At 29.5% G+C, this 57,500-nt stretch overlaps 5 protein-coding genes and 1 long non-coding RNA gene across 7 annotated transcripts; 2 read left to right on the plus strand and 4 right to left on the minus strand.

Annotated features, from left to right (window-relative positions):
- Positions 1 to 501: 501 nt before the first annotated feature.
- Positions 502 to 1,451, minus strand: LOC114178306 (photosystem II reaction center W protein, chloroplastic-like). Its single transcript, XM_028064139.1, has 2 exons — positions 1,203 to 1,451; positions 502 to 938 (listed from the first exon to the last, which is right to left on the minus strand). The coding sequence occupies exons 1-2, from the start codon at positions 1,297 to 1,299 to the stop codon at positions 625 to 627; spliced, it is 411 nt and encodes a 136-aa protein (XP_027919940.1). The 5' UTR covers positions 1,300 to 1,451; the 3' UTR covers positions 502 to 624.
- Positions 1,452 to 1,973: 522 nt separating this feature from the next.
- On the minus strand, positions 1,974 to 7,840 carry LOC114178293 (probable galacturonosyltransferase 6). Of its 2 annotated transcripts, none has more exons than XM_028064127.1 (9): positions 7,485 to 7,840; positions 7,339 to 7,373; positions 6,918 to 6,959; positions 6,646 to 6,793; positions 6,489 to 6,559; positions 5,646 to 5,971; positions 4,820 to 5,177; positions 3,018 to 3,533; positions 1,974 to 2,662 (listed from the first exon to the last, which is right to left on the minus strand). In XM_028064127.1, the coding sequence occupies exons 1-9, from the start codon at positions 7,591 to 7,593 to the stop codon at positions 2,387 to 2,389; spliced, it is 1,881 nt and encodes a 626-aa protein (XP_027919928.1). In that variant the 5' UTR covers positions 7,594 to 7,840; the 3' UTR covers positions 1,974 to 2,386. The 2 variants fall into 2 exon arrangements, with proteins under 2 accessions (XP_027919928.1, XP_027919919.1); XM_028064118.1 differs by having other exon boundaries at positions 6,489 to 6,565.
- Positions 7,841 to 15,338: 7,498 nt separating this feature from the next.
- On the minus strand, positions 15,339 to 17,163 carry LOC114192418. Its single transcript, XR_003606107.1, has 3 exons — positions 17,049 to 17,163; positions 16,872 to 16,939; positions 15,339 to 15,612 (listed from the first exon to the last, which is right to left on the minus strand). It is a non-coding gene; the product is annotated as an uncharacterized LOC114192418 (long non-coding RNA).
- A 7,301-nt stretch (positions 17,164 to 24,464) lies between these two features.
- LOC114175157 (magnesium transporter MRS2-I-like) lies at positions 24,465 to 28,388 on the plus strand. The gene is made up of 11 exons (XM_028059928.1): positions 24,465 to 24,836; positions 24,920 to 24,949; positions 25,310 to 25,454; positions 25,579 to 25,700; positions 26,215 to 26,289; positions 27,208 to 27,432; positions 27,531 to 27,575; positions 27,678 to 27,722; positions 27,825 to 27,854; positions 27,992 to 28,114; positions 28,204 to 28,388. The coding sequence occupies exons 1-11, from the start codon at positions 24,558 to 24,560 to the stop codon at positions 28,288 to 28,290; spliced, it is 1,206 nt and encodes a 401-aa protein (XP_027915729.1). The 5' UTR covers positions 24,465 to 24,557; the 3' UTR covers positions 28,291 to 28,388.
- Positions 28,389 to 30,270: 1,882 nt separating this feature from the next.
- Positions 30,271 to 36,951, plus strand: LOC114164289 (E3 ubiquitin protein ligase DRIP2-like). The gene is made up of 8 exons (XM_028048900.1): positions 30,271 to 30,490; positions 30,622 to 30,852; positions 31,561 to 31,660; positions 33,032 to 33,362; positions 33,508 to 33,950; positions 34,069 to 34,116; positions 36,064 to 36,136; positions 36,431 to 36,951. Exons 2-8 carry the CDS (start codon positions 30,738 to 30,740, stop codon positions 36,602 to 36,604), a joined length of 1,284 nt encoding a protein of 427 aa, XP_027904701.1. The 5' UTR covers positions 30,271 to 30,490; positions 30,622 to 30,737; the 3' UTR covers positions 36,605 to 36,951.
- A 7,566-nt stretch (positions 36,952 to 44,517) lies between these two features.
- LOC114173590 (PRA1 family protein F2-like) lies at positions 44,518 to 45,974 on the minus strand. The gene has a single exon (XM_028058081.1). The coding sequence runs from the start codon at positions 45,478 to 45,480 to the stop codon at positions 44,872 to 44,874; it is 609 nt and encodes a 202-aa protein (XP_027913882.1). The 5' UTR covers positions 45,481 to 45,974; the 3' UTR covers positions 44,518 to 44,871.
- Between the last annotated feature and the right edge of the window lie 11,526 nt (positions 45,975 to 57,500).

The raw sequence follows: 57,500 nt of genomic DNA on the forward strand, positions 1-57,500 counted from the left end.
CACTTAACCCACCAACCCATGGTAAGTTGAGCCGGATTACAAAATTTCTGAATCACCATAAAATGAGCCGAATTGAGTTAACTCAATTTTAATCCGGTTCGTGGTGAACTAACTCTATGAGTCAGGTTAACTCACTTTAACACCTGTACATGAAAATCTGATATAGTAAATGACACTCAAAACGAGACAATGAATTGCACATTCAATACAATTATAACTATAAGCTGAATACTAAGTTCTAGACCCAATCACATTTTTATATTTTTTATTTTATCTGTACACTTATGACAAAAACACTTATCTTCATTGTCACGACTAATTAGATGTTTACTGGGTAAATGCATATAAATGATCCACGTAATCATGTAAGGAAGATAATGGAAAAAGCACGTATTTCTTTCACATGTACTTGTACTGTATAGTTTTCCACTTCCACTTAATTTTATAGCTAGAATTGAACATCATGTTATAAGGAATGTATGGAATAAGCGAGGCGAAAGGTGTGCATAAGAAGAAATCAATAACTTGGGAAGATTGAAGATGGATACACAAATAGATTTTTAATATTACAGAGGAAGAGATGAGTGTTTGGAATTTATACGATGCATCATAATGAGTTGGTGTTTAGAGGGACATTCCAGACTCTTCATCCTCTTCAAGAGTGGAAGTGTAGACAAAGAAGAGAGCCCATATAAGAGCAAAGACACCCAACAGGATCCAACCAAGAAGGTTGTTGCTGAGCCCAAAGGGAAGTCCAGTCCCTTCGGTGCTCAGTCTCTCATCCACCAAAGCCATGGCTGGGCTTGACATGGTTGCGGCGAATGCAGCCGCCGCTAGCATGGATGCTCCCATTCCCACCTTTGAACTGCTTTCCTGCACGGAAGGTTTTTCCTCCATCGAGCACCTCACTTTCCCTGCCCTACTCATTGCTGGCAATCCTATACAGTTATGTTTGCCATATATCAATGATGTTATGTTAGTTATTGTAAGGGAAAAATGTTGTTGGTTCTTTCATAAGCATAGCATAATCTAAAACCTAATTATCAGTCTAAACGTATAATATGAGCACTCTGAAATTGCTACTTCCTGTGTTTCACAACGTTGAGTACAATGAAATGAGAAATAGAAACAGATCAATTGATTGCAGGTTTATTCTGAGAGAAATCAAATATATTATCATCTTCCTTGAGGGAAAAACTCACCAAGAACGGTGGAGGATGAGACCCCAAGAGGTCGCTTGAGTAGAAGACCTGCGCGAGAGATCGATGTTGTAGGGGTGCCGGCGATGATGGATGCCATTTTTCTTCAGTGATGAATCACAGTACGTCTACGCTTCTGTAACGGTTGCAGTTTATTTCATACACAATAGAAAATATTTCAAAATTGTCAATATTATTATTGGAAGTGCTGTATCGGCCCGCCCATACACCACACACCGTGGATAGGTTGAAAACCCGTCGTTTGATATCCATATCTGCAAAAACCCAATAATTTTTCTCCACGCGTCACATAATCTCTTCAGGGTCCCATATTTTTTACACCCGATTGAAGCTTCTTTGGATGCTTTATAACCGTAATAAACAAAGACGTACTAATCAGAAGATATTTGAATTTATCTTATGACAATTAAAAAAACTCCGAAAATATTTATAACCTATTTTCAGCTTATTTTTTAAAAATATCTAAGACAACTGGTGAAAACAACTTCAAATGACGCAAAAACATTTTACATATATTTTATTTAAATTCTAAAAGCAGCTTACACATAAATACTTAGTTAATAAATCTGTAATAAAACGTATTTGTCCAAAGAATCACGACCAGATAATACTCCCTTTCTTTCTGACAATTAAAAGAAGAAGCGGAGAAGCAGAATATAATTTGGACCCCACACATCACATCCTTCACGGATAATAAAGACATTACTTTCGTGGCACAGTCAGAAGAAGCAAATTACACGCATAATACTTGAATTCCGTTGCTTCATGTAACATAAATAATGAGATATACTAACACTTTACAACTCAAATGGCAGCCACAATTGTGTATAAATTAGTTCCTGAAAGAAAAACTTAACTCCGCGCGTAATTGGATTAAAATGGTGGTAAACACTGGTAGCACGAGAACGAATTATTATGTACACAACCAGCAACAGGACCTCCAAGCAGCTAAAATGCCTACGTGAATCTTATTTCATCTCAATGTCCCTACAAATTAGCTAAGCTTCTAAAAAATATATATGACGTAAATTTTATGCATCTATTAAAGGCTTTACAAGAAGAATCGCCAAGAACAATAAAGAATCGATAGAAGCAGGCAATTAATATGCCAGGAAATTACTCAAATAAAACCTGCCATGTACGAAAGGTGATATTTAAATTTTGGGCTACGCCTGGAGATTGCAACGTTGCAAGATAGGGTGGCCAAACTCCACAAATTTGGTCCAGTAACTTTTATATCTTCCCACTGCAATGTCTAACCACGGTTTCCTAATTCCATCGAAATGTATAACCGCAGCCCGCTCAATCTGGTTTTTATCAACATCTGAGTCATAACCAAGGCCAAGAACCTGCCACCGTCTATCCAAAATCATTGTCTTGTTATAGAAGGTTAGCCACCCTAAAGGCAGACTTCCAGTTTTCAACAATGGCCTCTTGAAACCCTGAAATAACAGCATAGAGAAACACATCAAATTCTCGTTGCATCAGACTTTAATAGAAAGAAACTGTCTTCCATATAACTGCAAAATAAACAAGACATTCGACGCATATCCTCATTAGATTCAACAACTGAAATTAGAAAAGGTAAAATGTTTCTTTGAATAACATCTGGATTCCACGATTAACGCAAATACAATTTCAAGGGTCGTTTGTGTTATCAACGCTAGAAGCCAAGCTCAAGATTTGAAGAAATTTAAATGTAGGAAAATTTTCTGTGTGAGAGGAAAACAACATGCAGTCTCTCTGAACAGAGAAAAAAATAGGTGTACACAAAAAATAACATTTCTTAAATCATACCATTTGCAAATAACTGTGATAGAGAGCAGTTAAATTTTGTCTTCTCCACTGTTGTAAATCAAACAAGTTCATCCCAAATGCCCACGTGCAAGCATTGACATCAAACCTATTTGCAATGAATGGATCTGAGAAGTTTATGAACATGTCCATCCTATGAAATGAAGTTTCCCCTTCCTGACAAGTGCCGACTGCTGCATTTACTTTCCCTTTCGTAATAACATTCCATAGCCTACTGAGATCTTGTTGCACAACCACATCATGATCAAAAAGTACAACCTTATTTAAAGTAGGGAAGATATCTGGAAGGTAGAAACGCAGGTAGTTCAACTCAGAAGTAAATCTTGGATCACTGGAACTTTGTTCTTTCAATGCATTGTACTTGAGCAACCATTCAAAATTCTCTATGCTTTGTATGTGGACTGTGGCTTTGCCAGGAGGGTTTAATAAAAACCACATCCAGATTGCAGGAAAGTTTAGTGAATTGGTCACTACGTGGAAAACAAGTTTCCCCTGTTTCTGCAATTTAAAAGTCATTGTCACACTTTCTTGTTGTCACTACATGCACAGACTTAAGACAGGCAGCATATTCAATAATAAGAATTTTTGCACAAACTCAATAAACCAATATAACATTACAATCAAGGGTTGCCTCATTACGTGAAATCTACTACATGGGTCAATTTATGTCCTTTTCATAGTGTTGTAAATAAATAGAGATGAATACTAACAACACACTAAAATACACTTGTTTTAACACTTTCTACTGTTGACTAAAATTTATTGGAAACTACAAAATCAACAGTGAGGTTCCCTAAATAATGTTAGGACCCACTATTTTTTATTTATTTTATTTCAAATAAAATTCAATCAATAATAAAGTATGTTTAAAAATAGTATACTGTCAGTACTTCTCACAAATATATATATATATATATATATATATATATATATATATAAAACAGCCTTCAACAACTCAACATTAAGTGATAGGGTTTGATGTGGGTACACAAGACTGCATTCTCATGGGAATGAGTTACTTCCTAAGAGATCTCATAATGTCATTCTTCTTACTGCATCTCTCGTATTAGCTACAAGTTAGACACTTCTATAAAGTGCTGAGAAACTAATAAAGTAGAAATAACTCCTGCAAACTAGAAAATCAAAGTTTATTCATTAGTTAATGATGTAGAGGCAAGTATTTTATAGGATGATTGACTTATTAGTGTTATTCTATAATGAAAAATCACAAGTCCTCTTGAGTCTTTTGTTTTTATTTTACTGCTTTGACTTCTTAATTCTTCAGCATGTTCTGCAACGCCTTAAGCAGCAGTGCAACTAAGATAACTCTTTCAGTGTAGTCAGAAATATTTCAAAAATCTTATGCCAATTATAAGTGGGGTGGGTTCAAGGAAAGATAGGAATGAGATCAAATTGGTGCCAGAATCATGCATTCCATACTGCCTATCATATGGCCACCCACCCCAATGGTTTTTACTACATATTAGTTGAAGAAAAATCTTGAGTATAAACAATTATCGTATACTGAATATGTGCTGCAATTGGCTGATAAGGGGGAGAGACAAGGGGTATCAACTATTGAAAAAGTATCCACCAAGGGACTACTAACTTGAAAGTAAATTATAGCCAATCTTGTTAATATTGAATTTGCTAGTATCAGTGTTTTTTCTCAGCATTGCATTGGGGTTGAACATTATCCAAAAGCAAAAGAAAAAAAAAAGCTAACAACCCCCCAGAATAAAAGGCAAAAAATAAAAGCTAATCTATTTATGAAATGCATTTACCTTGGCATTAGAGATAGTAGAGTTAACAACAACTGCACACGCCAGAACATTGTCAGAGAAGACAACATAATGATGAAGTTTTGGATCATTAATCTTATTTTCATTTGGAAGCTTCCGGTCCTCAGGTCTCAAGGCAAAGTAATCAGCAGTTAGCTGCATAGAAAGACAGTGAAGACCTCTCGGGGTAGTCCTCGCAGCAAGATGAACAAGATATGTTGTTTCACGTTTCTGATGACGAATTTCCCCTTCAGCATTGAGATTCATTGCACGGAGCTTAGTTGCCATAGCAGCGCAGTCTGGGAAAGCACGGTCTGCTTTAGACAGTGAAGCCTCCATGTGTCTCATTTTCTGCAAAGCACTGTGAACTTCACTTGTTTTCAGATTAAAAAACATCTCATTTTCTTTAAACAGTTCATATCACATAAAAATGATAAGCGTGAATGTTCTCCGTCACTACTTTTATATTGGTAAACAAGCAGTTGCCAGATTTTCAAAGATTTAGTTTGGTCTTGGTACAAAAAAATATTATGTTTTTGGTCTCTGAAAACACGTTTCTTAATGTAATCCATCCACTTCTAATTTTCTCTGCTAAAACCTCGTATATTTGATCTGCTTCAATCAAACCAGACTGAAAGGACCAAAAGCAAGCAAATTGAAACATACAAGGAATCAATTGATAAAACTAGTTGTGCGAAGTAATAGAAAATAATGTATTTTCAAGGACCAAAGCATTAGTTTTCTCTTGAAACTTGTACATTTTAGCAAGTACAGGAAATAAATAACTGTCAAACTAAATTCAAGTTGTAGGGTCACAAGAAAATTTTACCTCCTTGACAGATCTGAATCCTTAGTAGCCGTTCCAAGTGCACGCTCCATCTCTTTAATTCTCAGCTTCAACTCCTTCATCAAGCGTGAGGTGCTGCCTGGTGAAGCAAAACCCAAGTATGCTCTGGCTCTAATAATTTGATCCTTAATTTCTAAAACCTTATGATTTAACACTCTCCGAGGCTGAGGACGTGAACTCTGATGATTATGATTTTGGGTTGCTCTAGGCATAGATTTCTTATCTGTCACTTCAACATTATCATCTGTCGTTTTTTGAGAATGAGCGTGCATGCTCTGATTATGTGTGACTGTTGTATTAAGTATGTTCTGCAAATAAAGCCAAATTCAAATCCTCATTTAGAATAGTGAAAGAAAATGCGTAATAAGTGCACTATGGGCAAGAAAAAATCCAATTTCTTATCATGAACATCATTTACATTAGGGTCAAAGAAGTTGCAACCTGAAAATAAAACCTCAACCACACAAGTGATATATCAGATAATTTCTTTTTATTTTACATCAATTCGGTTCACTTAACTGTCATGCGCATGCATTTACAGCTATTTTTAAAACAAAAATCAAATCATGCATTCATCCCAAATTTGCGGCTGTGTACATAACATGGGAAGATGACCCTTAAAAAATGAAGATCTTAACAGAAATGTAGATTATGAAAAGAATTTTTGTATCTTCTGAAATTTGAGAGAACTGCAACTTCTCTCAGGAAGACAACGGAAGAATCTTTAAATAACTTTTTTTGGATAAGAAAAACCCAATAATTTAAAAGCAGCAGTCTCGCCGCCTTCAAATTGAAATGTCAGTAATTCAAAAGATTAGCACAAACCTCATCCCCAATGATGGAGAATAATTCTTTCTGCTGAGCTTTCTGGTCTTGCCTTGTGTCCTGGTTAAATTCTGAAACTTGAAAAAGGCAAAATTTTCAGATTGGAGGGCCATTATGCAAACCACAAATTTTCAAAAGTGCACCATCAAACACCAACCATTTCTTTCCAAAATGCTATTTCTACACCCATGGATTTTAGATTTCTCACAATCATTAATCTTTTGTTGAATGGAACTATTTCTTGAACCAAAATCTTTTTCTTTATAAACAACTTCTTTTGGCTCTTCCAATTCTTCAGCGCCTTCCTGCATTGCACAAAAAAGGGCCAAAAATAACAAACGAAAAAACAATTCTCAAATTCATGGGGAAAACCAGAAGAAAGTTAAACTTAAATACGATGGCAAAATTTCTGATAAAATTTTCCACTACCTGTTCAATAGCATTTAGCGGTAAAGGATCTGTCCTAAATGTCTGCAAGAAACAAAAAATAATAATCAATCCCCATTCCACAGTAGAGCATCGGAAGCTGTAGAATTTCAATTGGAGCTGATGACGCATTAAAAAAGTAAAACACTTCCGGTTATAATAATTAACTATTAAGATTCGGTTTAACTATAAGTAATATTACTGAAAACCAAGAAGTTCCAGTTAGCTATCGGCCGGCAAACTTTTCAACTCACCGATAAATAAAAATTCACTGTGAACAAAAACAGAAAGAAAGAAGTATTTCAAAACATTCCATCTAGGAGGTATTCTCTTCGACCAACACACAGTTTACGCTATCGAAGCAATTCAAATTCAAATAAATTAACAAAATAAAGTGACCAAGCTTGAGAAGCAATATGCTTACAACACTGGATATATCTTCTTGAAACTCTCGTCGTGCTGCAACGGAATTCAACAGGAACGAAAAAAAGGTCAACTGAAACGGAAAGAGAGCACGCGGAACGTAGAAATCCAATGAGAGGGGATTAAGGTTTTTTTTTCTTATTTTACCGTAGGGAGTGAGATTGAGACGGTGATAGACCAAGAAGACCGGAGCAACAACGGAGACAGAGAGAAGAGCGAGGATCAGAGTCCTCTGCCACCAACGCGATGACTTCATCGATGATAGCGGTTACCGGTAAACGCCGACGGAACCGTTACTCGCTCTGTGATTCCGATAGAGGCACATTGATTTCACAGATTCATATCTCAAAGAATTGAATTCGATGCGTGAAATAGAAGTAATAACACAAAAACAGAGGCTAGGGTTTCAGTTATTCGCTTTTGCGTTTTCTAGAGAGAGAATAACAGGAAGCAGCTCCATGATCCATGTTCGCCCCTTCCGTCGTGAGTTGCCTCGTTTAATTTCTCTCTTTTTCTTTTAAATATTTCTTATTAATTATTATTATTATTATTATTATTATTATTTTACCTCTTGTACTTAGGGTCGCCTCGGGAATTGTGCCGCCAGATTGAATAATGAGAATAATGAAAGGAGCACTTGAAAATTGAACATGCATAATGCATAGATGGTAATCAAGTAGCAGATGATGATGCGGATGACAGATATGCGATGATGTGATGGCCCGTGTGAGACATAAATTCACATAATTCATATTCATACTCTCGTTCTCATACCATACCTACCATTCATGAAAACGAATTATGCTCTTTAAAATAAAAATACGTGTAAAGTGAGAGTTATTTGTTGCTAATTCAAGGCGTATTACCTTTACCAAATACATTATTAAGTTAAGGTGTATCACCTTTATCAAATATAATACTACTATTTTTGTTTGATTGAATGATAAATGAGTTGTTTTCACATCTATCTTATTCTAATGTTCAATTTGTAAGGTTGTAAAATAGATAGGAATAAGAGGGATGAAACCAAGAAAAATACTGGATAAAAGAATGGAGAAATGAAAAATTGGAAATTTTTATACTATTGGTTTAAATGATTGCTTTCCAAACATATGAATTATATTATTTTTAAAACATGTAATAAATAAATAAATATGTTTTTAGCATATGAATTATAACAAATATTCTATATTGTGATATATTATTGTTTTTAAATATTATTACTTTTAAAATATGAAACATTGAATTCAATACGAAATTAAAGATTATGAAAATATGAATTAGAAAGATAAAAAGAAGAATATTTGATTCAATACGTATGATATTATACTATATATGAAGATAGTAATATATTTGTGTGTATGGAGAATTTTAAAAGAAATAAAAATTCATAAATTTCATCAGTTTAATTTAATTTCTTAACAATTTTAAATTTCATCTAAAAATAGGATTTCAATTTTTATATTAATTTTTTTTCATATTCTTAGTTTAATCCTAGACCGAGAATTATATAAATTTGTATATTTTTTTCACAATTATTTTTTATTTTACTCTTTAAATAAATATTATTTTAATTTAAAATAATTATTTTTTTTTACTTTTTAAATAATTACTTTTTAAAATTTGACTTTTTTATTTGATTGCTTTTTTAAACTTAACATTTTTTAATTATAGAATAAAAAATAAAAAATAACTAAATTTATTTACAATAAAATTATAAATAATAAATAATATTTTTTTATCATATATAAAAATGTGAAGAGCGCCTTGCGCATGTATTGTTGGCACTTTTTTTACAAATTAAGGAAATCGGTCCTCTCTAATTGTTTTAAAATATTTTTTCTGCGTATATTAATTAAATTAAGAGTATAAAAAATCATGCTATCTAACTAAACATATTTAAAAAAAAACTTTTTTTCGTTCTATAATAATTATTGATTAAAAAAATTATTTTAATAGACGATTTTAAAAAATTCTAGATAACATAATATTTTTGTAATTATATGCTATTTTTATTTTCATTATATATTACAATTTGGTTGAAGAGAAAAACTGACAAAAAATAAACAGATAACTTATTTAAAATTATATTACAAAATATTTACTATTTTTTTAAAACTGGTTGGAAAAACTTTTATTATAGGGATTAATAGTTGTGTTTAGGTTAAAATTAATCAAATTTATTGTGTGGCGCTTTAAGTCCATTTGGTACCCGTGATGCACCAATGAAGGCAAAATGTGACTTCCTTACCTACCATGAAAAAGCAAGAATACCACGCTAAAGTGAAACCTTTGTCATGCTGGTTTCAGTTAAGAAATAAAAACAAACCTCACTTCGAATTTGTGGTTTTTCTTAGTAAATATTGGAATTCCAAACATGGTAGTAAATGAATGTTACTTCCTTCCTTGATCTACCTAATAATTTCATAACTTGGCGTCAAATTTAAATTAATTTTAAATTAATTTTGCCACTTGATTTACATTAAATTCTACTAAAAAAATGATAACTTATTTATTACAAATATATATATATATATATATATATATATATATATATTAGAGTTGTCAAAATTTATTGAAATTCGCGAGTCAACCCGGTCCACCACAAGTCTGGCCGGGTTGCGTTGAAAATTTTTTATGAATTTCAATACAAGTTGATTTTTAACTCGGTTCACATAGAACTTGGCTCACCCGGATTGAATCCGTGATGAGTCTGGTTGACTTACCAACCCGCAAATAGAGGGTTACACAAATATTTATTGTTAAGTTGAGTTTTGCATTTGGGTCTGGATAGGTTTGTTTTAGCCAACATATAGATAATTTATATTTTTTGTGATTTTGGTTTGTATTTGAATTGTATTGAAATTTATTTAGATTTTAATTAAAATTATAATTTATTTTTGACTTAAAAAATATATATTTTTGTTTAATTAAGTCAAATTAGGTTGGATTATCGATTTTGACAGCTCTAATATATTGTTAGGTTTATACATAGGAGGTTTCACAGGGAGAACAAATAACAATGAGACCTGAGCCCAACCACATAAGACATTGACATCACTCTCAACAAAAACCTTAAGACAATGGGTTGATGGGTCTTTATTATTATATAGTACTCTATTTTCTCAATTCTGGTCATTGTGGGACTTAGACTCACACTTGGGTTCCTAACACACACACATATATATATATATATATATATATATATATATATATATATATAATCATAATCCTTTTATTTGAACTTGAAATGCTATTTAAAATATTTGAATTTAACATTAAAAAGTAAATAAAGTTATGACTAAGAAATAAAAACGGAGAAGCAGTGATAAAAAACGAATGAAAGTTGAAAAATTAATGAAAATTGACTCTAATTTAAAAGGATACAAAGAAAAAACAAATGATTTTACATAAACTAAAATAATTTAAAACTGAAATATATGATCATAAAAATTGTTTAAATATATTTCAAACAAAAATCAAATAAAAACTAATTTTAGATATCAAAATAATTAATCACTGTATTTACTAAATTAGACATCACTTCATAAATTAAGTTATTGATATCTTAAATAGTATTTATTATGAATTAAAAGTTAGGATTCATTTTGATTTAAACTCGAATACAACATTAACTACGATATTTTAGTAACTTATTATTATTAATTTTAAATTAGTCTTTAATTTTAAATATCTCCACATCTTTTCTTGAAGATAACTATATTCTCAACACACGATATATGTTATATAAAAATCATAATATTACACACCTACACATTATATTCATCGCTTATCTCGTTTAAGAACATTCACATTTAAATTATTTAAAATAAAATAATCAAATAAAATACATAAAACAAGAAGATTTTTTTAATTATTTTAGTTTGAGGGAAAATTATCTCGATTAAACAAGAAAAACCATTAATTTAAGCTGAAATTTGGTAAAGACAAGACTCGATTGCAATATTATTTTTTCTTGAATAAGAATTTAATTGTTTGAGCAAAGCAAGACATAAAAAGGTTTGAATTCTTTATATATTAATAAATTTCCACGAGAAACCCAAAATAACTTTCAAAATATTTATTTTATATCAATGTAAACTCGTAAATTAATATATATAATTTTAAAGATGTTTCATCGATTAATAATATTTTTGCATGAAATATATACTATTATTAACTAGTTACGTCCAAATATTGGTAGATATTCAATAAATCTTTTAGGAGAGTTAAAACCTTTGTATAGATATAAAAGTTTTTGGAGATACAACAGACATAAAACTTTTATATATATGAAGCCCCTCATCCTATACTAATGAAGTTGCTTAAAGCGATAATATTTTGAATTTTGAAGTTGGTTAGACTAATAATATTTCTAATTTTTTCCCATATAAGATCACTTTTTGCTTTTATTTCCTCAGTGGACTCTCTCAAAGTTTACTTATCCAACTACACTTAAATATTGTTACTCAAAGAAATTGGTTCTCCCGCAATCGAATTTGTACTATGATTGTGTGTTGTGATTAAACTTTTCCTACCAAAATTCGGTAATCTGAAAACCGAATTCTAGCAGGTTTTCATGATTTTTTTTATTTTTTTTATAAAGATGATGGATGAGCTGGTTTTATAGATTTTGTTTGATATTTTATATACCTTTTAAAAAACTGTGGTGGGAGAAGTTCAAGAAAAAAAAAAGTATAAAATAGTGTCAGGTTTTACAGAGGGGGTTTCACCGGGGAGAACAACACCAATGAGACCTGAGCCCAATCACATAAGACATTGACACCACTCTCAACCCAAAACCTTAAGGCAATAGGTTTATGGGTCCTAATTCTTATATAGTGCTCTACTTTCTCATTTCTGGTCAATGTGGAACTTAGACTCACACTTGGGTTCCTAACAATCTCCCCCTCAAGGGTGAGTCCCTTCAACCACATTGGTACACTCTCCCTCTCGCGAAAGCATTCCCAACCACGAGTACTCCTTTTCTACCCTTTTCTGTACCGCCGTTATTCTTAACGGGACATGCTTTACCTGGAACCCTTACCTGGGACCTTTGCCAGGAAGACTTTCGATACAAGGACCATACTGCACTCGTCTGAGTCGATATTAACCATCGGCTCTGATACCACTTTGTCAGGTTTTACAGAGGGGGTTTCACCGGGGAGAACAACACCAATGAGACCTGAGCCCAATCACATAAGACATTGACACCACTCTCAACCCAAAACCTTAAGGCAATAGGTTTATGGGTCCTAATTCTTATATAGTGCTCTACTTTCTCATTTCTGGTCAATGTGGAACTTAGACTCACACTTGGGTTCCTAACAAATAGATAGATGTAAGAGAAATTGTGGTTAGGATATTAAAAATTTTATGTTATTTCTTTTTGGAATTAAATTTTTTAAATTTATATTGGTTTATTGAAAATGATTTATTATAAGTTTGAAATTTGTATTGTGTGATGTAAATTTAAAATTGACAAATACATTTAATGTAGTATTTAAAATCAATTAGGAGTGTAAATAATGTACATAGTATGCTATCTGTAGAAACAATATGCAGAGGTTTAAGAAAAGTTAGAATAGTTGAAATTTGATTGCAATGAAGTTGGTGGAGGTGAGAATGTGGTGTTGTTAGATTTGGCATTAATTAAAATTGCAAGAATAGAGGCGCGTTCGGCTGCATCCTACTGCCACATCGAAGAGGGAACTTAACAATCAAAATTTACTGCTCCCACTCATTATTGCTCAATCAATGCCCTTATCACTTCCCAACCTCCCAATAACTTTTTTTTTTCTCCCAACACATTAGTTAATCTCCTATTAATGACAATGTCTTTCTGTTTTTTTAAATTACACGCAGAAGTCAGATAGATAAAGAACAAGAACATCGAGGAAGAGTTCAAAAAATTATGGTAAATCACACCTAAAAGATTTTTTCCCCTGAAACGAGAGAGCATGAAAAGGTCTATGGTCCTCATTGAGTTAATTTTAGAGTATTTATTATTCAGAAGAGCGAGAGAGAAATAATTTAAAGGTGATCCAGGTGTTAATTTGTTAAGATCTGAGAGAGGAAAAAAAATTGAGGGATTCAATTATTCTCGTAAGGATTTGTATGAAATAATCGTAATGTCATCTATTGTTTTTTTTTAATTCAAGTTTATTCGTGTTAATATTTTCTTTATTTATGTAATTTAATGTCACAAATCATCACTAAAATATTGCACAATTATGACAATAACATAAAGATATTTTTTTAAAAGTATGCTTATAATAATAATTTATATAAAAAATTTCTAAATTGTTTACCAACAAAAGTTTCAATATGTAAATATATTTTATTTTATTAAAATATTTTTTTTTCTAATTTAGTCATTAAATATTGTTTATAAAATAAATTTAACTTCTCTAAATATAATTTTAGATTATTTTGGACAATTTGATAATTTTATTTTTAATTAAATTTAATTTTTAATCTATTATTAATCAAATCATTAAGAAACTTTACTTCTAACATAAATTTTACCATCTAATCCATTTGAATTTATCATTTTTCTCTTCCAAATCAATTTTCACAAGTGAACACGTTAAAATGATTTTAAGTGTAACAATTTAATTCTTTATAATTTTAAATTATTGTTTCATTATAGGAATTTTTATTAAATATTAAAATTTGATTTAATTATTTTTTAATATAAAAAAATTATCTTTTTTCAATATTGTTGGAAATTCTTACAATTTAGTTTTTATCCTTAAACGGAATTAAACTCACCTTCAATAACCGACTAAACTTGTAGGAGGTCATCCAAATTTACAGTAATAAATTATGTTACAAATAAACGAACTGATAACAAATAATAAAATGATAGTAATTAATTTATACTAACTTGGGTACGTAACGAGTTATAAAAACCACGCTAAGTAATTTTTAAATATCAAAGAAATTCAAACTAGCCGTCAATATTTATTAAAATATACTTACTCCAAACTTAAATATAAAAAAAGTCAATGCAGGGTAAACCTGATATATAACTAAATCCTTATTCAATAATTAATTTGCAAAATACATCTTTTTATATATATATATATATATATATATATATATATTTATTTATTTATTTGTAATTACTTTTGAACATCTTGTTATTTAAATATTAAATTTCAATATACTTTAGAAAAATTTGTAACTACCCTTTTAGTCCAACATAATCATAGGTAATAAAATGCTACGTAATTACCAATTTATTCATATTATGAACGGATCTAGAATGCATAGGCATGGGTTCTGACTCCTCTCTTTAAAAAACAATATAAATATATGTATTTATATATTTTTATATTATATTTTAAAACAAAATATATGTATTTATATATTTTTATATTATATTTTAAAACAAAGTTAATTGTGAATTGATAATAAAAATCCAAATCAAACAAATATGTTAAAGTTAAAATTCTCATAAAATAAATTATTGTTTAAGGTAAAAAAATTATAATAATTAATCAATTCTAAATGTTGACAAAACAAATAACTAAAGAAATCAAGCATAGAGTAAAATAATAATAAAATAAAATAAAAGAATTTTTGCTTGACTTAAAAATTAATGTATGATAAATGTTATTTTGTGGGTTAGGTTGCTCCATTGCGTCATTGACTTGTGGACCAACAAATTAAATACTCATTCTATTTCGCATTTTATTTGTGAGCTAGTAACACATAAATTCCTCTTGTATTACCATTCCTAGGTGAACCCATTAATAAAAGAAAATATATTAGTTTTTGTTGATTATCTAAATAAAATAGATTAAAATATCATGAGAAATTAAAATATCAAAGTGATAATAAATTTTGATATAGATTGGACGACAATAATTTTTTGTGAAAGTATGTATTTTGTTGATAAATTACACTCCCTTAATTATTACATTGGAGAACGTGACATCCCATTTTTAATAGATTAATCTACCAAATAAAACATCACAAAATTTTGATAACGAGAACCAATCAAATAAACATGAAACGTACGAAAGGTAACTATTACAGTCATCCCAAAAGTACTTCAAAAGGAAAAAAAAAAACTATGCATGCAACCATGCCACAACCAAAGGGAAAACTAACAAAATTCAACCGTTTAAGTTTAGCAAAAGGAGTTGCCACCGGACAACCATTACAAAAGGCCCAATGGCCATGAAACTGCCCCTAAGGTCATCAAGACAAGAAAACTAGGCTGCACCGCTACGTCCCCCGGATCCATCTCGAACATCCCTCTCATCTGCTCCCACCAGAAGGTGATCATCACAAAAGAGAAAACATAACAGAAAGAAACACAAAATGCAAGGGTAAGCTAGTGCAATTTGGAACTTATCATGATATAGAAGAACAAGTACATAAGCATTCCCAGGCATACAACACAGAGACACAAAGTCATGTTATGGCAAACAAGCGAGACACTATGACTCAATTATCCGGATACATATACTAAGATCGGATTCACTAGACGCTTGCACTTGTGGTGGCCTCTACTGCTCTGCAGAGCCATTGCCAATGGGTTTCACCCTACCACGCACAAGGTTAGCCTTTAAGCGTCTAAGGCCATTATCCTGCCAGAGACTAGGGCCTCCCGCTACTCTCACCACTTGGGTCAGTTTGCTCTACTTGAGACTCACTGACCCTTTAGAGCTTCAGGATGCAATCCTTACTTGAATCCATATGTTAATATATACACTACACACCACCATGAGATCTCCCCACGAGACTCATGGAATTACGTCTATCACATACAAATTTCATGTTTATCATACCCCAACCACCACTTCCATCTTATACATTAAATTCTCATTTCACCCAACCATAACATAAGAATTCCATGTCATTACTCATACCAAACATACCAATCCCAGTGCATGTCACTCATATAGTTACACCATAATCATACATGTTCGAGGTAAATAGCCACACACAACGTAAATGGAGATGTAACACATAATCTGCACGATTCTCGCCCAGGCTAGAAGTCCTCGCCTAAGCCGCAACAACTATCTCGCTTAGGCTAGGCCTTCTCGCCTAGGCGAGGCCTGGAACAGTGGCACTCTGCGAGCATCTCGCTTGGGTGAGACCAGCTCGCCTGGGCGAGACCGTCCTTCGCCCAAAAATAAAACACCTCGCCTGGACGAGGCTGCGAACAGAGCACACCAACTTCTCCTTCGAGAACTTGCTTGAGCGAGGTACTCTCGCCTGAGCGAGACAACGCATCGCTCAAAGACAAGGGCCTTTCGCCTGGGCGAGTTGCTCAAGTAGAACCTGGGTGAGTCTTAGGCGCTCTCGCCTAAGCGAGACGAGCTCGCCTGGGCGAGATTGACAGTTCTCGCCACTGTCCCCACACATGCAGTAGAATAACAGTTCAATCCAACACCCAAAAACACATGCACCCAGTTTCAATCGATTACACATACTTCTCAAGCTTATAAACATGCAACAAACCAAAAAGACACCCAAAAACAGCTTTGAACGGTTAAATCTAGCTTCCCTTACCTTTTTAGACACTAGCACAAGGAATGGTAATCCACTAAGACAATAGGGCACTGGAGCAAGCTACGGAGCTAAAAACCAAGATATACAGAGTTGAGAAAAAGGGAATCAGAGGAACCCAAAACAGAACTATAACTCTTATACTGGAAAAAGGGGAAACGAAGTTGAGGTTCAACTTACCCGAGAGTACGAAGCAGATTGGAGTTAGCTGGTAAGGAGGGGGACTTATGCCCTAACAGAGCCCTTTTTGCTTTCGTAGAGAGAGAGATGAGAGCAAACTGTTTTTCTGAAACAGAGGTAAGTGAGAATGTGAGGGGTTGATAGGGTATTGGGGTCCTTCAGAAGGGCTGGTCCTGGACCTACGAAGAGGCCAGGCCCAAACACACATAAGACTGAAAAATGGAGCTTACAGAGAAAAAAAATGAATGTATGAATGTCTTTTTTTTTTTCAGGGTATTAAGAAGGTAAAAAACGTGTTTATAAATAAATGTTTTAGAAAATTTAGAAGAATTTTATTATATTTGGACTATTTTTGTTGTTTCCAAATAATTTAAAAAAGAAAAATAAATTCTTTAACACCATTTAACAATTTTTAAAAAATAAAATAATTTTAACAAAAATTAACTTTTATATTAAAAAATGAATAATAATAAAAAATAATATCAAATGATAATAAAAAGACTGTAGTGTTAAAATATCAATGCCGTGACAACTTTTGTTATTTTAAAATATTTCTTTTTTATGGGAAATAACAACATTAGTCATATTAATGGTATCAAACCCAATTTATTGAATAACCTAAACAAGTTCTTAAATGACCTATACAAATGTTTTGTGGGACCAAAAACTCTTATAAATGGGAGACTCTCCAATTGTGTTGTGGTACGTTATAATTTGCAGTAATTAATGGTTAAAGAGTAATATTCCAATGGAGTTGTCCTTATTCTTATTCTCTCAAAAGCCAATGGGAGCATGAAACGTGGCTTCCAAGGACAACCCTTTAAACAAAATGCATTTAGTTTCCCATGTGATGCGATGTGATTATTATCACTCTCATGTCATGTCATGTCATGTGCAGGGTATCATCTATCACATGACAACTTAACCTAACGATAACAATGTTTTAAAGGAAGTCATTCAGAATATAATTTTTTAATCAGATGTTATGTTATGCTATCATGTAAGTGCATAAAAAAATATGAAAAGTCTATTATTAATATTCTACTGTAAATATTTATTCATAGAAATCAAATCAACAATTTAAAAGCAATTTTACGAATTTAACACTTTAATGAAATACCATTATAGTTGTTAAAAAAAATTCAAATTATTTAGCAACTTAACAAAAATAATGTAACCAACCTTAAAACAAATATTAGTGGTTGACATCATCTGTAGCTTTATGCGCAATGAGGAAACACATAACTTATTTTCAACAATTAATTGTGAAAAGTTGACAAAAAAACAAAGTTGTTCAGAAGCATGCTTTTATTTATGATTTTTCCTTTAATTCGTACTAGCGTAATCAGTGGTGAAAAATTACACCGGAATTGTGTGAATATAGACACATATAGTGTAATGGCATTAATATTTTTTATTCTTTATCACATATAACAATTTTACACGTCTTAGCCTTGATAATGAAGACGATGTGATCTTGCATCAACATCCTTATCATCTCACTAAAAGGGTAAGTTAAAATTGTTTAATTTATAATTTGTATTATTTTTGAAATACAGTTCATTGACATTTCATATCAAAAATTAAGAACATTAAAAGTATTAGTACTTGGTTAAAACATTGAAAAAGAACAAAACAAATTTGATTGGATAAAATTGTTTTTGGTTATGCTTGTGAAAACCAATTTAGTCGACACCAAATTAAATGCAATCCTACACTAGCACATGACCATGTTATAGATTTATTCAAGGTAGAGGTTGGACAAACTTGACTCTGATATTCAATTCACAAACCATTTTTAATCTGCCAAACATGAAAATCCCACATTATTTAAATATAAAATTAAATTATAATATAGTAATATATATATAAGCGAAAATAAGGTGTTAAAAATAATATATGAGCGAAGCGTTAAAAGTTAACATATGAAGGTTAAATATATTTGTGGTCATTAAATATTGAAATTAGTCTATATTTGAAGCTTTTAACCAATTAGTCGCTCAACTTTTAAAGTGAGTGAATTTAGTCTTTTTAATAAAATTTTGTTAAGTTTATTTCACATTTCAAGTATGTTTCATGATAACATTTGACTTGTTTATACGATTTGACATATTTATACTTCAAATAAGTTTAATAAAATTTAGTTAAAAAGATTAAATTTAGACATTTATAAAATTAAAGAACTAGACGAGACTACAATTTCAAATATTGATTTTTACTTAAAAAAAATTGTTAACACACTTATACCATGACTTTTAACATCCTGAACTTGTTACCAATATTCCAATTCCAAGAACATGTGCTTACTAGTTGTTTAATTTATTTTTAAGTTATTTTAAGTAATCCATTTTGCTAAAACTTTCTTAAATGGTACTTTAAGTTTTTTTTTTTTTAGTTATTGTTTAGAAAATATATAAAGTTCACAAGTTTAAATTAAAGAACATGAAATTGTAAGTTGTTAGGAACTATTTAAGGTTTATTCCATTAAAATAAAATAAAATACAAATTACTTAATAACAATATTCAGAGACTATAAATACTATTTTGTATATGAAATAATTCTATGTGATTTTCTTCTATCAATAATATCCCAAAAGTATTGATCAACAAATCCTTTTCAACCAATAAAATGGATACATTGTTAAGTAGTTTGGCGTGTGCTTTCACTTTAACATAAGCTATAAAAATATATAAAGGTTAATTATATGAGACAGTATAATAAATACGTAAGTTTATATTTAATCCAATAATAATAGAAACATTAAACTATAATTATATATATTGAAAATTTATAAAAAACTATTTTTATGTTCCAAGAAAATCTATAAATTATTAAATCGATAAATTAGTAAAAAAACTACTTCTGTTGTTAATTCCGGCTAAAGTTTGATGTCGAAATTTGTACCGAGTCTCATTAATTTGTGGGCAATTTCATTCTGCACATCTTTCTACACCCTCATAAAATCTAGGAAAATATCATAAGCCTCGACTTGTAATTATGCTATGGTGCAATTTCTACACATTCAATTTTACATTTTGTACGGACTCAATTATATCATACGAAATGTAAAAGTAATAGAAGTTACATAAACCAAGATGAAGGGTTATTTCTTAGTTTGAGTTGTAGTTCAGTGTTCAGAAGTCGTGAAATTTTGGAAACGAAAAAATTGTGGCAACAGAGTTAAATAAATATACAATCGAATGAATGTTTCAGAAGAATATAAAAAGATATTTGGAGCTATATGAGAGGTCCTTTTCCACCATGAATCTCAGCACAGACACGATTGACACGTATTGTTAATATCAATTTCACGTGTTTGCGCTTTTAATATTTCTGGTTGTCAAAATTTCGTATATTTTCAAATTTGTTTAGACAGAAGAAATCACCTAAATTTTACAATCTATCTCCATGCTTTTTAATCATCTAAACTTCATCTTTTCTTTTTCTTCTCAAATATATTTTATAAATGAAAATACTACTTCTATAAATTAGATAAATATTCTCGGACACCTTTTTACCCCACCAATAATTGGACAATAATTGGAGCACCTCTAGTCACTCATGTAAGAGATTCTTATGATTGTTTTAGCAGTAAAATTATTATTTGTTTTATAATGTTATATTATTGTTTTCTGATCATAAATATTAAACTAATAAAATTTTTTATTCTTGAATTTTAATTTTTTATGTCTAACATTATTTTTTATTATTATTATTATTATTATTATTATTATTATAGAGTTGACGATAAGTGTTAAGTCAAGAAGGAACTTAATCTATAATAATATATAAAAGAGATTTTTATTTTTGTGTATACATTTCAAAATATCAAATTTACCCTTTAAATATAATAATTTATTAAATTTTTAAAAATTGATCATTATTTTTACAAATTTTTTATAAAATCGGTTATCTCTGTTTATTCTCTTATTCTTTATTTATTAATGGTTATTCTTTCATCTATTGTAATATATTTCAATTTATTTTCAATAAACATAATTTTAATTTATATATTAACTTAATAACATTACAATATTATCACCTACTAATATAATATCATGCATATTTAAAAAAATCTATACACACAGGCGCGATAGCGCCTGTGTTTACGCTAGTATTATGTTAGAGGGGATATTAACAATTTGGCCGACCACATTGATGAATTTAATGTTTTATTTGTATTGGAAGTTATAGAAGTGTGAGGTTATATACTAGGTAGTCACTTATAATACTTATAATACTGCATGTAATTACGCGTTTGATATGTGAATATATTTATTTTAAAAATAATAAAATATGATACGTGATAAATATGAGTTGAAAGTATATAAATAATTTTTAAAATATAATAAAATATTATTATTATTGTATGAATCCAAATTAAATCCAAATTACATCATTGGTCCAACTTTCGTAAATTTTGTTCACTTTAGACCTCATTTTTTTGAAATATTAAAAATGGTTCTCATTTTTGTAAATTGGGGTCAATTTGGTCCTTTTTACAGACACGATTTAGATTGTTAATGAAGGATAATAGTAACTACAACGTGTCACTTTGTGATTTTTTTTATTTTTTAAAATATTTTATTTTTTTAATTTAAAATGAATTGTCCACGTGTTAAGTCAGAATTGTGACATGTGGCAGTGTCAGTGCCACATGTCACTACCACGTGTCAAGTTAGTATTATTGTCATGTGTCAGTGTCTCGTGACTTATATTCAATTATGTTATAATTTTTGTTAATTTTGTTCAATTTAGTTATAATTTTGATTACTTTTGTTCAATTCAGTCCCAATTTTGTCCCTCTCCAAATTGACAAAATTTAATATCCATATAAATGTTATACTTAATTTTTTATTTTTTATTAAAATTTAAATTTACACTAAATATGTCTTTCATTATTTTTAAACCAACCGTAATTATATTATTGAAAAGTAAATTATTAGATTTATGTTTGATGTTTGCTACATGTAAAAAATAGGTTTAGAGTCGGTCTTAAAATAATGAAGAATTTTTCTACTAATTTTAAAAACAATAAAGAACTTTCCTTCTAATTCTAAAAATAATGAAGAAATTTACTTCTAATTTTAAAAACAATTAAGAATTTTGCTTATCATTTACAAAACAATGAAAAAATTTCCTTCTAATTTTAAAAATAATAAAGAACTTTCCTTCTAATTTTATAACTAATTAATAATTTTCCTTCTAATAATAATGAATAATTTTTCTTCTAATTTTAAACTAATTTTAACCATATTTTTTACATGTAGGAAAAATCAAACAAAAATCTAATAATTTCCTTTCAAAAGTATAATTAGGTTTAGTATACAAATAATAGAAGAAATATTTAAAATAAAAATGAATTTCAATAAAAATAAAAATTTTAGTATAACATTTATATAAAAATTAAATTTGGTTAATTTGGAGAGAGACAAAATTAGGACTTAACTGAATAAAAATAACAAAAAATGGGATTAAATTGAATAAAATTAACGAAAATTAGACTGAATCTAATATAAGTTACAAGACACCGACACACACAATGACATTAACTTGACACATGGCAGTGACACTGGCTTGACACGTGACATTGTCACATGTCATAATACTTAACACGTGGATAACATTTTTAAAATTTTAAAAAATTTAAAAATTTAAAAATTTAAAAAATTATGAAGTAACACGTGACAATTATTATTCATCATCTATTAACTACGTTTGTAAAAAGAACCAAATTGACCATTAATTTACAAAAATTATGACCATTTTGAATATTTCAAAAAAAAAAAAGAATCACAGTAAACAAAGTTTATAAAAATTGAAACCAATAATATATTTAAGCCTTCATTTATTCAAACCCAATGCAGCTAAAGAGGAAACCCACAAAAATACAAAGCCAAATATTTGATGTATAGTAACAACGCTGAGAGGTTAACAATAACAACAAACAACAACCACCACCATTAATTACGGTAACATTGTGTGTTTGCTTATTAATGTTACATGTTCCTCTACTCATTGTGCTTCCCTCCACATCATTGTTGTGGTGATGACAACATTTGTGGTCTTGAGCAACAAGGAGCAATGCAGGGTAAAAACTAAATGGTAAAGAATCATTAAACCTTCCTTTTTCAATTCAACTACAATCATTAGTAGAGACCTTCCACTACAATACTCTTTTGCCATGCGTCGTTGAGAATATTTTAATATATATAATTTTTTTTTTACGAAAAAACATTTTAATAAAATAAGTTCTCATTACTAAGCAATTTTTTATGGTTCGAATAAGACTTCGATAATGAGAATTGCAATCTTTGAACTAATTTTTGACTTCTCACTGTGTCCATTTGGTTTTTTAAGTATTGAACTCTAGTTTACTACTTTATAATTAACCTCTGCTTAAAACATATTTGATTGATTAAGTAACCATTCCTTGCAAAACTATTGACATTTTTAGCTTCAATGAGGTGAGTACTCTCAAGTAACACTTCTTTAACTTTTCCCTTATTAGTTTTCTGAAAAAAAGAAGAATATTTAGAATTTAAAATAAAATATATAGTAACAATATTTAAAAAGTATATTATTTAATTTATTTGAGAGAAATAAATCTATTAAGTATGAACAAGTGCCATGATTTTGATAGTGAATTTTACTTTATAATTGATATTATCATGCCTTCAACATCTTTTCTTTCGGCTTTGTGAAGCTTATGCATGATCCCAATCCCACATGATCTTAATTCGCTCCCTCACCTCTTACTTTTTAACAAACAAATATGGTGTTTCTATTTTAGAAATAGATAGAATTATGATTTTTCTTTTGAAAGTATGGTTGATGGTAATTCTATTTTAGACATTCTATTTATTAAAATAATAATTTAGGAACCAAAATACAGTATCATTTACACCACTACACAAAAGAGATACAATTTTACATATATCAAATTAAATTGATTTTAGTATTCCATAACTAAATAACAGTATAATTTCCACTTAAAAGTAAAATCATATAACTCCTACTCTTATTTTTATATTTTACAATTATATTATTTTAATATAATAAAAAATGCATGTAATCGCCATTATACAGCACTTTTAGAACTTATCTGCAGAGGACACCATGCAATGCAAGTATTAAATTGACTGAAATGAAGTTGAAAGAAAGAAGAGCAAAGAAAATATTACGTGGACTTCAATGAACCTGCACCGGAGATATATACATCTCCAACGAACATAAAATTAAATATTAATAATAAATCAAATAACATTTAGCTAGCAGAGTTGAGACAGTATCTATGAAACAATAAATTTCGATATGTTATATGTTACAGTTATGATACTATGTCAATGTTTCCAACGATTTCTCAAAGTTTAAACCAACGGTGTTTAAGCGTAATTGTGGTACTTTTTTAACCTCTCCTCTTCGGCCACTGAGAAACAACCCCACACACTACCTGTCACCAAATCAACTCATGCAACATATCTTTCATTGCTCCCTAACTCTTCCAAATGCCATCATTCTCTCATCCTCTTCCTCACTTCCACCACATGGCTCTTTCTGCTTCTCTGCTCCAACTTCAACCCTCTTCACTAAAGAAAAAAACCGCTGTTTCCAGAAGTTGGGTTCTGCTCGACCACCATGGCAAACCCACTGTGCTCGATGCAGATAAGCATGCCATCATGCGCCTGGTTAAAATTCACGCCAGGGATCTTCGGATTCTCGATCCTCTCTTATCCTATCCCTCCACCATTTTGGGCAGAGACAAAGTCATTGTTCTCAATCTAGAGGCAAACACTTTGCTTCCATCACTTCTTTTCTTCCGCTTTCTAATTTTCTTTCACCAACTCATTCATTCCTTCCTTTTCTGCAGCACATTAAAGCTATCATCACTGCAGATGAGGTATGCTTGCTACTTATAAAGTTCTACAAAATTTAAATTATGAACAAGTAATCTATATGTAGTATTTTTGAAAAATTCATCACTAATTTTTACTCACTCTGAGTTACCTAGGTCGAGTTATAGTATTAGGTGGAGAACCCACTTCTCATGAAAGAAATCCGTGTTCTATAGAGAAGTAAAATCAATTTTCAATCACTAAAAATTGTGACTTTTCATTGGTTTTTAGTTTATGTATGTGTGTCATGTTCGATGTCATTGTTCTTTCCGAGCTTACAGGTAGATACAGTGGAAATAGAATCAATTTAGTGAGGTTGAATTGAGTTGTGTTGTGTTGTTTGTTCTTGGTGATTGGTGATGCAGGTGTTGCTAAGAGACCCAACTGATGATGACGTTGTGCCAATTGTTGAAGAGCTTCGACGACGGTTACCTAAAGTAAGTGCTTCTGGGGAAGGCCGAGGAGAAGAAGAGACGTGTGCTCAAGATGGTGAAGGTGGAGACGAAAATGGTGTGCTTTGTGAAACATTTTGATTTCATTTTTTGCTATAATTAAACAGTGCTAGTGTTGTTCTGTTTCGGGCTCTTTAGTTTTCCTTCTGTTGCGATAATGGAAAATTGACCATGGCTCGTAGAATTTCCATTTGAGATACGGGCTTTGGAAGTTTTATTTGAAGCAATTTGTAGTTTCCTTGACGCACGAACGAGAGAGTTAGAGACTGCTGCTTATCCAGCTTTGGACGAACTTACCTCAAAGGTAAAAAGTCTTTGCATAAGAATTGTGTATGTTTTTCATAGATTTTTCACTTTGGTACAAGAACATAGCTTAAACATATCTTCACATCTTTGTATTGTCACTGAAAAGTTGTCACAACATATGTCAACTTATAAACTAGGTCAAGAAACAGTTTTGTTTATAAATTGTGATATCAATTTCCTTTTGATTTTTTAAATTATTCTCCCCCTTTTAAGCTAGCAAAATGGTTTTGGAGTGAGAATGAGATATAAAACTATTATCAGAAAGACAGCACAGAATCCTTAAGGATTAAAACCTAATACTGATGTTAATTTCTGATCTAAAACTTCAATGTTAATTTCTGATCTAAAACTTCAGATAGCTTCCATATCCATATCGAAATCTGGTGCATAAAACATGCAGTTTATGATTTGAAGTTTGATTTTCATTATCAGTTGTGAGTTGTGACATATTTTTTACACTTGATCCTCCTCTTTCTCTTCCACCTCTCTGGTTGAATGACACTTGTGTCCAGATTAGCAGTCGTAATTTGGATAGAGTGAGAAAATTGAAATGTGCCATGACGAGGCTGACAAGTCGTGTTCAAAAGGTATGTTGATATAACAGATAGATATTTTAACACAGTGAATTCCCCTTTTCCTTTTCTCTACGAGTTCTTTATTATTAAATTGTATTTCTAAAATAAGAACGTGGCAATGCTGTTCTATGAAGCCTGCATACTCCAAAACTAAAATTGAGTTTTTTAGATATGTTCTTCATGCTGTGAAAGGAATTGTAGTGCGTACTTCTTTATGCATTCTTTGAACAGAAACAAAATGATCCTAAATGAACAATATCTTTACATTATATGCAATCTAGTCTTTCTTTGTTTTAGGAAAGATGAAAGAAAGGTTTAATTGTATTAAAAAGGAGAAACAAGGTTACAGGCTATTAGTAGAGTATGATCAATTTTATGATGGCGTTGAACTTTAGCAGACTTGATAAATGAGCTTAGAAGCTGTGCTTTTCTCGGATGATGAGTACCGAGGACATGGAAATGATACAATTAGCATTAGACAATTGTTTAGTATACGATGTTTCTGAATTGTTAGCTATTGTAGTCAGTAATTGTTTTAAATTCAACCCAAGGTGCTTCTAGAAGTAGTTAGCCAAAACTAGTTGAGATACAGACAAAAAGTACATTATTTTGTTATGATCACAGATATTTCTGCGATTATCATAGTTATAAATTAACAAGGAATTCTATGTATTTTCTGTATATACATCAAATATTTTATAAATTTTTGTCCACTATCCGCATGTATCTTATCCTAAATTATTTTAACAAATATTGTCTCACCCCACCACACGTGTATATATATATATATATCATATTGTATCAGAAAGATGAGAAGTATGTGGGCTTCATAGGTAACGAACTTGCCTGTGACTGATTTTCCCTCCCTCTCTTTTTCATATTAGAAGCAGTATATTTGAGTTTGCGTTTACTTTACTAGCTTTCTTGTAGATTAGAGATGAACTAGAAAACCTACTTGATGATGACGACGACATGGCTGATCTTTACTTATCAAGAAAGTCGACCGTTTCATCATCTCCAACAAGTAGCTCTGATGCTCCCAAGTGGCTTTATGGTTCTCCAAATACAGGTTCAAGAATACACAAATCAAGCAGAGCAAGTGGAACAACAGTTCACAGGGACGATGATGTTGAGGAGCTTGAAATGTTACTGGAGGTTGTAAGAACTCTTCATCTTTAATGTTGCCACAACACACAGATAGTTTACTTAAATAAATACCATTGAACTGAATAATGTTGTGCTTTGGTTTGCAGGCCAATTTCATGCAAATTGACGGCACATTAAATAAATTGGCCACAGTATGAACTGCATTTTCTTCTTATCTTTCGTACTTCATTTCTGATCTGCACTACTTATCTGATAAACTTTTCTATTTTGATATATACTTCCCTTCATTTCAGTTGCGAGAATACATCGATGACACAGAAGATTACATCAACATACAGGTAAATCTTATATTTGAAGCTCTTACTAGAGGGGGAAGAAATCGAACACCCCATTTATAGCATAACAACTCTCTGTAACATGTCACACATGCATGCACGCAGCTTGACAATCACCGAAACCAGCTGATTCAGGTACAAGCTTTTGCCAGCTGATTAAGTATTTATGTGCATACATTAATTGTCACGAACATTTTTAGAAACATTTGTTACCAAAGCCATGATTGAAGCCTTTAAATACTACTGTTATTTTCTATCATTGTTTCGGACAGCTGGAGCTCTTCATCAGTGCCGGCACTGTGTGTATGTCCTTATATTCATTGGTGGCTGCAATATTTGGTATGAACATTCCATACACATGGAAATCACCAGGCCACGAACATGTGTTTAAATGGGTATGTAAAGGTTTTTGTCACACAAAGGAAAATGTTTGTGATAACAGGTTTTCCTGATTCTTTTTCCAATTCAATTTTTACAATTTTAGGTGGTGATCTTTGCGGGAATGGTTTGTGCATCCTTGTTTTTATCTATAGTATCTTATGCCCGACGCAAAGGCCTTGTTGGGTCTTGAAAAAATGTTGACACATTGGAGGGAGACATCAGATTCAGTCAAAAGTGGTCGATTTTCACACATTGCCTCAAAACAATACTATATTTTTCTCTCTTTCATTATGCGTACTGAATATTATGTTTATATCCTGTTTCTAAAGTGAACAGATTAATCTTTTTTTATTTATCTTATTTTTCAAAAGCGAGTCTCTTCTTTTCAACGGTCAAAGTCCCTTGCATGTCATGTACAAGTTAAATAAAGAAAACGTTAATTCTCTTTTTAATGCAAGGTGTTTGGTCAAATGAGTTCTGCTCCAGTTCCATCTTCTTACGGCACCCATCGATAATGCGCATGCAGCTATAAATTACTGCAATCATACAATTATTATCAATTTATCATGGTTTCACGACAATTTCTAAATTTGGGCCGTTCTCCACCACTTTGGTTTCGATCCAATGATTATACATTGGTTTATTTTGTCCATAATAAATGGTGGTATGAAAAAGTTGGAGAAAATAAGCGAGACTGGTGTAATTATTGGTAGCATTTCTCCCAGGTAATCATGCTATATTAGCAAACAATGAAGCATGGACAGGGTGTGGACGTGATGTTTGAACTTTAGAAAATTAAGGTTAGCAAAAAAAAGAAAGTTGGTTTTGTCGGTGCTAACTGTTATAATTAATTGATTAATATTTATACAAATCCGTGATTCAAATTCCAAAATCTTTCTCTTAATCTCTGACGTGGATTGACCTCGAGATGCATGGTTTTTTTTTTTGTTTCACATTGCACGGGTTTCAATTACTGAATTGCGCATGGGCCAGGGTTTTGCAAGTCTGAATTGGACTCACTCAGATTTGAAATGGGGTAATGACCAAAAAGGTAGAGTGGGGAGGACCCTTTTGCAAATAAGATAAAAACGAAGATCACATGTTCCATTTTTCGACAAAGCCAATTGAAGGAGAGCTTTTTAACTTTGGGGTTCGGTTTGGTGTGTGCAAACCTAATTTTTTATTTTATTTTTTTTCTGGATTAGAAGATGAGGATAAAGGTGCCGCTAACTAACAAACCTTCAATGCGAAGCAAGTGACATTCGGGCACGTATTTAACATTTCTACGTGAAATTACTGCACCTCACATCAACCATTTCCCTCTGCTACCTCTGCTAAATCAAATGACATTTGAGCACGTATTTAACATTCCTACGTGAGATCGCTGCACCTCACATCGACCACATCGACCATATCGCCCCCTGCTAAAAAATAAAGCTGCACAGAACAACGATAATACACTGATGCCTAGAACAGTAAACATTAAATTTTATTAAAATATTCTATAATATGTGGTAATATTCAAATATAACATTTTTATTCTATTCTTTTTATTCAAATAAATGAATAAAAGAGTTTTTTAAATAGTTTTTTTTGGTCATTTTTATCAATTATAACTCGATTGAGTTTCACTATCCAGTGGAATTTGAGGGTGGATGGTATATATATGATATTTTATTTAATAATTCAAGTTTTTCGATATTTTATTTATTTATAAAAATTGATTTTAAACAAATAGTTTCCATTTTAGATAGAGTGCATTTGATTCTAATTAAATCTTTCCATGAAGTGTAACAAAAATTGTTGGAAGAGACTCCTCCTACATTACATACATGCACCTAAAAATTACCCAAAATATAATCTCTTAGAACAAAGATTCAACACCTTCAAAACACACTACACTCCATGCGTAGTATTTTAGATTTCGAAGAGACTGAAAAATTAGAAGTTAATATTGGAGAGGTTATTTATATATTTTATATATACATTTCTCCATTAGGGTGAACCTCCCCGTTACGCGCCGCAGGCCCAAGGGTGCGCATGTTAACCCAGCGCACATTATCGCACACCCTAACTTCTCTAGCTGTCCTTTATTTTTTCGTCTAGCTGTCGTTGGTTGAAGTGTGGAACATATGTCCTTATAATATTTTGTTTGAATTGTCTATATTTTCCAATAAATCAAAATTCACAACAAAAAAAACCTTATAGAAAGAGAGAACAACACAGAACTCCAACATAAACACAGAAACACTCGGTTTCGGTTCATGCGGGAACGAGAGGTCCTCCCGATTCAGATCACCCACAAAACAACTCAAACTCCCTCTGCCAAATCCACCATAACCCACGTCAAATCCTTTCGAATCTCACCGACCCATTTCCTTTTCGCACCGGTATTCCTCCTTCCTCACCGATCGTTGTTGCTGCAATACCCACCGTTGCCAACGGTTCCATCCATTTCCATGACCTTCTTTGTTCTCTGTTCCACCCTTTCCCACACTGTGTCTTCTTCTTCTTAATGCAGAGAGTGATTGCCACCACGGAATGGACGTAAATTTGGGAGGTGCAGGCTCCGCGATAGCATGCAGGGTGTGAGCGTGTGAGAATAGTTCGTGCGAGCGTGCAAGAAAATTAAGGAGCATGCCGAATCAGGTGGCGAAGGTCCGGAGGGACACGATTGTAGCATGCATGACTTGCCCACTCTGCAACAAGTTGTTCAGGGAAGCCACAACCATATCCGAATGTCTTCACACGTGTGAGTGCTCCTCTCTTTCAATCCGTGTCAATTTTTTCTTCGATTTCTCTGCATTCGCTTCCTCTCTCACTCTCCGTCCGGATGTGGGGGCATCTGGACTTTGCGTAACCGGAGGGAGATATGGGTATTTCGTAATTTGACGTGTCCAACAAAAGTTTTGTTTTTTATTTATTTTTTTTCTAAGTTTTGGGTCTCTCTCTAAGTATACCCGTTGAGGACATGAATGCTGGTCAGAACAGTGTGCTTTTTATTGGCTAAGTATTCTTGTGCTGTTCCATTAATGTCCTTGGTGGAAAGGTGTTTGAACTTTTTACTACAACCCCACTGTTTTTTAGTAAAACCGCTTCCTTGTACATGCGAACACATGCGAAGATTCAATCTTGATCTCACTGCATGCAAAATTACATGCGAAGATTCAATCTTGATCTCAATGCATGCAAAATTACATCAACTGTCGTGGAAGCGTGACTATTTTTACGGGGTTGGTCCTTGCATTTTCTGAATAATTTTCTCTTGGTGTTTGGTATGTGTTGTTTGGTCTAATTTGATATCTTTGCATGCACCTTTTTTTTCTTCAGAGTACAAGTTCCAAGCAAAGTCTGTTGTGTGTGGCAACTAAACTAATATTAGATTTTTTTTTTTTTTTACTTTTTCTATGGACTATTAGATTTTTTTTTTTTTTTTACTTTTTCTATGGACTATATTCAGTTTGCAGGAAGTGCATTTATGATAAGATTACGGAGGAGGAATTGGAAAGTTGTCCAATATGCCACATTGATTTGGGTTGTGTTCCACTGGAGAAACTGAGGTCAGTCCCTACCTTTTACTTCTTCCTTTAAAAAAGAAAAAAAAAAAAAAAGAAGAAGACGAAATACCTCTCTGCTATACTTTAAGTAGTTGAACATGCATGGAGGGTGTTGTTGCTTTAACGTGTTTGTTATGCTGTGTAGTAAGAGTTTATCTTTATGCAACCCACACCCTAAATATCGCTACAACTCACAAGCCTGCTAAAATGGAGACAGGCCTTTACAAGATGAAACCTTTCTTTTGAAAATGAATAATGTTGTTGATGGGTCGAGACATCTGCTATAAAGCTGTTGAATACTGTTCGTCTTTCAAAATCTGTTGAAAGATCCTGCCTGGGACCAAAGACACAAATAGCTGTCATAGACCACACCGTTATCTGATCTTCTTAGGTGGTATTATGTTCTTGCAGCAGCGGGCAAGAATGAGCAATGTTCATGCTTTTATTGTGCTGTCAAGATAATGTTGCATCAATCTTTCACTTTATGAAAACTGACATAAGAAGGATCCATCACCTGCAAGAAGAATTTTTTAGATTAATACATGCATATAGTATACAGGGAAATAATTAAATGCCCTCAAATTTGACATATTTCTGTAATTTAGTTGATGATATACATATGGTAATGCTGTTAGTTTATTACTTTATTTTGAATAGTTTTCCTGACTGACAGACATTGCGAATGGATAATAATATAGATTATCATAAATGTAAAGTGTTTAAGGCTTGACAAATACAAAATTATGGTAACAATAAAATGTAATTTGTATTGCATTTAATAATTTTTCATCTAAACTTCTAGTCGGAAACAGAGCAAGATGAATTGGAGAAGGATGGTCCTTATGCAGTTACTTGATAAAAGAACTGATATAATTCATATCACCAAGGAGGGGATTTTGCATCTGTTTTGATTAAGAATTTTTAAAATGTAGATATATTAATAATTTCCTTTGTCTTCAAAATAATATCATTTGATTCTATTCGCAGTGATGGTGTTCTTGTTTGCAGTGCTTGCTTTAATTGTATTACCCAAAATTGATGTATTATCTCATTACCAAATGTCCTTGATCATATAAAAAACAGCGAAATAGTTTGAGACATAAGGAGGATGGTGACGAACTAGGATAAACAAATTGGGTTTATGATAATTGCATTGATGAGTTTTCTAGGTAAGGGAAAACATGAGAGTAATCTGAACTATCTGAAAAGAAGTAGTTCAGGAGGAGTGTTTTTTTTGTAATGAATTACCTACACCAGTTTTCATATAATGAAACACACTTCAACATTGTTTGAAAACTACAATCGAACAAAACCACATAGCTGATGATGTTCTGTTTTGAATTGTTGCGTGCTACTTTGGTTTCTGATAACCAGGCCAGACCACAGTTTGCAAGATGTAAGGGCCAAAGTTTTCCCCGTGAAGGGAAGAAAGGTGAAGGCACCTGAAGTTGTGACCTCAACACCAATACCAGCTAGGAGAAAGGAGAGGTCTCTTTCGTCTTTGGTGGTCAACACTCCAAGGGTATCTACACAGGCAACAATGACAGGAAGAAGAACAAAACCTTCAAGAAAAGCTAGTGGTCTGCGGTCCTCTAGTTTTTCCTTTGAAAAGCCCATTAAGAAAGAGGAAGAATTGCTGGAAGATCATCTTGAGAGTTCAAGCTCACCTGAACATTCAAATAAGTTTGCTCAGAATTCCGGACAGGTAGTACGAGAAACAATCTGGTTTTTATCTTTGAACTTGCTATGTATTGTTTTGTCTCTTGATCCTGGTTCATTTGATTTCCTGGATCATAGGACCATTAGTTTTGCTAACATTCTTATGGTTAATTTTTCTTTGGCTGGTGCAGAGTATGTCCCCTTGTGAGGGTAGTCAAACTGCACCCAATAAAGGATCAGAGAATGGTGGCGAAGCATATGATGCAAAATTGGATCTTTGGAAGCCTTTGAACTGTTTAGTAGAGGTGGCAAGTAGGAGTAAATCTTTCAAGTCTCATGTGCAAGGGTCTGATGCTAAATTAGAAACCACTCAAGTAAGTGAGAGTGAGTCTCAGATGCAGAAAACTAAAATTAAGGACAAACGCAAAGGAAAAGTTGAGGAAGAAAAGATCATCCCTCATCCTGCTACTTCAGATGCAACAAAACCCAATAAATTGCGCAGAATGCGCAAGAAGAAGGAGCCTGCTTCTGGAGAATCAAGCATATCACCCCAAGCTGTGCTTGATTCTGCAAGCAGTAAAAGACTCTCTAGGACTGGTCCAATCTGGTTCTCCTTGGTAGCTGCAGAAAACCAGTGAGATATCAATCTTTGAAACTCAATAACTTATATCAAATCCTAAGGATATTATATATCTCCTACATATCCTTTTTTTGGTTATTTTTGAAGTACTAATTTCAGACTGATGTTTCAGGGGAGATGCACCCTTGCCACAAATTCCTTCAAGCTATGTGAGAATCAAGTAAGTTCTTACGGACTCCCTGTACCTTTATTCTCACTATTTGCTTCTTTAGTTTTTGATTTATTGCGTTCTTTTATGAGAGGAATGTCATGCTTGGAGCAATGTATAACTTATGTTACTCATACTATATACGTGAATCTCTAGAAATTTTCATGAATAAGTTTATCTCAGTATGCCTTTCTTGGTGTAATAAGTTTTGAGCAACATATTAAATTTTGCTCAGTGACAGCACAACATTGCTTCTTGATAATAGCAATGTCCTCGCATTCCATCAAATCTTATCAAGAAGAATAAGTTAGATGGAAACTAGTTTTCTTAAATTTGGCCTGATATCATCTGCTTTTTTGTACCCTTATCCTAAATTATTTGAAAAACATTACATCAAGGCCCCTTTATTGTTTGAAAAACATAACTGTGCATCTTTCTGTGGGGGAAGTTGCTGTAAATGTTACAAAAAGAGGGAGGTTATGTGCAATCTGAACAACCTTCAGGAATTGTCTACTTAATTTACTAATCTTTTTAATGTCCCATTAAGCTATATAATAATCTGTAAATGCTAAAAAAATCTAAAAGGTACTTTGTTGAACCTCTAATTTTGTTGATTGTAGAATAGATTGTTATTGCTCAAAACACAAATACTCTTCTCATTCTGAAGTCTTTCAACCGGAGGATTTTACCCTTTAGCAATTTAGAACACTCAGACACATACAACAGATCTTCAAGTTCTCCGCATTCCAAATTGTCCTCACCTAGGTTTTTTTTTGGTACTACACAAGGAGTGAAATGGAGAAGACTTTTTTTTTTTATCAGCTTAAATTTGGAAAAAGATAAATAGATAAGATATAGAATTCAAGGTTTAGTTGTTTAGTTTAGTATAGTATAAATAAAAGAGAAAAAGGCTTTAAAAAGTTGTGTTATTTGATTGGAAATAAGAAGAGAGATAGAGAGATGAATAAAAATAGATAAAATAGTAAGGTAAGTCCTACTAATTAGGGTTTGGGAGTTGGGATCAACAACACTCTTTTGTTTAAACTAGATCATCTTCGGTGAGAAGGGCTTGCATGAGTTTCTTATATACAAAAATAATATCTTAATCTGGGTTCTTCAAACATGGTTTCCTTAATTAACATTGAAAAGAGTTGTTTATATAAACACTTATCTTCAATTTTCGAGAACCCCTATTTTGTGAGATCCATGCTAACATATTTTTATCAACCTCTTACTTTTGCTGTGGTGGGTAACATAATAATATGATTAATTCGTTTGTCAGAATTTGTGAAGATCAAGGAAATATGTAAGCTATTTTAGGGTGGTTTTGGGAATAATAAAAATGAAAAACTGAAGTTCGACAGGGACCTATCATGAGTGTGGATAAATTATAGGTTATGTAGATTTTTAACAATCTGTATGCTTTCAAGGATTCCAGCCATATTTAGATACTTTTTTCTTCCCATCAATAAATCTAGCCACTAGCATATGCTTTGTGTCCTTTTTTTCTTCTAATGTCTTGAATTTGAGAATTTTCATTTCAGCTTCTTGTAGCAGTGAATTTGAAGAAAGTGTATTTGTATCTCTCTAAACTTTAGATTTCATATAATCTCTGCCTAGTACAAACTTAAAAAAAAAAAGATTACATTTACAAAAAGTTGCGATTTTTTTCATTATACATCAACTGTGTTGGTTATGTACACGAGAGCATGTGAAGGGTAAATCAAAGTTCAGACTTTTAACACGAATGTAGTTATATTGATTGTGTAATGCATTTGTATTATCTCTATTGATTTTATGTGTCTAGTTTAGATGGTTTCAGCTAGCTTTTGATACATGACAAAAATATGCTAGAAAAACTATGTCCACTACTCTATTTATGCTGCTGCTAAAGCTTCTTAAAATGTGGAAATCAATCTGAACTAGAAAACGATATAATGTCTTTTCTGTTTGCTACAGGGATGGTAGCGTACCAGTCTCATTCATCCAAAAATACCTAATGAAGAAACTGGACTTGACTAGTGAAACAGAGGTAACTCTCCGTTTGTAATACATCCAAAAAACATCAACAGGAACCTAAAAAATTTTGTTGTCTTGTTCTGATTGTTGTCTGCTATATCAAAACATAAACAGTTTGATTGTCCAGAAGCTCATCACACTTGCATTATTCCATTAATATAAGCAATAATTCCTATCTGTCGCAACTTTAACTGTACTTAACAATAACCATGGAAGTTGAATTACACTACTCTTTACATGATTGTAGTTTTTTGAAAAAAATGGCTGCTTTTATGTCACTTCACACTTGTGGTGATTGATTTTGCAGGTTGAGATTAAATGTATGGGACAATCAGTGCTCCCTACATTGAGTCTATATAATTTGGTTGAGCTGTGGTTGGATACAGCATCCACGTCACAGAGAATTTCAGCAACTATTGGTTCCTCAGCAAAGGATTTTGTCATGGTACTGTCTTATGCTCGGAAGGTTCCACACCCATGACCATGTTTCCCGGTTCGTACTCTGAAAATGTTCTTCATAGCATTTGCCATCACCACCGTGGAGAACAGGATTAGCTTCGCCAAATAAATTATAAAGCAAAATTTTCTCGGTTCCAATGTACCTTCTTATGTTCGTTAATGTTTCTCATCTGGTAGTTATTTTAATGTTCATTAGATCCTCCTTTTTCAAGACTATTTTTTTTTTTTTGAAGACAATCGTTTTATTCCAATAATTTGGAGGGCACATGTGAGTTAGACATAAGAAGCCATGCCTGGTTAGAACTTAGAAGAGATGCTTTGTTGAGAATTTGACATTCGAATGAAGAGGAATTTTGTTTTAATTTCTTATCCCTTATTCTGTTTTTGTTCTCCGATAAACATTATGCAGAGGTGGATTATACGTGAGAGTGTGCAACAGCATTTCTGTTTTTTTAAAATTATTATTAAATATTTGATAAAAAAATATTTTACTTTTTCATCTTATATATTTTTCTTCCTAATTTTGTCATTATCTGATTCTTTACCTAATTAAGACCTAAATATTTTTAATTGACTCGGTTTTTTCTGTTCTTTCTAGAATCAAGATTTTAAAGTTACAATTTAAGTTTTCTAACTTTTTTACAGTAAGACCGTGAAGAGTTGAATTGCTATTTTTTCTACGGTTAGGGAGAAGATTTTTGAGTTGAATTACAGATATGTATGAATTGTTTATTTCAATATTATTGAGTCTTACAATTTAAAGTTTCAGTAATACAAATTCACTCTAATATTATAAGTACTTTATTTTAATGTTTTACGATCCTAGGCTTGACCTATATATTAATATTTTAAATATTTTTATTAATATGTCTCATTTATCATATAACAAATTTTAAGCTATATGTGATGGCGTAAACAATTACGCGTCATGTATTTCGATAATAAATTTTACTGTGTAAACTTTGTTTAACTTGAAATAACTTGTATAGCCAGTCTCATTAGAGATGAACAAAATTAGTTTTAAAATTAATAAAATACTTTCAATAATTATATGTTATTGATCAATTTAATTTATGACATTGAACGAACTGTCAAAATTATTTCTTAAAATAAACAAAATGATTTTTAAAAAATATCAAACAAGTTATTTTTAAAAATTATTGTAACTATCAAATGAATTTACAAATTTTATTTTCTTTCTTTTCCTCCCAATTTCCAAAACATTGGAATTATTCCCCTATTTATTTTGTTCCGGCTTTGACTCTTAGCTAATAGCTTATATAGTTTCGTGAATTGTGTGCTAAGTGTACGTTTATATTTTTTTCAAAAATATTAAAAGTTAAAAATGATGAACTCCATTTAAGACATTTCTATTTTATTTATTCAATTATTCTTAATCATATATTATTTATAAATTGCTTCTACATCTTACACTCTTTTAATAGCAGGATAATATTTAATAAACAAACTATAAGATATTTTATAATTTAACTAATAAATAATTTTATATATTTTAATTGATAAAATTGTATAAGAAAATTAGAAGTAATTAATCAATATAAACTAAAAATTAAAAATTACTCGTCAGATTTCATGGTTGTGGAGAAAAAAGAGTACGAACATTAAATTCTATCTCTAAAATATCATTATCTAAAAGACTTTTCATGTAATTTAGAAACAAAATAGTAAAAGAGTAAAATAAACTTTTAAAATATTAACATTACATTAATAATGTGGAAAAAATATCTAAAAATTGAAAAAATTTAAATTTAAAATGAAATTGTATTTTAATTTTATGGGTCAATGTGTTTTATCGTTTCAATTTTAAGTATTAAATTTATTGGTTTAATTAATTTAATATCTTAAATTCGATTGTAAGATATTTATACCGATTTATATATTCTATTTTTATTGTTTCTAAATAATATATTAAATGGTATAAAAGGCTCACTACATCTCCATAAAGGACATATGGAATATGAGATATCGTTACCAAATAATAGCTATAAAACAAAGGACACATGGAATATGAGATACCCTTATCAAGTAATGCAAAATAACAAATGTTAGAAAATATCAGATAAATATTATTACAAAATATAATTTACCTTAATTTCATTGAAGATCTTATGTCATCTATAGAAATATAATTAAAATGGAGTATATATATATATATATATATATATATATATATATATATATATATATATTAGTAATTTATTTAAATGTTTATAATTAAATTTATATAAAAATAATAAGTATGTTAAAAGAAGGTTCATTTTTTTTTCAAAAAGTAATTATAAAGCAATCTTTCCATAAAAAAAGAAGAATAATGGTTAAATATGTTTTTGGTCCATCAAGTTTCAGTTTCAGTGAATTTTGAAATTAGTCCATCTGTGAAATTTTATATCAATTTAGTCTTTCATCTTTAGAAATGTGTGGATTTAGTCCTTATTACCCAATTTTGTTAAGTTTATTTGACATTTAAAACACATTTTATGATAATATTTGAGTTAACATCGAAGCAAAAATGTGTTAATCTGTGTAAATAATTCAAATACTATCATGAAATGTGTTTAAAATGTCAGATAAATTTAACAAAATTTGGTTAAAAAGACTAAATTCACGAACTTTAATGATGAAAGACTAGATTGGTCAAAAATTTTAAAGAGAAACTAATTACAAATTTCATTAAAACTCGAGGGAATAAAACATATTTAACCAAAAAAAAATATAGCAGAATTAGGGATGTCAAAAAAATTTGTACCCATAGATATTTGCGAATAAAACCCTCTAATTCAAAAATTGATTTTTTATAATACCAAACTCATTTCTTGCAAATCTAATTCTTTTGAATCCTATAAAAGGTTTTCTCTAATTCAAAAATTGGATCCTTATTATTATCTTTTATGTGAATAATTCAAAAGATAAGATATGAAGAGTAAAATCTATCTTGCTTTCTTGCTTTCTTACTTTAATCTCTATGGGTATCTTCTTTCATCATTCCTAATAAATAATATATTCTTTTATTGTTCATCTATATACCTATTTAAAAAAATAAAAAATTAATTTATCAAAATTTAATACAAAATTGAGAGACCTAATTATTAAAAGAAAATTATATGATAATCACGTCACAAAACGGTTATGAAACAATATATATTACATATCTTTTTATTCTATATCCGTAAAAAAACATAAAAAAAAACTCATGAAATAAAAAAATACTATTTATTAAACTAATATTTTCTTGTCAATATAGACAAAAGAAAGTTACTTTTTTATTAGAACATATGAGTAATCAGAATACAAAAGATGAGTTTGTGTCGGTCTAACTTCCTATTTATAAACAAAGAAAAATGAAAGTAGGAGAAAAATACAATATGTAATCAAAACATAATAAGAGAGAATATAAAAAATATTTTAATAATTTTTTTATTTTTTATTGCTTAATTTTATATCTTATTATTTATTAACATTAAATGTTATAATTTATGAAAAAAAGATAAAAATATACATAATTTAATTTTCATAAATAAAATATATATTGTATATGATTTTAAAAAAATAATTTTTCTGGGGTAGGATCAACTAAGATCCACATATGCTTGTCATGACTTCATTTGCATTTTCAATATATTTTTCCTCATATCACTACAACGTTTGTGAAAATTATATTCAAATGATGTATGTCAATTAAATAATTTTTATTTCTCACATATGAATACTTCTACTATTTTTTAATATTTATATTTATTGTATATTTATTTTTTACATGAGAATGTTTAACTGTGTCAATTTAAGTGTTTAATAGCATAAACATTTTATTTAGTAGGTAATATAAAAAAAATGATATTTTTATTTTATTTTTATTAATTTTTGTTTCATTTGAATAATCATTTTATTTCACTAAAACAATTTTTATTAAGTTGATATTTTAAAAATTTTCTTAAATCTTTAAAATATTCATTGTCTTATATAACCTTAACAATTTGTTTTCCTTCTGTGCTATTTATTTCGACCACTATATTACTCTCAATGTTATTATTGATAAGCATTACAAGATTTTGGTTTTTGTAAATACTGATGAGTTAAGAAGATATGAAAAATATATAAAAAGTTTTTTATAAATTAAAATAAATATAATAATTTAAAAATCAACTTGCGAATCAATTAATACGAGGAAATTTTATAAAATACCTTATATATTATTAACCAATATTAAATTTTTAAAAAATAATTTTAGTTTTCCTTCCTCTACATATTTATGAAAAAAAAATATCTATAAATGTCCTAAAACAAACAGCCTTCAAGCATATTAAAGGGAGAAGATTCCGTCATTCAAAATTGGACAGTTTGTTTGTAGTGGAAAAAACAAAATATTACAAGTATGATAAGATAATTTTTTATAGCATTTTTAGTAGAATAAATAAATAAATAAACAGTTTGTGTATAAGATTATTTAAAAAATATTTTTTCAATTGTATACGAAAACATTTATCAAAAATATATATTGTATAGATGTAAAGTTGGGTTGCACACCTCATATTTCTTTTATCCTCCTTTGTTTTTTGAACTTGTCGTATAAGGACTCTAATTAGTGCATTTATAAAAGAAAAATATCAGAATTTAGGATCACGTGGCACTAAAAATTACGTGAAAGTGTCTTATTAGGTTTAAGCACCATGAAGGTGAAGAAACTCATTATTTTCCAATAGTTTGACTTTAGAATATATATATATATATATAATAGTTGGACCATCGTGAACCGATGTCTAAGTTAGTAGATATATTACAACACTCGAATTAAACTGTTAACTTAGAAAATTCGCCAAACCGCTAATTAATAAGTAGTCATCAAACTTAGAGGGATTCTACATGGTGAAATAACACTTACATGACGGATATACTCACTAATTAAACGGTCTTTCTTTATATCGGCAGTGCCGCCTACCCTAACTTAGAATAAAATAGTTAAACCCTTATGACAAAATGTTGAATATGAGGTATGGTCTTAATCAGGCCCACAGGAGCCTAATAAAGATTCAGTCCATAACTTAGACCAAGCAGATTAATATTCTATAAATAAGAGTGGATCCAAGCAATTAAAGGTACGCAGTTTATTAGTGGTTAAAACTGAGATTTGACTTTAAGAGCTTTCACGGAGCCTTTTCTACATGTAATCCCCAAATGTTTCATGAAGTGTCAAGAGACGAGGACATGACATATAAGATCGAAGAATATCCAATCAAGAAGTTCAAGAATTGTGGTAATATGAGATTTGAGTCCCGTAACAATATGTAATTTTTTGTGCATGAATATAAAATAAATTTGATATTGCTAATGTTGACAATTGTGATATTAGATAGTAAATGATAAATAATTAAGATAAAGATATAAAATATAAATTAAATATTAATAAAAATTTTAAAAAATAATTACGACAATTAATAACACAAAATATTAATATTAATAATAAAATTATTATTAATAATAAATAAAATTATTTTATAATAATTTCATCAAATAAAATACTTTTTTAATGAAATTAATTACTCGCGTATTATTTTAATCGATCACATTTTATCTTAAATTAGTTTCATCAATTCATTTTATATTTTAAATAGTAACTTATATTTTATATTAAATTAATATAAAATTATTATATTTAATTTTAAAGATAAGAATACAATTATAATCTTATAATTTCATCTATTAAAATAACTTTTTTATCATTCACATCAATCAAACCATTCAAAAACTTTTCTTTTTCTTGTTTTGTTATATTTATTACTATTTTTTAAATCTAAATATCTTCATTTTAATCTGTATTTTTTTCTCAAATACATTTTTTTCACCTCCTCAAACTCATCTTTTAATCTAAACAAAATTTTAATCAGAAGCCTATTTAATATAAAATATAAAATTAATGTATGTAACTAAAATATAAATTAAAGTAACTATAAGATACATGTACACGTGTATAAGGATTCTTCAACCTATCATAACCCAATCATAAATAAATGAAGGATTCGATTTTTACCATACCTTTCCACTTTCTAAGGTTCAAGCAAACCTCGTATTGATAAAGTTACGCCAGAATCTAGTTAAAACAATCTCTCAAGTTTAGAGTATGTTTAAGTTGACGATATAAAATATAATGAACGGATAAGTGATATTATTATCAGGTATTGTTTTAAGAATACCATTTAGTTAAACTAAAATACCACCTCAACATTTATGATCGAGAGTAATGTAATATTTACTACGAGAGCAATTTAAATAAATATTTTAATGTGTAAGAAGGTAATTTTATTTATATTTAAGTTAAATAAAAGGACGTCTTTAATTGTTATTTAAAAGTATTTTTATTCATATTGAAATGGTCTAGGACATTAAGCTTGTTGACACGTAGAAGTTCAGTCTAAGTTTAAGCCAATGCTACAAAACTAATTTATAATATAAGATTTATATTTACTTATATATCATAAAATTGTCTTATCTCTAATCGATACGAGACTTATAACAAAATATAAATCATATCAGATTAATATTAGTATATAAAACATTTAGTATTGAGGGAAAATTATTATACTTTATGTTGTAGAGTGCAGATTCAATAGACCTATCAATTATATTAATAATTATTATAAAATAATAAGATAATAACAACATAATAGAAAATAACGATATCTAATTATATTAATTAAACTTGAGTTTTAGTCAATACAATACAATTAAGATGTTATGAAGTAAACTTTTTTATTTTAAGATGGTTTTGAGCTTCACCAATTTAGGATCGAGTTCATACAATCGAATTTGGTTAGAGTACTTATAAAAATTATATTGTTTCATAACAAATTTGTGATATTAAATAAAAAATGTTAAACATTTTAAAAGATTTATAATATTCAATTTTGACATTTTAAAAGATTAAAAAAATGTATATATTCAAAATCATATAAATTTTAAAAAATTATTTCATTGATTAGATTTTTATATGACTTTTTTTATACAAATATCATTTGCATTAAACAATTTTACATGAGATCTGTCTACTCCAAAGAGTTAGATCTATATAATTTTATAAAATTTAAATTAATAGGGTTTCAAAACAGAGTATGTTACTACAAACTGAGTTTATGATGTGATAACAGATTGAAAATGATTGCCAAACTCTCTTATCAATCATACAACTAAAAGAGCCTTATGGATGTGGTTCATTTATAAGGTTCTGATTCATTTTTTGATAAACATGACAAGATTCGTTTCTTCTATCTAAATATCCAAAATAAGCTTTAAGATATTTGAGATATCAAGAAGTTACAGATTCCAAAAACTCAAAAAGCATTGGCGTTCCGTGGTTCTGTTTTTGCGCTGTTCTTTGAAAACTATACTCACATGGGGACCCAAAAGACAACGCTTACCAGGTGTATAACAACACATGCCACTCATAATTCAAAAATCACATCTCCAAACAAAATAAAACCTCACCCTTTCTCTCCAAAGATGCATCAATTATTACCTTCATTCCACAATTTAAATTCCCTATAACTTTCTCTGTCCATTTGCAACATCCTATCATCTATTATTAAGGACTTGTTTGTGGGTACGAATCGCTTTTTCCAAAGCAAAAGAAAAAAAAAAAAACGTCAACTACACTATGCTACCATTTAAAGTACTTGCAGATAGAGCAATCTTTCTTACAGAAACAACCCAAGTACCATCAGCAACATGTTCTAGGCATACCATTATTGATGGGTCTAGCAATATGATACACCAAGGTAGAATGTGTCATCCACATGTTGGAAAAGGATAATATGTAAGATTATAATATTTAGAAGACTGAATTGACAAAATTAAATTCGATGTAAACTGAATTAAGAATGAGACAATAATTACAAACTGAGATGCACGTACATTTTCAACTTATAATTTTTTTTTACACAACAACAAGATGAATGACCCTATTACAATGCAAGAGCATATCAAAATCAAACAAAGTATACAGCGAAATTAGAACTCAAAATAACCTTGACTAAACTTTACAAACCCGTCCAAGTAAAACAAATTAAACAAATTAAGCAAAAGAAGAGAAAAGTTGTATGCACGAAGAGCCAGAAAGAATCCATAACATAAACTTTCCCTGTTACTGGCTCGGTTAAAAAATGCGTGAACATTTTCACTTCACTGTACCCAAATGCTCAAAAGTCAAAACAAAAAACATGGTATAGTGTTTAAGGTAATGATGTTTCCATAAAATAAATGTACGTAAGAGTGACCTAGATACTAAGTGTACCCTCCCGTTCGTTTTGTAGGGGTACCCGCAACCACCGAAAGTAACCCACCATCGTAACCCTCGTGTTCATCCATGTATAAATCTTCACTGCTCCTAAAAGCAGCGTGCAATACCACCAGCGCAATCCCGACGACAATCGAAGCCACCACGTTCACCCACACGCCGGTGAACACCAAGGCCACGACGGTCGCCGTCGCAAGGACAGCCGCCACCGTCCTATCGTCCACCGCGGAGCCGAACACCACCACCGGCTCGTCCCGGAAGAAGTAGAGAAAGAACCAAGCGACGAGCGCCACCAAAAACACGATTATCGAGAGCGGGTGCCAGAGGAGGCTGAGAAAGAGAACAAACAGCACCATCATGAAGTAGTTCACGCGGAAGTGGTTGACGTTGCGTTTCACGCGCATGGTGGCTTCGGTGATGGAGTGGGGAGGCGTGAAAGAGTAGAGCGCGAATACCTCTTCCCATGGTCTGCGCGTGGCGAAAGCGGCGCGTGTGGATGTGAGGGCGCGTGTGATAAAGTAAGGACCAGTGGTGGCGGATGATGAGGGCGAGGGGAAAGAACTGTAATGTGGCGCCGACGAAGACGTGGATGACATCGCATCTAAAGTAATTAAAATCCGAAAGTTTGAAAGATTAACGTTAATCGGACGATGAAATTATAGATCCACACAGTGGTTTTGTGTTTTTGTGATGATGGAGAAGAAGAAGAAGATGAAGATTGAGGGGAAAGTTTTACATGTGCCTGTGTTGCGTTGGGTATGAACGGTGTCGTTTAGGGGTTGTGTTAGCGTTATAATAATAAAAAGGAAAGGCAGTGTTTGGGTGTCGTTTACTTCATGATCAGCGATGCCAGCGAGTCCATGAAATCTCGTGGGGCACTCGAGCGATGTGGGTCCCACGCGGCAGAAACATGACATGTTGACAACTAAAGATGGGGTGTTTATGCATAATTGTGATTTATTATAGTATTTTTACATTTGTTTTCATACTCAAACTATGAATCGGTCAAGTAAGAAAAGGAGCATTGTTTGGCGTTTTGGGGTTTTGACTACGTGTTAGTGTTAGTTCTGGTTGTGACAATAAGTTAGAAAGTACAACGCAGAATACGAAGATGTTATCTATTGTTTTTCAGATGAAAGGGTTTGCGAAGACTTTCCAGAAGTACTTTAGTGTATCACAAATTATCATGGAACCACAAACATCAAAAGGTAGTAGTAGGATCGAGAAACTCAGCTCTCATGTCAAATTACTGGAATCTTATTTTAATTTTAGGAGAAAAAGTCAATTGAAAAAATGATTATTTTTTTAAAGTTATCACTTAAATGATAAAATTGATTTTAAAAAATAATTTCTCAAAATGTGGAAGAAAATATTTTTTTTCTTAGTATAATGGTCTAGATATTTGTAAATGATTCATTTATGTGATAGAATTTTTTTAAAAATGACTAAAATGCTTTTATCTTAAAAGGAAATATAATTTAATATTAAAAAGATTTGTAAACATGCATTGTCTATCTTAAATTAAAATGTTTGTTTGGCTGCAATCTGAGTATTCAACTATAAAATGGTCATCAATTATATAAAGTCTGTACTCTTTATGATAGGTGTCTTTCTAAAATTAAGTTTTAAAATGCAATTTTCTTAATTATAAAAAATTACTGACATAGTTAATAATACATTTATGTTATGAATAAAAAACTGCGCATCGATGAATATGTAAGTCTAAAATTAAACTTTGAAATCCGGTTTTTGCGTAATTTAAAGATATAAATTACGCTGGTCATAAAGATATTTATTTAACTTGATTTGTTTTTTTTTATTATTAAAGATTTATTTTAAACTTTTGAAAATTGAAAATTATAATGAACTATTTTTGTGATTATTATTGATCTTTCTTATTCTGATTCTGTAGTTATTTCTCTTAATTAATAGTTCTAAAACTAGTAATTTTTGAGTTACACATTATATCCATAAAGATTGGTATAGTACTTTATTTTGTGAATGTGAAAATACTTTATTATTTATTCTTCCTTCTTCTCTTTTATATCTATTCTAAAATCATATTTTATAACAAAACCATATTTAAAAAATACAAAACCCATATTAACTACTACACATACTATCAACCTATATAAATTTAACTACAATTTCCCACCTGAATAATCTAATTTTAACACTTTCACTATACATTATTAATGCTATTTTCAGTGTAAAAAACTAAATAAAGAAAATATAATTGATTATATGACGTGACATAATTCATTAAATGTTGGTATATAATTAATTATGTCTATTAAAACATAATTGACTATCTCAAGCTGCATAATCAATTAATTATGCTGTTTTATGTTTTTTCATTCACACAAGTGATGTAAACATCAATTAGACACATGAACCAAATGGAAATTGCACATGAGCAAACTCTATTTTCATACAAATATGATGGTTTAGTAGTGTGGATGTTGGATGGACACATGTGAGTTCATCTTCTTTTCCATTATTTTCTTGACAAATCAATTCATATAAATAAACACCATCCATGTATTTCCTTTTCTCATAAAGACCACCCTTTCATGTAGAAAAATATTTTTTAACAATTAAATTTTGAAAATTTTAATTTTACAATTTTAGATGACATTTTTAAATGATTTTTCATTTTCTTATTTTTTTTTTATATTTTAAAAACACTTAAAAAGATTTTAGAGAGCGATAAAGAGAAAAAAAGAAAAGAAACAAAATCAGTGATAAATTTGTCATAAATAAAATATAATAAGAGAAAAGATAAGAGAGAGAGAGAGAGTAATTTATAGATATTTAATAAAAAAATATAGTATGGTTTTATACATCATTACATTAAAAAAATTAAAGTGAATAAAATATCTATTTGATATTTCAATTTTAAAGAAATAAATTATATATTTTTAATCGAGTAGTTCAGTTTTTAAAAATGTTATTTTAGATATAAAATTAATTATGATGTGTGTTTAAATTGTCAACGTATTAGTTATTGTTTGTTGTGATAAATCATTAATATAAATACTATGATTATAAGAAAATACATAGATGTTTATAAAATATTAAGCATACATCAAATATACTAAATATTTTAAGAAAAATAATCAAGACGAAACATACATCAATTTAGTGTTCATATATTTTTTTCAACATTGAAAAATTAATTTGAAGATTCTCTAATAATTAAAAGAAAAAATTAATATTTAAGAAATTATTTATATACTTTTTTTATTTTAAGAACTGTTTAGAAAAAATTGATACTTGATGATAAAATTGATAAAATTGATAGTTTATAAAAAAACAAGTGAAATTAAAGTTAACTTTCAATATATTATTCTTAAGTTTTTTTTTAGTTTTGATTTCTTAATCTTGAAACAAATTAATGTAATCTAAAGGGCAGAGGGAAAAAAGTTGATACACCTAGAAAAGAGAAATGAAAAATGATTAAATATCTTTTTATCTTTCAATTTTTAATGTAAATTGACATTAGTTTATTTTTGAATTTTGATTCAATTTAGTCTATCAATATTAAAAATGTTTGAATTTAGTCATTTTAATTAAATTTTATTAAATTTATTTGATGCATCAAACACGTACACTTTGATATATTCATTCTTACTTTATAATAATAGAAAAAAAAATCTTCTTACTATTAAAATTAACTTTATATTAACTAATATAAACACATTCTTTAAATATTTATAATATTATATTATTAGATAGTAATATTGTAATTTGATTATGATAAAAGTGTAATATATATTGTATATCATTAAATTACAATGTCATAATCGTGCATCAATTAATTCTTCATTGGGAGATCACAATTTATGTAAAACATATGTTGAGCTTCCTTGTAATGCACAAGAATATGGGACGCACGAGTCATGTGTTTATAACACTGTTATATTGCATCAAAAAATAAAAATTGTCAGGATAGCGAACAATTCTTTTTACTAACTTTATCATTAGATAAAATAAACATATAGATAAAGATATTTTACGTGAACAAAAAGATTAAATTATATTATTTAATTTAAGAATTACAAATACATTTTATGTAAATGTGTTGTAATTAAACATATTTAATATAAATAAAAAGAAGTATTTAATATAAGGCTTAATCATGTTTTATGTCATTGATGAATTTTTTGTTCTATTGTGTACTCAATAAATTTAATTTAGTTCAATTAAATTCTCATTGTTAACTTGTTCTATTCACTTGATGATGTGACTCTCAATTAACTGATGTGCTTGTCATATCACTTGTTTTGTTATCATCACATGTAATATAATTTATAATTTATTATTTTATAATTTCATAATATAATTTATAATTTATAATTTTATAATTTATGATTTTATTATTAATTACATGATATCGGTATGCATTAAGACTTTTATTTTAATTTCAAATTTTAATTTAGGTTTATGAGCTTCTTGATAACAACTAAATTATAGACTAACCTAAATATATATTTTTAAAATTGTTGATTTTTGGAAATATTATAAAAAAAACTTAATCATGATAATTATATTTTCTCACGTGTCAGATAAAATAAAAAATTTTCTCCAAATTAACCTTCGCTTAAAGTATTTATTATTACTTAGCCATAATTACTAATTTGGTCTCCTAATCTTTTAGGTTTAGTTCAATTTGGTCACCTTATTATTAGTTGTTCAATTTAACACCCAAATTATTTAAAAGGGTTCAATTTGGTCATCTTCATTAAGTTGGAGTTAATACCGTGTTCATACAGGACATGCATCAAGATGTAGAATTTTTAATTTTTTTAATTTGTTTTTTAATTTTTAATTTTTTTCTAAAAATTTATAAACTGCCACATGTCAGGTTATCGTCATGGCACGAGGCAGTTTATAATCATGACACGTGGTGGTTGTAATAGTTTTTTTTTTTAATTTAGTACTCTATTTAAATTTTTTGTTTAATTTAGCACCTCAATTCTTTAAAACGATCCAATTTTATCCTTTCTAATCTAAGACTGAATTAGTAAATAAGTTTAATTATAACTTATATATACATGTTAAAATAATTGTTTTGAATTTATACATCAAATCACTACACCTAAATATTCAAATTATTTTATTTTTTACAATAAAAAATTTCAAGTGTAAAAAATTACAAAGGTAAAAAATTATGTCAACTTGTTCAATTGGAGCCACATGTATTTTTTTATTTTTTTATTTTAAAATTTTACAAATTATAATTTAAAATTTTAGGATTTTATAATTTTACAAATCTGAAAATTGATAATTATATAAATATAACAATATGATGATATGACAATATAATAACATAACGATATAATGATAAGACGATAACGATATGATGATATGATAATATATCTATATAAGGATATAATGATATAACAATATGACGATATAATTATATGACGATATAATGATATGACGATATAACAATGTGACAATATGACAACATATATGACGATGTAATCATAACACGATATAACGATAAGACGATATAATGAAAATATAATGATATAACAATATGACGATACAACGATAAAATTATATAACCATATGATGATATAATAATATGACGACATAAAGATAGATAGAACGATATGACGATATAACAATATAATGATATGAATATATAACAATATGACAATATGACGATAACACGATAAGACCATATAAAGATAACACAATATTACGATATAACGATAACACGATATGACCATATAACAATCTGACGATATGACGATATAACAATGTAATAATATGACGACATGACAATATAACGATAAAATTATAAAATTATAATTTATAAAATCTTAAAAGTAATAAAATTATATCTTATAACAAGTCAACAATGAAGGTGACATGACAAAATAATAATTATCTCAATCACTTAACAACTACATCACTAAGTTAGAAGAAAAGAGTTGACATGAGATTCAATTGAAAATTTAAATTTATTGAGTACTCAATAGACCATATAAATTTATTAGATACTTAATTGAAAATTTTCAAATTTATTAAGAACTTAAAACATAACTAATGTTTTTTTTAATAATTGTCTATGCATGTTATTGCAGCTCCTTCACAGTGAACCTTTAACATGTCATTCATGTTCTTGAACACACTCCCATTTTTTAAGTCCCTCTCCCTCTTTTAATGAATTGAATGTCGCATAATGGTTCTTATTTTTGGAATTCAAGTTTAGTAGAGACATGGATTGTTTTAGGCTTTAGAATTTTGAATATTTATTTCGTGATTGGGTTAATGTTTAGTGTATGAGTGAAACAGGAGTGCGGAATTGGGTGTATTATTTGGCATGCATTTCACTTATTTAATGTGAAGATGTATGACTTTCAAATTGTACCTCCCTAAATTACATTATATATCAATTGCAGTTTTAGCTTTCTGTCCCTCTCTATCTATAAATATTTTTCCATTGTTCTCGACGTGAACAATGAAATTTAAAAATGAAAAAGTGAAATATATTTAAAAAAAGAACCATATGCAATGGGAGAAATAAGAAGTACCTAGAAGAGAGGATTGTCATTGAGAAATAGGATAAAAAACGAAATCAGTTAAACAAATGGATAAAAAAGAAAGTAAAATTGAATCTGGAGACAGGTTTAACAATAAATATTGTCCTCAACAAATGTGTTATCTTTATATATAGATATAAATATATTTATAAAAAGTAATTATAAAATAAATACTTTTTCAAAATTTGTCATTAGTAATTTTTTTATTAGAAATAATTAAGTGAATTGAGAAAATAGTTACAAAAGTTGAAATAATAAAGTGATTTATACAGAGTAAAATAACAATTAAATATATACACTATAAAATGACTAAAGCGTCTATGTGTTTTGTATTTTTTAATTTTCATAGAGATTTGAATTAAAACTAATATAGAATATATAATTAATTTTTAAAATAATTATTCAATGTAAAATCAGTAAAATAAAATATGTATACAAATGAAATTTTTTTAAAATAATGATTAAAAACAAATTATTTATAAAATAATTAATTTTAAAAGAATAATTAAGAATTAAATTAAAAAAATAAAATATATACACAATAAAAATATTCTCTTTATATATTAATATTATATTGTTATATATATATATATATATATATATATTAATTTCATTTTAAAATCATTTTCACTATTTATATTTAAATTTATATTAAAAAAATTCAAAAATAAAATATTAATCATCTAATTTTATTTATTAAAGTTTTTTTTTTAATTTATCATATTCATCATATTATATATAAACTCACACAAACTTTAATTTTAAATCAACTCAAATTACACGATCATTTTCTTAATTCAAATAATCTCATCTTCATATATAACTCAATTCAAATATACTCGAATTCACTCCTTCGAATTCACTCCCGATTCAAACCTAACATTAGGAAGTTGAAGACACTATTCACCCAAAGCGCAAGATAGCAAAAAAGCCTGGCATTAGTCAAGGAACTTTAGGTACATGTTTCACACTTGGCGATAATATATTGGCCCATCTTATTACCAACGGCTACGTTTTGTCTGCGTGGGCCCAACCTCTTCAACGGTTCCAACAACCACAAAATTATTGACCATCACTTTTGTCTCACTTTCTCCAGAATACACAAAAGCACTAATGTTTATGTAATTTAAGAAATATTTCCGTTTTTTTATCTGTAGTAAATAGATATATAATAATTTTTTATTTGATTTACTTTTTTATCTTGTTGATGAAACTTATGCTATAGATAATATTTTAGATATAATAAGTGTATTTCAAAATTAAATGAAAATAAAACAGAATTGAAAGTTATATTAATGCGTTGTGTCAGTTTTTCTTATAAAAATTAATATATAAATAAATTGGTATTTTTCTCTTTAAAACAAGAACAAAAATTTAAAGGTGATTATTATTACAACTAAAAATAATAATAAGAATTTATGAATAATCTGTTTTCAATAGTAAAAAGTTTATTCTCAATTACTTAATGTAACAAAATCTTGTATAGGATGGCAACCTGGGTTTTGTTCAGCGGGCCAGCCCATATATCTGCTAAAATAGTGTTGAATGGATCGAAATATTGAGTTTGCTGACTTGTAAAAGTTGGACTTGCATAACCTGCAAGCCGCGTGAACTAGCTCATGGTCCATATAAAAAATAAACTTGTATTTGTGTATATTTATTACTTTCCTCCCGGATTTTTATGTGAGCGTTTTTAATTCTTATATGAGTGAAAAAGATGAATATTATGTATTTTGAATGTACTAAAATTTGAAGAATATATCATGTATGTCAAAGTATAAATATAAATATGATGAAAATGTTGAATTATTAATTTATCATCAAACTTTCCAAACTCTTTGCTTAATATTATGAATTTGTTCAAGTTTTTCATTAACAGATTTATTATAAGGTTTAATAAAAAAACACAGGTCAACCTACATATCCGCAAACTCACACTTATATAAAATGAGTCAGACTTTTTAGCTTGAATTTTCAACAGAAAACAAACCAAAGTGACCATATTCTACGGATTAAGTATGAAATAGACTTAAACAAGATCAGACCAACCCAAGTTACAACCACAAATCTTATATAAGTTTGAGATCCAACGGAAGAAAGTACAGACAAATAATAATGATCAATGCTACTTGATTCGTAGCATAAAAACTTGTCTCGTTTGTAAACAAGTATCCACCGCACGAGTATTCATTGAAATTAACATTAAAAAATACACTAACAATAATTGAAACACACTTGGACCGACAGTAGATTCATAGTATACTTAATTATAATAAAAAATAATATTTAATGTCATACAAGCTATAAGAATAAATCCAAAGTGGTATAATGGCAGTGGTTACGATAACCGTCAATTGCGTTAGAATTTCGTACCTTTTGTCTTATCTTTTATAGAAAATAAATATGTAATGACATTTCTTTTTACACCTTCGTACGTTTGTAATGTATTTTCATAAATGTTGAAATTTTTCTTTTGTTTTTGTTAGATGAAGGTTTGCGTAGTCTGAATACAATTTAGAAATTATTTTGAATGACTTTTAAATTATGTAATGTAAAAATTTGAATTTAAATATTTGTTTTAAATTATAATATTTAGATATCAATTTTTTTAGATAATAACTTTCGAACAATGCAATTTATAAAAATTAAAATTTATAAATTATACAATAAAATGTAAACTTCTATATTGAGCAATTTAAAAATAATATTCAGAACTGCAAATCTACTTTAGACCACATAACAAATTTATTTTGAAAATATATTTCAAGTTACTCAACTTAAAACATTTTTTTCCAAAGTTGACTTTTGAATCATATGATTTAAAATAGACTTATAAGCTCAGAAGTTGAATTTAACGGTCCAAAAAAATACACTACTAGATTCTACGATCTAAGGAATTCCCGGATCATGTAATCCACAAAAAAGAAGCCTAAAACAGAAAAATTAAATGTCTAAAGTTAATTTTGTCTTTTACGTACCTTCACGGGCTTGAGGAGGAAAGCATTGTGGTGCCTAGAATAAGGGGCTTTCTCCATGTACCCTCAATACTTTCTTATGTACCACCAAAAGCTTAATTAATTCTTACTTTGCTCAATATTGTAGAAAGGTAAAGAGTAAATTTTCTCTCTCCTATATTTAATACAGCAGTCCACTCATACCTTCTCAATTCAAAATTTGACCTAGTCTCTTTTGTGCACCAGCAACCCCTTTCCTTTCCCGCATTTTGTTTAGAAAAAGACCATTACGGATGTCTGACATCCAGTTTAGGGATTACGCTGAGGATGTCGACATCCGATTCATATGTTTTAAATTTTATTTTGGACCATTAAGGATATTGACATTCGATTCAGACAATTATATTGCAGATGTCGACATTCGATTCACATTTTTTTGAGTTTTTATTACGCATATGGCTGGCTTATTAGATTATTACCGATGTCGACATCCGGTTCAGACAATTGCATTGTGGATCTCGACATCTGATTCACATTTTTTGTAGTTTTCATTACGGATGTGGCTGATTTGTTGGATCATTACGGATGTTGACATCCGATTAAGACAATTATATTGTAGATGTTGACATCCGATTCAAACAATTGCATTGCGAATGTCGACATCCGGTTTACACTTTTTTGAGTTTTCATATACTCAAATTGTTCCATTACGGATATTGTACCATTACAGATGTCGACATCCGGTTCACTTATTGACATCTGTGATTTTCATCAACACCAAATCTCAACATCCTGTGTAATGCATTTTCATTCTCAATGTACCCCATGCTTTCCGTAAAAATATATACAAAATTATAATAAATAAATGAATATTTATAAAACTAAGAAAATCATATAAGACATAAAATAATCAATGTCAGAATACACAGAAAGTAACTATAAAAAAGGACCCAAAAGAAAGTGAACTGGATGTCGACATCTGGTTCAAAGATTGACATTCCTGGGTTCCATCAATATCGGATATCGATATTCGATTCCTCACGCTGGCATTCGTTTTTTCTCATGTACCCCCAACAAGTGAACTGGAAGTCGACATCCGGTTCATTGGTTGACATCAGCTTTTTGTTTTTTTTTTTTTGTTTTACACTACGGATGACCACATATGTAAATTATGCAAACTGGATCTCGACATCCGATTTTGAGTGGTACCAAATGTTGATATCCAGTATGTTTTTATAACTTTTTTCTGAACCGAAGGTCCATATACAGTATTTAATCAAGTTATTTATTTTTTTCAGCTGCTTTCAATGCATCATGAATATAAAACAAGCCAAAGAAGGAATAAACATTGAACATTTTATATCAACAAACAACCAAAAACATATATATATATATATATATATATATATATATATATATATATATATATCACAGAGTATTAAAATATGTACATGCTAGCACAAAAAAAAATTCAAGAAACTCATACCTGATGAGGATGAAGGAAGAGAGAAGAGACACTGAGTGTAAAGAATCACAAAAGATTCAAAGAGAGGAACACCATAAAAATCTTGAGGGACTACACCAAAAAAATCAACCACCACAGTAAAATGTTACTGTGGAAAACACTGTTCATTGCAAGATGAAAGAAAGAAGAGGCATAAGTTATGTTTTGAAATGTGAGGAGGTGCAGGTTTAAGTTAAAAAACAACAGACCAACGCGTATTAATATTATTTTTAATTATCTTACCTACCTCGGTTACTAAAGATATAAATGTAATTTATGAAAGACTTTTAAGATACAGGAGAAAAGATAAGATTGGGGGGTTAAGGGAGAACCCCCTAAAATAATCCTATACGTATCTTGAGCCCAAACACCTCCTTTTTATTTCTGTACCACCATAAAAACCTTTAATTTCCAAAATATCTTTCATTATTTTATTTGTTTGAAAAGATTTGTCTTCTTACTCGCTTTATTATCTTTTTGTTGATTACTCGTGAAAAAATATTTACGAACATTTATGAATATTTTTATATTCAATTTTTTTAATTTGAAATAAAATAATTTAAAAATAAATCTTTAAAATATGAATTTGGTTTCAAAAATTTACTTTAAAAAACTTTTTAAATCAAATTACACAATAAAAATTAATATAAATAAAGTGTCTTTCTAAAAGACAAATTTAAAGGAGTGATTTGAATATTTAACCTTTAAAAAATTAATCTATTACAAAAATAACTTTAACATCATACATACACATAAAAAAATAAAAATATATAAAATCAATTCTAAAAATTTATTCCGTAGTTAATATATATTTCATTGATAAATTTATTTTGATCACTTTAATTTAAAAAAAGAAAAAACTTAAATAAAATTTACTAATAATTATTATAATTCTTAGTAGGTATCCACAAGTCTAATATCATGTTACTCATAATCACCTCATAAAAAAATAATTAAATATTCATAATTACCGTGGATTTTCATTATAAATATTCATTTGATATCCATCATAAATTTTAATTACGAATATATATACGGGTAATGATTTTTTTACCATCCCTAGACTCAACCCTTCGTCCCTTGAGTTTCCATGGTTTCCAACGCACCTCCACATTCAAGCTCGTGTACCCTCTATATTCAAGCTTTGTACTTCCGTTTTCACATTCAAATTTCTCATTCCCAATTTCTCATCATTTCATCGATTCAATGATGGGTTGGTTGTTCTGCCATTGGAGGATATTTTCTGCAGGTTTTTATTACATTTCAGATCCTAAAATATATTTTAGATTGTGTAGAAGTATATAATTCATGGTACAATTTGAAATGTATTTCCGTAAAAAAATATATTTTAAATTGTACAATTAATTTTATTTATTTATTATATTTTGGAGTGTACAATTCACGATATATATTTAGATTAGAATTATATTTTGGATCATATAATTTAATATTATTGTTATTATTACTGTTTTTATTATTATTATTTTATCATCATCATTATTATATTTCTTTTTCTTATTATTATTAATAATAAGAAGAAAAATAGGAATTTTTCTACATATTGTCTAGATTTATTAATTTATTGGTAAAAAATACTCTTT

Source organism: Vigna unguiculata, chromosome 1, assembly GCF_004118075.2.
Source record: "Vigna unguiculata cultivar IT97K-499-35 chromosome 1, ASM411807v1, whole genome shotgun sequence".
NCBI classification, from domain to species: Eukaryota; Viridiplantae; Streptophyta; class Magnoliopsida; order Fabales; family Fabaceae; genus Vigna; species Vigna unguiculata.

Coding starts and splice junctions, on each gene's coding strand:
- LOC114178293 (XM_028064118.1), bottom strand. CDS start 7,593: ATGAAGTCATCGCGTTGGTGGCAGAGGACTCTGATCCTCGCTCTTCTC. Junction 6,960..7,338: donor AAGAAGATATATCCAGTGTT/GTAAGCATATTG, acceptor TGTTTCTTGCAG/ACATTTAGGACAGATCCTTT. Junction 6,794..6,917: donor CGCTAAATGCTATTGAACAG/GTAGTGGAAAAT, acceptor TGTGCAATGCAG/GAAGGCGCTGAAGAATTGGA.
- LOC114175157 (XM_028059928.1), top strand. CDS start 24,558: ATGCCATCATTCTCTCATCCTCTTCCTCACTTCCACCACATGGCTCTT. Junction 27,723..27,824: donor AAGATTACATCAACATACAG/GTAAATCTTATA, acceptor GCATGCACGCAG/CTTGACAATCACCGAAACCA. Junction 27,855..27,991: donor ACCGAAACCAGCTGATTCAG/GTACAAGCTTTT, acceptor TGTTTCGGACAG/CTGGAGCTCTTCATCAGTGC.
- LOC114164289 (XM_028048900.1), top strand. CDS start 30,738: ATGCCGAATCAGGTGGCGAAGGTCCGGAGGGACACGATTGTAGCATGC. Junction 30,853..31,560: donor ATCCGAATGTCTTCACACGT/GTGAGTGCTCCT, acceptor GACTATATTCAG/TTTGCAGGAAGTGCATTTAT. Junction 33,951..34,068: donor TTGGTAGCTGCAGAAAACCA/GTGAGATATCAA, acceptor CTGATGTTTCAG/GGGAGATGCACCCTTGCCAC.
- LOC114173590 (XM_028058081.1), bottom strand. CDS start 45,480: ATGTCATCCACGTCTTCGTCGGCGCCACATTACAGTTCTTTCCCCTCG.
- LOC114178306 (XM_028064139.1), bottom strand. CDS start 1,299: ATGGCATCCATCATCGCCGGCACCCCTACAACATCGATCTCTCGCGCA. Junction 939..1,202: donor CTCATCCTCCACCGTTCTTG/GTGAGTTTTTCC, acceptor ATAACTGTATAG/GATTGCCAGCAATGAGTAGG.